Genomic DNA, 72,089 nt, shown 5'->3' on the forward strand with positions numbered 1-72,089 from the left:
ACATGGATTGCTTCTCGGGTGACCTAGTCTTTCCTGTCGTTTTATTTGTTATTCAGTTTTCCTCAGTCTTTCCTGATTATTTACTTATTATTCTTATTTTCCATTCTTATTTTCCTGTGGTGATTTGTGACTTAGCAAAGTTACAACAATAATATAATAAGAATTTCATCCTGAAGGACTTTCCCCTATTTAAATCCAACTTAGGTAAAATATAGTGTTTATCTACTAACTAGTTATACAGTAAACTTTAGAGTTAGGATTTTAATGAGGTTCATAGAAGTTAGACATATATTATCCATGAAACCCAGCTGTGAGTTTTGTCCTTGATTTTAAAAGCTTTTAAGTGATGGCTAGTTAAGTTGGTTTATATTTTCTTATACTGTCTCCCTGCCATAATGCTTTAAAGATAAGCACCAGTCTAAAAGCAAGATTTGTGAGTGCCAAATTCTTGTGTCTGTGACCTCTTCAAATTGTAAAGACTGGCTGGCCATGGGATGATTTGTACTGAGTCTCCTCCTTTCCACATGATGTATTGTACCTAATTGCCCTTAAATTGTATTCACTAAGTTTAGTTAAGATAAAGATCTTAGAACATGATGTATAGCTGCTATACCATGTAATAGTTAACCAATGTACTTTTAACACTGTGATGTAATCTGTAGTAAAAAACTCTCCGTATAATCAACCACTTATGCCAATAAAATGTGAGCAGTCCAGTGCCCTGAAAGAAGGGACAAAGAGGCTGTCTCCCTATGTACATTCGCCGATGCTGTCCATCTCCTATTGGGAAAGTGTACACTCCCTGGCCACCTGAGCAGGCCTCTGGCATTTTATGTGCTAGAAAATGCTGGAAATAAATATGACAAAAGTAAGAGTCGATGATTCTGAGTTGTGGGAATATAGGTTTTCTATGTGTGTGTAATATTTTAAATATCCGAAATAAAGAATAACAGAGAATTAAAGTAGAGTTGTTTGTTAAAATATCAGTTCAAGTTAAAATTCACCGCGATGGTAATAGTAGCTCACATGTATGGAGTAATTATGTACTAAGCACTGTGGAAAATGTTTGTATCTTTTCCTTGTTGAATTTGTACAACAATCAGGACCAAGGACACATAAAGACTGTTTTCTGGTACTTCTCTTAAACAGAAAGCAAAATACCCAATTGCTCTCTTAAAATCACAATTTTTAAAATGATATCACTTATACATGCAATCTAAAATATAGCACAAATGAATGTATCGACAAAACCAAAACAGACTCAGAGACTTGGAGAACAGTCTTGTGGTTGCCAAGGGGGAAGGGGGAGTGGGATGGACTAGGAGTTTGGGGTTGGTAGATGCAAACTATTATATTTCTAATGGATAAGCAGTGAGGTCCTACTGTAGAGCTCAGGGAACTATACTCAGTTTCTTGTGACAGAACATGATGGGAAGATAATATGAGAAAAAGAATGTATTTATATAAGTATGGCTGGGTCCCTTTGCTTTATAGCAGAAATTGGTTCAACATTGTAAGTCAACTCCACTTAATAAAAAATGTAATCTTATTATAATTTCCAAACCCAGATTTTCTTTCTATAGATGGCATATATTCGCTAGAAACAGTGTAATGATTTAAAAATGTTTATGAATTCGTAAACTCATCAGATATTTTTACAGTAACATGTCAGTTCTTGGATATAGTCTTATTTTATTTTTTATATATTATGGTAAATCTATTGACAAGACATCACAGGAAATTACTCATAAAAATGTTTTGAAAATTTTATTTATTTTTATTTGTTTTTTTAATTTATTTTTATCTTTTTATTGTTATTTCCCCAACACATTTTTTTCCCTCTGTACAGCATAGTGACCCAGTTACACATACATATAGACGTTCTTTTTTTTCACATCATCATGCTCCGTCATAGTTGACTAGATCTAGTTCTCAGTGCTTAACAGCAGGATCTCATTGCTAATCCACTCCAAAGCAAGAGTCTGCATCTATTCACATCACGTTCCCAATCCATTCCAACCCTCCCCCTCCCCTAGGCAACCACAAGTCTATTCCCGAAATCCCTGATTTTCTTTTCTGTGCAAAGGTTCATTTGTGCTGTATATTAGATTCCAGATATCAGTGATGTCATATGGTATTTGTCTTTCTCTTTCTGACTTACTTCACTCAGGATGAGAGTCTCTAGTTCCATCCACGTGGTTGCAAATGGCCTTATTTTGTTTTTGTTTTTTTATAGCCGAGTAGTATTCCGTTGTGTATCTATACCACATCTTCCTAATCCAATTGTCTGTCAATGGACATTTGGGTTGTTTCCATGTCGTGGCTTTTGTGAATAGTGCTGCAATGAACATGTGGGTGCATGTGTCTTTTTTAAGGAAAGTTTTGTCTGGATATATGCCCAAGAGTGAGATTGCTGGGTCATATGGTAGTTCTATGTATAGTTTTCTAAGGTACCTCCATACTGTTCTCCATAGTGGTTGTACCAGCTTACATTCCCACCAACAGTGCAGGAGGGTTCCCTTTTCTCCACACCCTGCCCAGCATTTGTCATTTGTGGACTTATTAATGATGGCCAGTCTGAAGGTGTGAGGTGGTATCTCGTGGTAGTTTTGATTTGCACTTCTCTAACAATGAGGGATGTTGAGCATTTTTTTCATGTGTTTGTTGGCCATCTGTATATCTTCCTTGGAGAATTGTCTATTCAGGTCTTTTGCCCATTTTTCCATTGTGTTGTTGGCTTTTTTGCTGTTTAGTTGTATAAGTTGGAATTTTTAAATAGTTATGTTTTCAGAATTTTGGTGGTTACCTTCTGTGCTATAGTTTGAATGGTCTTTGAAGATTATTTTTAATACTTTTGCAGGGCTAAACTTGTCCTTGAAATTAGAGAAGTTAAGTGGAGACAATTAACTCTAGTTAATAAAGCAATAATATACAATGTAGGTTTTTTTTTTTTCTTTTTTGCTTTTTAGGGCCACACACACAGCGTATGGATGTTCCCAGGCTAGGGGTCAAATTGGAGCTATAGCTGCCATCCTAGACCACAGCCACAGCAACGCCAGATCTGAGCTGGGTCTCTAACCTATACCACAGCTCATAGCAACACTGGATCCTTTAACCCACTGAGAAAACCTTATGGATGACTCATGGATGCTAGTCGGGTTCATTAACCACTGAGCCATGATGGGAGCTTCCAATTTTGTTTTTAGGTATCCCATTTTTCAAATGTCTCATGCTCCCTATTCCCCCACTTAGACCACCTCTAACAAGTTATTCCTCAAATGTGGCCCTTAGCAGGATGAGGAATTGGGGAAGAAATTTCAGGGCAACCTGTTCCCCTCCCTATAAAGACAGCTTCATGAGCATGTTCATCAGTGAAGGTTGGTCTGTAGAGTCATTGTTTTCTTTGGGCAACAGTGTATCATGTTGAAGGTATTCTTGAGACACTGTTGTAACTAGGACAGCTCCTTGAAGGGCTTTACTTACCACTTTGGGATTTACCCTCCCAATGGCCCCAGTCAAGGAAAGCATGTCCCATTATTCTTTTGTTTCCATAAAACTCCATTTGCTCTAGGAGAAGGGGTCCCCTGAGACACTAAATGCTCTAATGAGCTCCTCTTCCCTGCTAAACCAGATCTTTTAGTAGACTCAGAATTCTCTGTTGAGTAGCATGATAACCATAGTAATTTTCAGACTCTGCTTTCCTAGTGTGATGCAGTAGACTAGACTCTATGGTGCATGCATCCAGCCATCCCTTTATGTTGGTGATGTGAAAGAGATGAAAACCAGAGATCAGGTTGGTCCCTACATAAAGAGGCATCAGCTGGGCAAAGAGAGGGAATATGGACAGACACAGAAAGGACATTTAGTGAAAGGAGTTGTTTGAGTGTTAGGCATGCCCTAGGTAAGGGTATTAAAGGACAAATATAAGAACAAAGACAGCTGACCAGTGATATGGGGATGGGGAGGCGAAACTCATGTCCATCACCATTTCCTCCATCATGTCGTATTTTTAAAAACCGAGATATTTCATTCCACATCCCAAAAGAACAGTCTTTGTTGAGGTCTTTATTATCCTCTCCCTTGTAAGAATAAATTTAACTGTAAAGTTGCTACCTTTCTTTTCTTACACCTGGTAGTTTTATTTTTTTTGTCTCTTATCTCCTATCCCTTCTAAATTCTTTAAGAATGTTGAAGAATGGTTCATGCGACAGATCAGTATATCTCACAGCTGTTTTTAATTAATGTTTTAATTAATGTACTAAGTTATTCAGGCAATTTTATGAAGAATAAGAAAATTACATCTGCATCAAAAGAAGTAATGATAGCATTTGGGTTTACCTTTCTCATGAGCTACTCTCTCCCTTTCTAGAGATTATTAAAAAAAACTTTGCATTTTCTCATCATCCCTCAAATGGCAGTGACCTCTAAGTGAAATAATCTGCTTCATTTATTTGGCCATCACTGTTTTTTAATTCGGCCATGGTGAACTTCTTCAGCATCCACTGGGCTTCAACCACACCTTCTTTGTGTGGTCTGAACTTCAACCTTGGGGAGGAATCCCCTCTTCCACGTTTGTTCTTTCTTGGATGCTATCGCTTGGTCCAAGGTATCTTTTAGAGTTCTCTCATAACTTAATAATTCTTTATTTAAATTTTGGTTTCATTACAAAAATTATTCCTTTTTTTTTCTTCTTGTACTTGCAACATGTGGAAGTTCCCAGGCCAGGAATCAAACACACACAACAGCAGTGGCCTGAGCTACTGCAGTGACAACACTGCAGCCTTAACCTGCTGCACCATGAGGGAACTCCCCCCAAATTCTTTTTTAGCAATGTACTGTCTGATTGTCTAGTATAGTTTCTGAGCTGTAGAAAATAGTCTAGATTAGTGTGTCAACTAGTTAGTGAATTTGAGTTTAGGGCTTGAATCAGTCTTACAACCTTGGGGCCAAACTGTTTCTGCCTTTCCTGTTGAAATTCACTATCTACTGCTGCTAACATCTTTTTCAAGAATGGTACTTATAAAACGTGAGCAATTAAGAGACCTCATTTGTGCCGTATATTAGATTCCAGATATAAGTGATATCATATGGTATTTGACTTTCTTTTTCTGACTTACTTCACTCAGGGTGAGAGTCTCTAGTTCCATCCATGCGTATAATGAAAAAAATAAAATAAAAAAAAAGAGCCCTCAAAGGAGGTAACCACATGTGGTCCTGCTGTGGTTTCTTTTTCTTTTCTTTTGTTTTATTTTTAGTCACAGTTTGTTTGTAAATGTGAGAGAAATAATTGTATGTGTGAGGAATCAGAAGTGATGTGGCCTCATTGGGTGAGGCCAAGCACTCACAGAGAGACAGAGGCATATTTGACTGGTGGGATACTTATGACATGAACCAAGCTGAAAATCTTAGTTCACGTGAATAGATCTGTGAAGCAGTTGCAGAGAACCTTGACAAAATGCCTCTTAAAAGACACGTGAGGAGTTCCTGTTGTGGCTCAGTGATTAACGAATCTGACTAGCAGCCATGAGGAAGCAGGTTCAATCCCTGCCCTTGCTCACTGGGTTAAGGATCTAGCGTTGCTGTGAGCTATGGCGTAGATCACAGACTCGGCTTGGATCCTGTGTTGCTGTGGCTGTGGTGTAGGCCAGCAGCTACAGTTCTGATTCAACCCCTAGCCTGGGAACCTCCATATGCCACAGGCGTGGCCCTAAAAAACCAAAAAAAAAAAAAAAAAAAGAATCCCCCCCCCAAAAAAAAGAGACGTGGATTTAACTGATTTTAAAGGAGAAATTTTTAGGAAAAAGAAGATATAAATTCATTGAGCAGAAGAAAGGAAGAGTGTGGGAATGGCAGAAATGGCTTGTCACAATAACAATATAAAACTTTCCTATGAAAGAGAAGAATCGCTTAAGAGTTATAACTGTTTATGAAATGTTAAACGAACAAAAAAAAAAGAAACAAGCTCTCTAGGAACCATGTATTAAGTGATGAACAGCCATTTAATGGTTTCATTAAATATTCAGAATTCTTCTCTAAGTTGGAGAATAAAAACATTTGTAGACATTAGTAATTATGATCGAAGTTTAAATACTGTCTCTGTTATTGTCCTGAAGAAAAGGGAATATAGAAACGTCCTCAAGGCCTTTTGTTCAGGTTTCTAGCCCGGTGATATACACATATACACTTTCAGCTTTAAGCACTAGTAGTCAGGTCACTCTCCATTTCCCTCAACCTCACACTCTTCCTTGCTTCTTTGCTCTCTCAAAGAACTTCTATCTTCCTTTCCCTAAAATGTTCTCTTTTCAATACAGTTATATTCAGATGTCCTTTAGGATGTGTTCTGCCACCGCTTTCCCCATCTACTTCACAGATCTGTTCAAGTGAACTGAGGTTTTCAGCTGTGTTCATATCATGATTATCCCCATAAGTTGATGTGCCTGTGTCTGCCTTTTTTTTTCGTATTTCTCTTTGTGTTTTTAATTTCCAGTTAAGAAATAAGCTGTGAGTGTGAGTAAACAAATCAGAAGATAAAATTCTTCCTATAAGAATAGTTAATTGGAGCTCAATATTTTTTACCCTATGTCAATATTTTGAAATAATAAATAAATTCATATTGTTAATTATATCTTTTTATCTGTGTTTAAGATTATTTGGATTGCAATTATTATGTTTTCTATAAACACATAAGCAGGAATGGCATGAAAATGCTGAAAAGAAAACTAAAGCTGTTTGTTAAAAAGATTATTTGTTCCATGGAAATTTTCCTTTGTAGCTATGTTAGAAGATTTTCAAGTTACTATTTACCCAGACGTCACCCTGGGCGAGTTAGGAGGATTCAAAAGTTAAGAAATTATTTTTCTGTAGTAGGGAAAAATATCTGGATGAAATATAAAAGTAAAAAAAAGCCTTTGTATTTACTTAAAAAATTTTTAATGTGGTAAAATATTAAATTTGTAGAAAAATTGCAAAAGTGGTACAAAAACTACCATTAACCTTTTAACAAGAGTCAATAATAATTATATTCTACCTAAAATAGTTATTCTATTATCCACTTGTCAATCATAACCATCTGCCTGCCTGCCTATCTATCTACCTATCTATCTACCTATCTATCTACCTATCTATCTATCTATCTATCTATCTATCTATCTATCTATGTAGCTAGCTAGCTGTCATCTTTATATATGTATCTATCTGTCATCCATCATTATCTGCCAACTATGTGTATGATCTCTTTTTGTGGACCATTTGAGACTAATGTGGAGACATCCTGTCCTTTTACTGCTAAATGCTTAAGTGTTTTTCCCTAAGATTAGAGACACTATTTTACATAACTAATGTGTAGGTAACAAAATATAATATGGAGACAATATTATTATCTGACCAATAGTTCATATTAATATTTCTCCAATTGCCTCACAATATTTTTGCCCCAGTCCAGAATCAGACATTTAGATATCATGTCTTTTTTTTTAATGCAATATTATTTCTTTTTTTTATAATTTTTCTTTTATTTTCCCACTGTACAGCAAAGGGGGTCAGGTTATCCTTACATGTATACATTACAATTACATTTTTTTATCATGTCTTTTTGACTTTTAAATATCTGGACCAATTCCTTAGCTTCATTGAAATCTATATTTGCTTATTAGGGTTGCACCCGTGGCATATGGATTTCTCAGGTTAGCGGTTGAATCAGAGCTGCAGCTGGCAGCCTACACCACAGCCACAGCAACGTGGGATCTGAGTCACATCTGCGACCTACACCACACCTCACAGCAAAGCCAGAGATCCTTAAGCCACTGAGCAAGGCCAGGGATCGAGCCCACATCCTCATGGATACTGGTTGGGTTTGTTACCTGCTGAACCACAACAGGAACTCTGAATCTGATATTTTATTCAGGGCAGGCCAGCTCTTTTGCCCAACTTGTCTCATTGTGAGTTTGTCTCATATTTCTTCATTTTAAAAGTCAGGCTGTGCATTTTTGGCAGGAATATGACTGAAGTGACATTGTGTCCTGTTTAGAGCAACATGTCAGTAGTCACATGCTGTTGGTTTGTCTCAACGTTGGTGATGTTAATATTGATGACTTGGCTATGGTGATGTCCACCAGGATTTCCTCTGGTAAAGCCTACTACTTTTCATTTTGTAATTAACAAGTAATTTGTGGGGAGATATTTTATTTTTATTTGATTTTTATTTTTGGCTGTGCCTGTAGCATGCCAAAGTTCCTGGGCCCGGGATTGAACCTGACTCACAGCAGTGACCATGGTGAACCCTTAACCTCTAGGCCACCAGGGGACTCTGTAGGAAGATATTTTAAACTATGTAAATATCCCATCTCTCATCATACTTTCATTCACTAGTTTTTAGCATCCATTTATGTTTTTCTAACTCTATCATTCCTTCTGTGTTTATTAATTATGATCCTAAATATGACGATAGCTTTCTCTTCCTTACTATTTATTCTTTTAAAATTTGTGAATATGAATTCTTTCTTCTTTCAGTTCATTGGTATCATGGTTTCTCTTAATATCCAAATTGAAAAGTGGTAGGCCCTTCAAACTGGTTTCTGTTTGTGTGTGTGTGTGTGTGTGTGTGTGTGTGTGTGTGTGTGTGTGTGTCCCTCTGGTTCTTGGAGGATATTTTTTCTTTATTGAAGCATAGCTAATTCATAATATGTGAGTTACAGGTGTACAGCATTGTGATTCATTATTATTGCAGATTGTACTCCATTATAGGTCATTGCAAGATAATGGCTATAATGTCCTGTGCCACAGAATCTATACTTCTTCCTTATCTATTTTATACATGGTAGTTTTTAATCTGTTAATCCCATACCCATAATTTGTCCCTCCTCTCTTCTCTTTACCCCTTGGAAACCACAAGTTAGTTGTCTATATTTGTGAGTCTGTTTCTTTTTGGAATAGTCAGTTATATTAATTTTTAGATTGCACATAAGTGATATGATGCAGTGTTTGTCTTTCTCTGATTTATTTCACTATGCGTAATATAATCTAGGGCCTCCCACTTTGCTGCAAATGTCAGTGTTTTGTCTTTTTAATGGCTGAGTAATATCCCATGGTATGTATGCACACACCCCCACACCCCCCCACACCCCCACACACCCACACCCACCCTATATCTTCTTAATCCAATCATGGACTCTTGGGCTGCTACCATGTTTTGGCTATTGTAAATGGTGCTTCTGTGAACATTGAGGTGTGTTTTTTTTTTTGGAATTGATTCCCCCCACCCCGGCTATATATACCTGGGAGTGGAATTGTTAGATCTTATGGTAGTTGTATATTTCTAGTTTTTTGAGGAACATTCTTACTCTTTTCCACAGTGGCTGCACCAGTTTATATTGCCATCAACAGTATACAAGGATTCCCTTTTCCCCACATCCTCTCTAACATTTGTTATTTGTAACCTTTTTGATGATAGACATCCTAACAGATGTAATGTGATATCTCAATGTCAACTGATTGGCATTTCTCTAATAATTAGCAATGTGGAGCATCTTTTTCATTTGCTTGTTAGCCATCTGTATGTCTTTGGAAAAATTTCTGTTCAGGTCTTCTATTCATATTCAGATGGACTTATTTTTTTGATATGGAGTTGTATATGACCTGTTGATTATTTTGTAGGTTAAACCCTCGTTGGTTGCATCATTTGCAAAAATTTTCTTTCATTCTGTAGGGTATCCTTTTGTTTTGTCAATGGTTTCTTTTGCTGTGAAAAAAACTTTTTTTTTTTGTCTTTTTGCTATTTCTTTGGGCCGCTCCCGCGGCATATGGAAGTTCCCAGGCTAGGGATCGAATCAGAGCTGTAGCCACCAGCCTACGCCAGAGCCACAGCAACTCGGGATCTGAGCCGCGTCTGCAACCTACACCAGAGCTCACGGCAACGCCGGATGGTTAACCCACTGAGCAAGGGCAGGGACCAAACCCGCAACCTCATGGTTCCTAGTCTGATTCGTTAACCACTGCGCCACGACGGGAACTCCGAAAAAAACTTTTAAGTTTAGTTAGGACTTACTTAAAATTTTTTGCTTTTATTTCTTTTACCTTAGGAAATTGATGCAAAAAATGTTGCTATGATTTCTCTCAAAGAGTGTTCTTCCTATGCTCTCTTCCAGGAGTTTTATGGTTTTGTTGTTACATTTAGATCTTTAAGCCATTTTGAGTTTATTGTTGTATGTGGTGTGATTAAATATTCTAGCCTCCTTGTTTTATATGTGGCCATCCAGTTTTCCCAGCACAACTTGCTGCAGAGACTGTCTTGTCTGCATTATATATTCCTGCCTCCTTTTTTTGTAGATTAATTGACCACAGGTGAGTGGGTATATTTCTGGGCTCTCTTTTCTGTTCCATGAACCTATGTGTCTGTTTTTGAGAATACCATGCTGTTTTGATGACTGTGGCTTTGTAGTATAATCTAAAATCTGAGAGGGTTATACTTATAGCTGTGTTCTTTTTTCTCGAAATTGCTTTGGCAGTTGTATTTCCATTTATTTTGAGTGTATGTAATTCTTTTGTCAGGTAAAAGGAGTGAATGATGATGGAAAAACTCAATGCAACCACTGAAGGCTACTTTGTCCTGCTAGGTTTTTCCAATTGGCCTCGTGTGGAAGTAGTACTCTTTGTGGTTGTCTTGATGTTCTACTTAATGACATTGACAGGCAACCTGTTCGTCATTATCGTATCATACCTGGACTCCCATCTGCACACTCCCATGTACTTCTTCCTCTCAAACCTGTCTTTTCTGGATCTCTGCTACTCTACCAGCTTCATCCCCCAGTTGCTGGTCAACCTCTGGGGCCCAGGAAAAGCCATGTCTTATGTAGGTTGCATGACTCAACTTTACTTTTCCCTTGCACTGGGATCCACAGGATGTGAGCTGCTGGTGGTGATGTCCTGTGACCGTTATGCAGGTGTATGTAGACCCTTGCATTACACTGTCCTCATGCACCCTCGTTTCTGCCATCTGTTGGCTGTGGCTTCTTGGGTAAGTGGTTTCACCAACTCGGCACTTCATTCCTCATTTACCTCCTGGGTACCCCTGTGTGGACATGGCCAAGTGGACCATTTCTTCTGTGAAGTTCCAGCACTGCTGCGACTGTCTTGTGTTGATACAAGACAGCTAATGAGCTGGCCCTCATGGTCACGAGCTCCGTTTTTGTTCTCATACCTCTCATCCTCATTCTCAGCTCCTATGGTGCCATTGCCCGTGCTGTGCTGAGGATGCAGTCAACAGCTGGACTTCAGAAAGTCTTTGGGTCATGTGGAGCCCATCTTCTGGTTGTGTCCCTGTTTCTCATTCCAGGAATGTTTATATATCTCCAGCCCCCATCAGGAGGTTCTCAAGATCAAGGAGAGTTCATTGCCCTTTTTTATACTGTTGTCCCACCTAGCCTCAACCCTCTAATCTACACTTGAGAAACAAAGAGGTAAGAGGGGCAGTAAAGAGATTAATGGGGTGAGAGTAAGCCTGTGTACTTGTGACATGAATAGAATAATGGAGGATCTCTTCACCAGTGGTTCATCTGCCCATCCATGTATCAACCACTCTTTCATTCACTTGCTTTGTCAGCACTGATGGAGCATGTACTTTCACTATATCACAGAGTTTGTGGCATTAGATATGAATTCAACACAGACTGCCCACATGACAACCTCTCTAGAGTGGAGAAAACAACCATGTAAAATCAAGATCAAACTCAATATTAGATTTTTTTCAGTGGTGCAAACCTAAAAAAACAAAGGTATGCCTTTCTTAATTGAAAATGAGATATGGAATTATTCTAAAAATTGATAAATGGCAGGTGTTATATATGTTTCTCTTTTGGCTACACCTGTGGCATTTTAAGTTCCTGGGCCAGGGATCAAATCTGAGCTGCAGCTGCAACCTATGCCACAGCAGCGGGAATACCGGATCATTAACCTGCTGAGTCACAGTGGGAGCTCTGAGCAGGTCTAATTCTTATGGAGAGATGATATTCTTAATTGTAAATAACCTATACTGTGTCTTTTAATTTCTTGCTTTTTGGGCAGAATTTGTCGTAAAATTTGTCTTGTTTTGATTAACTATAGTGAAATACCTTAAATCTTTTCTCCAATTCATCCTTTTTTTGAAAGTAGTTAATTTTGAGAGAAATTTTGGTCTATGTTCTTTATTATACCTTTATCAATAGTAAGAAAATAAGTTTCATGAATCAGTGGTCTCTGAAAAAATGTAGCAGAAGTAAGCACCTCATATTTTGTTTTTCCCTCCAATATAGTGAGTAGTGTAAAGGAGATGGAAATAACTTGTAGTTATAATATATAGCTTGTGAAGTAACTGTCATCCATAGACTAGGTCAGGTAAGTACTTGGGGCCCCGGCATAACCTAAGTTTCTAAAAAGAATATCGGAAGCAACCAAGTACTAGGCTCTGAAAGCAATTTGATAAATCTGATGTGTACTTGAAAGAATTACGTGAAAATATACTGGAAAAATTATGACAAAGCTGTTTGAAAAATGTTAGTTTTTTTCTTTTTGAGCTTGATCTGACTTAAATATTAGTGGTAAGTACATTACGAAAATCAACTTATATATTTTCCGAGTAAGGAAATGTATTTTTATTAAATTAATAGTTTTGTTACCTGTATTATTGCTGCTATCTCTATCTGAAATAAGTGTAGCATGCACATAACATTTTAAACTGGAATCCGTATTGTATGGTAATCCAATTGCCAGCTGTAGTTTTGAGGCCTGTAACGATTTCACATGATTGATTCAAATCCCATTCCCAGAGTTCCCATCATGGCGCAGTGGGAACGAATCTGACTAGGAACCATGGAGTTGTGGGTTCGATCCCTGGCTTGCTCAGTGGGTTAAGGATTCAGCATTGCCATGACCTGTGGTATAGGTCGCAGATGCAATTGGATCCCATGTTGCTGTGGCTGTGGTGTAGGCTGTCGGCTATAGCTCTGATTTGACCCCTAGCCTGGGAACCTGCATATGCTGCGGGTGTGGCCCTAAAAGGCAAAAAACAAACAAATAAAAAAACCTTATCAAATCCCATTCCCTAAATTTTTTTTCTTTTCTTTTGTTTGTTTGTTTGTTTGTTTGTTTTTTCTTTGCTTTGCTTTTTAGGTCTGCACCTGGGGCACATAGAAGTTCCAGGCTAGGGGTCCAATAGGAGCTGCATATGCGACCTACACTACAGTGCATGGCAATGCCTGATCCTCAACCCACTGAGCAAAGCCAGGGATTGAAACCGCAACCTCGTGGTTCCCAGTCAGATTCGTTTCTGCTGTGCCACGACGGGAACTCCCATTCCCTAAATTTTTAAAATGAAAAACACATCCCCAAACTTCCCCTCAGTTTCTGGTGTGGTTTGCAATTACATTGATTCTGATGTCTTTGCCTATGTGTGTCTGTCATTCTTTATCTCCACCTCAACACAAACAGTAATATGGCATTCATTCATTTGTCCTTAACCTACTGTCCAAGAAATGAAGAACCAAGGATCATGTACATGTAAGGACTGTTAGTAAATAATTAGTGCCGCACAGAGTGAACCATCACAGAGCAAAATAAAACTTTTATTTTTTTATTTATTTTTATTTTTATTTTATTTTCCCACTGTACAGCAAGGGGGTTAGGTTATCCTTAGATGTATACATTGTAGTTACAGTTTTTTCCCCCACCCTTTCTTCTATTGTGACATGAGTATCTAGACATAGTTCTCAATGCTATTCAGCAGGATCTCCTTGTAAATCTATTCTAGGTTGTGTCTGATGAGCCCAAGCTCCCGATCCCTACCACTCCCTCCCCCTCCCATCAGGCAGCCACAAGTCTATTTTCCAAGTCCATGATTTTCTTTTCTGAGGAGATGTTCATTTGTGCTGGATGTTAGATTCCAGTTATAAGTGATATCATATGGTATTTGTCTTTGTCTTTCTGGCTCATGTCACTCAGGATGAGATTCTCTAGTTCCATCCATGTTGCTGCAAATGGCATTATGTCATCCTTTTTTATGGCTGAGTAGTATTCCATCGTGTATATATACCACCTCTTCCGAATCCAATCATCTGTTGATGGACATTTGGGTTTTTTCCATGTCCTGGCTATTGTGAATAGTGCTGCAATGAACATGCGGGTGCATGTGTCTCTTTTAAGTAGAGCTTTGTCCGGATAGATGCCCAAGAGTGGGATTGCAGGGTCATATGGAAGTTCTATGTATAGATTTCTAAGGTATCTCCAAACTGTTCTCCATAGTGGCTGTACCAGTTTACATTCCCACCAACAGTGCAGGAGGGTTCCCTTTTCTCCACAGCCCCTCCAGCACTTGTTATTTGTGGATTTATTAATGATGGCCATTCTGACTGGTGTGAGGTGGTATCTCATGGTAGTTTTGATTTGCATTTCTCTTATAATCAGTGATGTTGAGCATTTTTACATGTGTTTGTTGGCCATCTGTATATCTTCTTTGGAGAAATGTCTATTCAGGTCTTTTGCCCATTGTTCCATTGATTGATTGGTTTTTTTGCTGTTGAGTTGTATAAGTTGCTTATATATTCTAGAGATTAAGCCCTTGTCAGTTGCATCATTTGAAACTATTTTCTCCCATTCTGTAAGTTGTCCTTTTGTTTTCTTTTGGGTTTCCTTTGCTGTGCAAAAGCTTTTCAGTTTGATGAGGTCCCATGGGTTTATGTTTGCTCTAATTTCTATTGCTTTGGGAGACTGACCTGAGAAAATATTCATGATGTTGATGTCAGAGAGTGTTTTGCCTATGTTTTTTTCTAGGAGTTTGATGGTGTCCTGTCGTATATTTAAGTCTTTCAGCCATTTGGAGTTTATTTTTGTGCATGGTGTGAGGGTGTGTTCTAGTTTCATTGCTTTGCATGCAGCTGTCCAGGTTTCCCAGCAATGCTTGCTGAATAGACTTTCTTTTTCCCATTTGATGTTCTTGCCTCCCTTGTCAAAGATTAATTGACCATAGGTGTCAGGGTTTATTTCCGGATTCTCTATTCTATTCCATTGGTCTGTCTGTCTATTTGGTACCAGTACCACACTGTTTTGATGACTGTGGCTTTGTAGTATTTCTTGAAGTCTGGGAGAGTTATGCCTCCTGCTTGGTTTTTGTTTCTCAGGATTGCTTTGGCCATTCTGGGTCTTTTGTGGTTCCATATAAATGTTTGGATTGTTTGTTCTAGTTCTGTGAACAATGTCATGGGTAATTTGATAGGGATTGCATTGAATCTGTAGATTGCTTTGGGTAGGATGGCCATTTTCACAATATTGATTTTTCCAATCCAGGAACATGGAATATCTTTCCATTTCTTTACATCTTCTTTGATTTCTTTGATTAAAGTTTTATAGTTCTCGGCATATAGGTCCTTTACCTCCTTGGTCAGGTGTATTCCGAGGTATTTGATTTTGTGAGGTGCAATTTTAAAAGGTATCGTATTTTTGTATTCCTTTTCTAATGTTTCATTGCTGATATACAGAAATGCAACTGACTTCTGAATGTTAATCTTATATCCTGCTACTTTGCTGAATTTATTAATCAGTTCAAGGAGTTTTGGGGTTGAGTCCTTAGGGTTTTGTAGGTATAGTATCATGTCATCTGCATACAGTGACAGTTTGATCGCTTCTCTTCCTATATGGATGCCTTTTATTTCTTTTGTTTGTCTAATTGCTGTGGCTAAGACTTCCAAAACGATGTTGAAGAGCAGTGGTGAGAGTGGGCATCCCTGTCTTGTTCCAGATTTGAGTGAGAAGGCTTTCAGTTTTTCCCCATTGAGTATTATATTTGCTGTGGGTGTATCATAAATGGCTTTGATTATATTCAGGAATGTTCTCTCTATACCCACTTTGGCAAGGGTCTTGATCATGAATGGATGTTGGACTTTGTCAAAGGCTTTTTCTGCGTCTATTGAGATGATCATATGATTTTTGACCTTTTTTTTGTTAATGTGGTGTATGATGCTGATTGATTTGCGTATGTTGAACCATCCTTGTGAACCTGGGATGAACCCAACCTGGTCATGGTGTATAATTTTTTTGGTATGTTGTTGGATTTGGTTGGCTAAGATTTTGTTGAGAATTTTTGCATCTATATTCATCAATGATATTGGGTGATGGTTTTCTTTTTTGGTGGTATCTCTGTCTGGTTTTGGAATGAGGGTGATGGTGGCCTCATAGAATGTCTTTGGGAGTATTCCTTCTTCTTCAACCTTTTGAAAGAGTTTAAGGAGGATGGGCACCAATTCCTCTTTATATGTTTGATAGAATTCACCTGTGAAGCCATCTGGTCCTGGACTTTTATTTGTAGGGAGTGATTTTATGACCTATTCAATTTCATTTCTAGTGATTGGTCTGTTCAGTTGGTCTGTTTCTGCTTGATTCAGTCTTGGCAGGCTGTAAGATTCTAGAAAATTGTCCATTTCTTCTAGATTGTCAAACTTGTTGCCATATAGTTGTTCATAGTATTCTCTTATGGTTTTTTGTATTTCTGCTGTATCCGTTGTGATTTCTCCTTTTTCATTTATAACTTTGGTTATTTGGGTTCTTTCTCTCCTCTTTTTAGTGAGTCTGGCCAGGGGTTTGTCAGTTTTGTTCACCTTTTCAAAGAACCAGCTCTTGGTTTTATTAATTTTCTCTATTGTTTTTTGAGTCTCTATTTTATTGATTTCTTCTTTGATCTTTATAATTTCCTTCCTTCTGCTGACTTTAGGATTTTTTGTTCTTTTTCTAATTCGTTTAGGTGGAGGGTTAAGTTGTCAATTTGGGATCTTTCTTCTTTTTTGAGAAAGGACTGTATTGCTATAAATTTCCCTCTGAGCACTGCTTTCGCAGCATCCCATAGATTTTGAGAGGTTGTGTCTTCATTAAAATAAAACTTTTAAAAGCAAACCCAATAGTTTAGCTCTTTGAACCACTATGTACTTATGGAAATCTTATTGTTTGCAACACTTCATGTAATACCCTGGCCTCTCACTATCTAATTCAGAAAATTGTGGGAGTTCCCATTGTGGCTCAATGGTACTGAACCTGATGAGTATCCTTGAGAAAGCGGGTTTGATCGCTGGCCCTGATCAGTTGGTTAAGGATCCAGTGTTGCGTGAGCAGTGGTATAGGTCACAGACGTGGCTTGGATGCCACGTTGCTGTGGCTGTGGTGTAGGCTGGCAGTTGCAGCTCTGATTGGACCCCTAGCCTAGGAACTTCAATGAGCTGTGAGTGCAGCCCCCAAAAGACAAACAAACAAACAAACAAACAAAACCCCAAAATAAAACCCAGACTTTGACATTTCTTGTCTCTTTTCTTTCTTTTTTGCTTAAAAACCATATGAATTTAAAAAAATGTAGACTATTTTTTTGGAATGCTGTAGTTATAGCATACATATATATTGAATCTGGGCTCCATTACCATGATCTTCTAATTAATTTGTAATTGAAAACAAAGTTCAGTTAACAAAATCCCCTCAAAGATTAACACAGATTTTGAGTTTATTGTTTTGTACTTTTCAAACTACTTATGTGAATCTTATGCAATTTTATCACAAACCACAATGAGATATCTCCTCGTGCCTGTCAGAATGGCTATCATCAAAAACAAGACAAATAACAAACGTTGGTGAGGAGGTAGAGAAAAGGGAACCTTCCTACACTGTTGGTGAGAGTTTAACTTGGTAGAGCCACTATGGAAAACAGGATATAGGTTCTCAAAAAGCTAAAACTAGAAGTACCATATGACCCAATAATTCCTCTCCTGGATATAGATCTGAAAAGAAGAAACACTAATCTGAAAAGATATATGCACCCCAGTGTTCATAGCAGCATTATTTACAATTGCCAAGATGCGGAAACAACCCAAGTGTCCACCAACAGATAAATGGATAAAGGAGATATGATATAGAGGACACACACACACACACACACACACACACCCAATGTTTGTTTTTACTTAGCCTTAAAAAGAAATCAGATTTTGCCATTTGTAGGAACATGGATGGACTTGGAGGCAATTATGCTGAGTGAAAAAGTCAAACAGAGAAAGACAAATATTGCATTACATCACTTATATGTGGACTCTAAAAATATAACAACCTAGTGACTCTAACAAAAAAGAAGCAGATTCACAAATGTAGAGAACAAACTAGTGAGAGGCGGCAAGTGGGCGTGGCAACATGGTGGTAGGAGACTGAGAGGTACAAACTATTGTGTGTAAAATAAGCTACAAGTATATATTTTACAACACAGAGAATATAAGCAATATTTTATAACTAGAAATGGAGGATAACTTAAAATTGTGAATCACGGTATTGTACACCTGTTGACATCTAATATTGTACATAACTGTATTTCAGGGAAAATAAAGGGAGTTCCCATTGTGGCTCAGTGGTAAGGAACCTGACTAGTATCCATGAAGATGCAGGTTTGCTCCCTGGCCTCGCTCAGTGGGTTCAGTGATCCGGCATTGGCATGAGCTGTGGTGTAGGTCACAGACGTGGCTCGGATCTAGTGTTGCTGTGGCTGTGGTGCAGGCTGGCAGTGCAGCTCCAGTTTGCTAGCCTTGGACTTCCATAGGCTGAGGGCGCAGCCCTAAAAAGACCAAAAAGAACACCCCCTGCCCCAAAAAAGAGAACAGAAAAGAGAGAAAATAAATTGCCTAACTTTGGCTTTTCACCAACAACAATAAAATCTGAAGGGAAGAAGACACATGGCTTGCCGAAGTTTAAATGACCTCTGTGTGGCAAAATCAAGGTAATGACAGTAGAGTTTTGGTTCTGAGGCCCTTTGTCATGACCAGCAATGCCCAGGGTAAACTAGAAGGTCTGAAATCCTACCACTGCCATCTCTGAACCTTGAACCACTCTTTGGTACTTTGACACTCACACTGCACACATGAGCGTGGGTCACAGGCAACTTTACTGAAGAACTAAGAAGGAATCCAGCTTGTTCTCAGCGAAGAATGGAGACTAAATGCTGTGAAGGACCAGCTTCTTCTCTACCCCAGGAAGTTTCTGCTCCCCATCCAGACAGTTGGCTCCAGTCCCCTCATACCCATTCCTGTGCAGCGTATTCCCTAAACCCTGAGTGTGTCTCAGCAGTGCAGGCACAGATGTGTCATCAGATAATCACAGACACTAGCTCTGGCTTCCAGGCCAGATTCAGGTGTTTTATGCTCTTTTATTGGCCTCAGCGTCACATACTGTATTCTCTGTCTTACAAACATGGGACTGGAAGGTCACTGGTATCACATGCTATGACAACATTAAGTGAGTTGAAGCACACGAAGTTTTCAAATATAAGTCCATCATATTCCAATTACAATTCAACAACTAAAATAATAACACTTAGAGGAAAAAGTAGTACCTGGATTTACTATAGATTTCACAATGATAATACTTTACCATGGGAATCTGGCCTTGTCACTGCAGCAGCTCGGGTTGCTGCTGTGATGCGGGTTTCCTCCCTGGCCCGGTAACTTCCCCATGCCACCAATATGGCCAAAAATGATTTTTACCATGGGAGTAAAATTTTCTGTCTATAATAATGTCATATTAACATATGTTTTAAATACTTTTCTGAAACATTGCAGAGTCTAATGCACACTTACGCCTAAGTGCTCCTGAGAGTATCTCCTAAAGACAGGATCTAATCCAGGATCACCGATTAGATGTTTGTGTTATGTCTCTTAGTGTGCTTTCTTTCTCACTCCACTGTGTCTAACCTTTTTTCCCCCACCCTCTCCCCGACTCAGGCCCTAGTGGTCTCTGGGACTCTTCCAAGTCTTTGGAATCCTGAGTCTCACAATTTGAGTAGTCAATTGGTTTTATGATAGCTGTAAGACTATTTTTGTTTGTTTGTTTTTGCTTTTTAGGGCGGCACCCACTGCACAGGGAAGTTCCCAGGCTAGGAGTCGAATTGGAGCTGTAGCTGCTAGGCTATACCACAGCCACACCAATGCCTGATCCGAGCTGAATCTGCGACCTCCACCACAGCTCATGACAATACCGGATCCTTAACCCACTGGCAAGGCCAGGGGTTGAACCTGCAACCTTATGGTCACTAGTTGGATTTGTTTCCGCTGCACCACAGTGGAACTCCTGGAAGACGGTTTTTGAACCAGAATTGTGATTTGCACTTACTTGAATCATCTCCCTTAGAGCAGGGTGCACTTCTGCCTTGCAGGTAGTTTTGCCATGCAGACCTGAGGACACCTCTCGTGAGAACAAAATCATGGGTAAGCCTTTTTGATTTCTTCCTTAAAGACAATCTCAAATACATGTTTGCATTTGTAGTATCTTTAGAGCTAGAGGTTAAAAGATTTTGCCGCTTTCCATTTATTCTTCAGTCAAGACATGCTTGGTTGGGAGAAGAAGAAAAGATTTTGGCTAACTTCCTTGCAAAGGCAATCTTGAGATTGTTCATGCAACCTCTCAAGGATAGAATAGAGTATACTCCCACCTTCGCATGTAATATGAAATTTCCTTCGGCAGAGCTTCTCAGTGGTTAATGACAGTATTCTTCATGCTGGAATATACTGAACATATATGACTTGGAAATGTGAAGCAGTCTCGTACAAACAGCATGTTTCTGTGGCTTTTCCCTGCCACTACCCTCAACATTCTTTATCCTTAAATTTTTTGGTGTATTCCCTTAGGAAGTCCCAATATTTCAAAGTCTGGAAAACACTCACAATTCTGAAATTAGTTGTCTTTACAGGCCTTCAAGATGAAGAAGCAGTCAGAATAGCTCTTAACTGTCTCATAACTAAGCTTTTGACACAAATCTTGCTGGGTTTTTCCCTCCAAACTAAAAATTACCAATGCCTCTGTGTTTAAGACTAGGTTAGACAAAGGATGTCTTTAAAGAAAATGATTAGAGATATTATTTCACATCACAAAATTTTCATTTGTATTGCTCTCTGTGTGTGTGTGTAAAATTAAAAAAACCCATTTGGCAACCAGCCGCCAATCAGGCAAATTGTAAAATTATTTAGAATTTTTTCCAAACTGTATATACCAAAGTCTATTTGTCTCAAGAACTGGACCAAGCATCGGATGATTTTTTTTTTCAAATGGCTGCACCTGCAGCATATGGAATTTCCCAGGCTGGGGTTGAATTGGAGCTGCAGCTAGGTCCTGTGCCCAGCCACAACAGTACCAGATGCATCTGCAACCTATGGCTCAGCTTCTGGCAATGCTGGGTCCTTATGCTGAGTGAGGCCAGGGATCAAACCTGGATCCTCATAGAGACATTGGGTCCTTAACCCACTGAGCCACAACGGGAACTCCAGATGATCTTTTTTTTTTTGAAATTAAAAATTAGATATGGGTTGGAGTTCCTGTCGTGGTTAAATTGGTTAACAAATCTGACTAGGAACCATGAGGTTGCAGGTTCGATCCCTGGCCTTGCTCAGTGGGTTAAGGATCCGGCATTGCCGTGAGCTGTGGTGTAGGTTGCAGAACCCGCGTGGCTCAGATCCCGCGTTGCTGTGGCTCTGGTGTAGGCTGGTGGCTACAGCTCCGATTTGACCCCTAGCCTGAGAACCTCCATATGCCGCCAGAGCAGCCCAAGAATGGCAAAAAGACAAAAAAAAAAAAAAATTAGATATAGGTCACAATTGGTTCTTCTTTGGAAGAACATGCCATTTTCCATTAATAGTTTGCTTAGATTTTGATTGTACCAGAATGCATGTCAGAAAAGTTCAAATGATTCTTGTTTTTCTTACCTGGTAATGTCTTCACTACACAACACTGTTGATTTCTCATCATATTAATTCAGTATCAAGTAACAATAAAATCCTTTATTTGCTTAAAAACATAACTAATTTTTCAATGAAGTTTTAGGTTGAGTATGAGTCCTAGAACTAAGTTTATTTTTGTAACTAAGGTAACTTTCCCTTTTAATGATACAGATTCTGAGCATCAGAGAGCTACTTGTGTTGCTTGAAGTAATCAAGTTGCTTTCCATTCTAGAAATATCAATTGTTTCTTTCTCATAATGATTCTTGCACTGTTTCAGAAGGCATTCCTGGCTGTTTCCATCATGCGCCAAATGTTTACATGTTGTGGTTCGTTATTATATCACTAATTTTCTCTTACTGATTCAGAAGGTTCATGCTTATGCTCTTTAAAAGAAATGTTAAGAAACTTATGCACATATTTTGTCCACCTATTTAATTTATTTTAATATTTAAGAATACATTTTAAGGTTTTTAGGTAAATATTCAAACCCTGTATACTTTTTTTGTTAAACAAGACCCACAATGAGTTTTTAAGGAAGCAGTAGCATCTCCATAAGTTGAGGCTGATTGTCTCATGAGACTCATGGTTGGTCTAAGGTTTATTTATTTTTTCTTTTATTTATTTATTTATTTATTTATTGAATTTATTACATTTATTGTTGTACAATGATCATCACAATCCAATTTTATAGGATTTCCATCCTGTGACCCCAGTACATCCTCCCACCCCCCGAACTGACTCCTTTGGAAACCATACATTTTTCAAAGTCTGCGAGTCAGTATCTGCTCTGCAAAGAAGTTCATTGTATCCTTTTTTCAGATTCCACATGTCAGTGAAAGCATTTGATGTTGGTGTCTGATTGTCTGACTGACTTCACTTAGCATGATAATTTCTAGGTCCGTCCATGTTGCTACAAATGCCAGTATTTCGTTCCTTAATGGCCGAGTAACATTCCATTGTGTATATGTACCACATCTTCTGGATCCACTCCTCTGTTGAGGGGCATTTAGGTTGTTTCCATGTCTTGGGTATTGACAAGAGTGCTGCAATGGACATTGGGAGGACATGTGTCTTTTTGAGTCATGGTTTTCCCTGGATAGATGCCCAGTGGTCTAAGGTTTAGAGTGTCTCACTCTGAATGCCCAGTGGCAGTATGCTGCCCATGTAGACATGGCCAATCTAACAGAAAGTGGTGGAATATTTCTTAAGTGACACTGTCATAGGAAATCCACTGATGAATAGATGCCGTGGTGACTAGCTTGAATGAAAGGGTTTATATTATTACTTTATTCACTTCTTAACACCATTAGAATTTTAGTGTGTGCCACCAGAATAGAACTCTTTTTAATACATTTCCACAAACAGTGCCCTTATGGGTGCATTATTAGCCAAGTGTCCCCTTGGTCTAAGAGCATTAGAAAGAACATGAGAAACAGGACACAGGACAAGAAGACCCTGTGCCATGATCTGGGGAAGTATGAGACAAGAATGATTTGTCAGAGAAACTCCTATATACCTACTCACTTGTTAAAGAATGTCATTTGATGTCTGCGAACTATCACTTGGAAGTGAAAACGCTCCTCACCAGGTTGCCCCAGGCACCCTTTACATCCTTGTTCCTCAGAGTGTAGATGAAAGGGTTGAGTGTAGGAGTCACCACTCCATAGAAGAGAGCCATGAACTTGGGCTGGTCCCTAGAGATGGAGGAAGGGGGCTGAAGGTACATGCTAATGCCTGGACCATAAGAGAAGAAAACTACAATGAGATAGGAGGAACATGTGCCAAAGGCTTTTTTTCTTCCCTCCGAAGATTTAATCTTAAATACAGCATGTCCAAAAGAAGCATAGGAAGCAAGAATGAAGCATAGTGGCACAGCTAACATGAAAATGCAAACCACAGAGAGTGTGAGCTCATTGGAGCCCTTCTCACCACAGGCGGCCTTTATCCGAACAGGAACCTCACATACCAAGTGATCCAGTGTGTTGTGACCACACAGTTGTAAGCGTAATGTGACAGTGGCCTCTGAGACAGCGTAGGTCATTCCACCCAGCCACACAGTAGCCACCAGTAGGATACAGGTGCACCGATTCATGATGAGGGTGTAGTGCAGAGGCTTGCAGATGGCCACGTAGTGATCGAAAGACATAATAGCCAAAAGCAGACATTCTGTGCCTCCCATTATGTGGAAGAAATAAAGCTGAATGGCACAGCCCAGATAGCTGATTGTCTTCTCAGATCCTCCCAGGTGAAACAGCATCTGAGGGACAATGCTTGTGGTGTAGCACATGTCCAGAAAGGAGAGGTTGGTGAGGAAGAAATACATGGGGCTGTGCAGACGGGAGTCTAAGGTGGACACCAGAATGATGGCTATGTTTCCCACCATGGCCATGGGGTATGTTAGAAGCAGAATAATGAACAGAGGAAGCTCCAGCCAGGGACGATCCGCAAAGCCAAGTAGAATAAACTCTTCTGGATGGTTTTTGTTAATTCATTCCATTATCTGCAGTTTGCTTCCCCTGTATCAGAGCAGTGGCAGGAAAGGTAGAAAGATTTTGAGAAATGACACACACAATTGTGTATAGTGGGAGTATATGCACACAATTAAGCATCCATTCATAGAAGATTGGGTCCAGTCACTTGGGTGGGTGGGGGAGGATAATTAAAAGATGTGACACCAGGGGACTTAATTTCTCCTCATGACCCTACAACATAAAGACAGCTACCTTAAGCAAGTAACCGAACCTTTCTGAAATGGAATCTACTACTCTTTGTGATAAAGATGACAATAAGCATGTCCTTGGGCTCTGGTAAGGATTGAATGCCAAGCAGAAGTGACTGTGTTTCAGATGCTCCAAAGTAATGCTCTTTCATCCCTTGGTTTGCAGAAATACCAGCTAAGTTTATTGGTTCCTACCTTCAGGTGCCCGATGAAGTAGATGTGGCTGGGTCTTAGGAATCAGATAGGTCTTTTTCAGAATCCCTGCTGCAAGGCCTTACTGAAATGTTAAGAAGAGTGAAAGGGTGGAGTTAGCTCTAGCACAAGGAGGAGGTGGAGAGAACCTAGCCCTAGCCCTTAGTTATCATCTAGATAGGCTTGTGCAGATGCAGGTTGAATTATTATATCATCCCCATGGGGACTAAGAAGGCTTTTACAATTTAAATCCATCTTGGTCATTTAGAATTGAGCAAGAAACTTAAACCCTTAGATGACAGCTTGCTGAAGTATAAACTGAGAGAATTTAGCTATAAATTATGTTTCTCCCAACTCAAACATTTGTTGTTGGATGTCCCTTTTCTTGCATAACTACTTTGTTGAAACCAGGCCGTTGATTGTTCATGTCAGAATTCATTATGTATCTTGTAGGAGTTTTTCTTTATCCCGGGGGCTTATCTTGTTTTTAGGTAAGGCCTTGGCCTGTTATCAACAGCTTACTTACTTATATGTAGCTACAAATACGACATTTATGTCCAGGGAACTGGAACAGGAGGAAAGCATTTCCACTGAGGACCAGAGAGTCATTGGTTTAGAGGCAGCAGATTACATTTGGAGGCTGGCAAAGCACAGTTTTCACATACTCTGTTTCTCTGAGTCCTCAAGGCCATCGTGTGAGGTGTCACATCGAACTCCCCTGGGCTAAGATATTATTTTGATTCCAAAAGAACCCTAGGTCTGTTGTGCACAGTGAGATAATATAATAATAATTCCAGCTGATCCTTAATGAGACCTGTGTGCCAAACACTACAGTAAACCTTTCAGACCCATGAATCATCTAGTACCTATCCCCAAACGTTATGACAAAGGAAATGTTAGTATCTGAATTGTAAGATACTGTTAATCATTCATCCCAGTTGTCTGCTAATGACTAGGGAGGATCTAAAGATCAAAAAGCCATGAATTCCTTAAATGAGGTATTGAGATGGTGAGACTATAAATCCAGTTTTCAAGGTTCCGTAGATGTATAGCTAAGCTCTAAAATTCTATGCTTGAACTCTGATCTTTTCCATGTCATTCTCCTGGTATTTCATTACTTTCAATTCTCTGATATCATGATATTTTGTCCAATTTTTCATCTACTTCCAGTGATTTTCCATCCCTACATAGGGGACTATTTATCTGTGCATATTTTTTATTGCTTTGGCATTGCCCAAAGTGTGCAGCCATTCCCAGGTCAGAGGTCAAACCTGAGCCACAGCAGAGGCCCAAGCCACAGCAGTAACAATGCTCAATGCTGGGTCTTTATCCAGGAGGCAGCCAGGGAACTCTGTTTGAATATTTAAATTCTCTTGTCTCTCCATCTCCATTAATATTTTCATTCTAGTGTATCTTTTTTTTTTTGCCACACCCATAGCATGTGGAACTTCCCAGGCCAGGGATTCAACCCATACTGCAGTTTTGGCTTTGCCACATCTGCAGCAGTGTGGGATCCTGAAGCTGCTGTGCCAAAAGGGAACTTGTCTAGTGTATCTTTTTGTACATCATTTCTCATCACACAGCATTTTATTTATATTGACAGGGACTTTTAAGTTATGTGTAGGAAAATGTTATAGAAGAAAGGAGAGGTTTTTCTCTGACTTCAAAATGTCTGGAGAAATCAGGTGGATGGGTCAACCCATCAGATTTCTACTGCATATTTTAAAAGTTCACATGATTGGATGAAGGCTACACATTTCCTTTAGGTATTTAATACCTTTCAGGAATAGTGTTTGTTCAAATTTACATGCCTTTAAGATGGGTTTAAGTGATAGCCTGATAGAATCTGATTACAAAAAAATTCTAGTTGCTCTCTATAGGCACCAAACTAGTTCCAAAAAGTTTAGAAAGACTCTCTGCCAGCAATGAAATGCTTTCTTAATTCCCAGTATATATTTGTTACTATGATATACACACATTCCAACCTTCCCTAAAAATGGATAGTTTTTAAAATGGGTCTTTTGACTTACCTTATGTTGATAACTATAGTTTAAGCAGCAAAAGGAATTATGAAGGAACACAGCTGAATTTTTCCAACTTTCAGAGAAAGACAGAGAACCCTAGAGTACACAGATGAATATTTATGAATAATCTTTGGAAGTGTGTTTTCCATTTGATAAAATGCTGCCCCAAAGAAAAAAAAAACCCAGATTAGGAAGACAATCGTAGATAATATCCAGAGTGCTTTGCAGACGTGCAATTTATTTTATTCCTGAGACTCTTGGGCATTATTTTCAAACAGCCCATTTATGCTTATCCCAGATGAGTCAGCAGGCAAACTTCCTTGGGACAGAGTTCTCCATGGAAATGCTTCTGATGTACAGTTAATTACCTCCTGAATATCGGTTGGTAGCAAGTCTCCTTTCTTGTTAATTTGGTTTAGAATAAACTCATTTGATTTCTGAGAGCACTGGAAACTACTTTTATTATTTAATTCATTTATTTCTCTTTTTAATGTTTCTTTTACTGTCATTTTTTAAAGTGAAGCATAATTGACATGCAACAATACATTATTTTCAGGTGTACAATGTCATGATTTGACATTCCTATACCCTGCAAAGTGGTAACAGTAAATTTTGCCACCATCAGTCACTATACAAAGTTAAAATTTTCTGTTTTTTTCCTTTTTTTAATTAAAATTTTTATTTTTTATAATGATTGCTATTTTTTCCACTAGGGCTGATTCACAGTGTTCTGTCACTTTTCTGCTGCACAGCAAGGTGACCCAGTCACACATACATGTATCCATTCTTTTTTCTCACATTATCATGCTTCATCACAAGTGCCCAGACATAGTCCCCAGTGCTAGACAGCAGGATCCCATTGCTTATCCATTCCAAAGGCTATCGTTTGCATCTATTAACCCCCAATTCCCAGTCCCTCCTACTCCCTCCCTGTCCACCCCTGGCAAGCACAAGTCTGTTCTCCAAGTCCATGATATTCTTGTCCGTGGAAAAGTTCATTTGTGCCGTATGTTAGATTCCAGGTGTAAGTGACATCATATGGTATTTGTCTTTCTCTTTGTGACTTAACTTCACTTGGTATGAGAGTCTCTAGTTCCATCCATGTTGCTGCAAATGGCCTCATTTTGTTCTTTTTTATGGCTGAGTAGTAGTCCGTTGTGTATCTATACCACATCTTCCTAATCCAATCATCTGTCAATGGACATTTGGGTTGTTTCCATGTCTTGGCTATTGTGACTAGTGCTGCAATGAACATGCAGGGCATGTGTCTTTTTCAAGGAAAGTTTGTCCAGGTCTATGCCCAAGAGTGGGACTGCGGGGTCATATGATAGTTGTATGTATAGTTTTCTAAGGTACCTCCATACCGTTCTCCATAGTGGTTGTACCAGCTTACATTTCTTGCCAACAGTGCAGGAGGGTTCTCTTTTTCTCCACACCCTGTCCAGCATTTGCTATTTGTGGACTTATTGATGATGGCCATTCTGACAGGCGTGAGGTGATATCTCACAGTAGTTTTGATTTGCACTTCTCTCATAATCAGTGATGTTGAGCATGTTTTCATGTGCCTGTTGGCCGTCTGTATATCTTCTTTGGAGAAATGTGTATTTAGGTCTTTTGCCCATTTTTCCATTGAGTTGTTGGCTTTTTTGCTGTTGAGTTGTATAAGTTGTTTGTACATTTTGGAGATTAAGCCCTTGTCAGTTGCGTCATTTGACACTATTTTCTCCCATTCTGTAAGTTGCCTTTTTTTTATGGTTTCCTTTGCTGTGCAAAAGCTTGTCATTTTGATTAGGTTCCATTGGTTTATTTTGGCTTTTATTTCTGATGCTTTGGGAGACTGCCCTGAGAAAACATTTGGAAGGTTGATATCAGAGAATGTTTTGTGTATGTTCTCTTCTAGGAGTTGATGGTGTCTTGTCTTATATTTAAGTCTTCAAGCCATTTTGGGTGTATTTTTGTGCGTGGTGTGAGGGTGTGTTCCAGTTTGGCTGATTTGCATGCAGCTGTCCAGGTTTCCCAGCAATGCTTGCTGAAAAGGCTGTCTTGTTCCCATTTTATCTTCTTGCCTCCTTTGTCAAGGATTAATTGACCGTAGGTGTCTGGGTTTATTTCTGGGTTCTCTATTCTGCTCCATTGGTCTGCCTGTCTGTTGTGGTACCAGTACCACACCGTCTTGATGACTGTGGCTTGTAATGTTGCCTGAAGTCTGGGAGAGCGATGCCTCCTGCTTGGTTTTCGTTCCTCAGGATTGCTTGGGCAATTCTGGGTCTTTTGTGGTTCCATATAAACGTTTGGATAGTTTGTTCTAGTTCTGTGGAAATGCCATGGGTAATTTGATAGGGATTGCATTGAACCTGTCGATTGCTCTGGGTAGTATGGCCATTCTTACAATATTAGTTTTTCCAACTCAGGAGCATGGACTATCTTTCTATTTCTTTGACTCCTCTCTAATTGCCTTGATTAATGTTTTATAGTTCTCAGGAGGTAAGCTTTTGCCTCGTTGGTCAGGTTTCTTCCCAGGTATTTGATTTATTGGGGTGCAATTTTAAAAGGTATTGTATTTTTGTATTCCTTTTCTAATATTTCATTGTTGATGTACAGGAATGCGACTAGTTTCTGAATGTTAATCTTATATTCTGCTACTTTGCTGAATTTGTTGATCAGTTAGAGTAGTTTTAGGGTTGAGTCCTTAGGGTTTTCTGTGTATAGTATCATGTCATCTGCATATAGTGACCATTTCACCTCTTCTCTTCCAATTTGGATACCTGTTGTTTCTTTTGTTTTTCTGATTGCTGTGCCTGGGACTTCCAATACTATGTTGAATAAATAGCGGTGGTGAGAGTGGGCATCCTTGTCTCGTTCCAGATTTTAGTGGGAAGGCTTTCAGCTTTTCTCCACTGAGTAATATATTTGCAGTGGGTTTGTCATAAATGGCTTCTAGTATGTTCCCTCTATACCCACTTTGGTGAGGGTCTTGATCACGAATGGATGTTGGGCTTTGTCAAATGCTTTCTCTGCATCTATTGAAATGATCATGTGGTTTTTGACTTTTCTTTTGTTAATGTGGTATATGACGTTGATTGATTTGCATATGATGAACCACCCTTGTGCACCTGGGAAGAATCCCACCTGGTCATGGTATATGATCTTTTTAATTTATTTTTTATTTTTTATTTTTATTTTTTTTTCTTTATGCCTTTCCTAGGGCCGCTCCCGTGGCATAGGGAGGTTCCCAGGCTAGGGGTTTAATCGGATCTGTAGCTGCCAGCCTATGCCCCCTATGTGGGATCCGAGCCGCGTCTGTGACCTACACCACAGCTCATGGCAACGCCGGATCCTCAACCCACTAAGCGAGGCTAGGGATCGAACCTGCAACCTCGTGGTTCCTCGTCGGATTTGTTAACCACTGAGCCATGACGGGAACTCCCATGATCTTTTTAAAATGTTATTGGATTGGGTTGGCTAAGATTTTGTTGAGAATTTTGGAGTCTATAGTCATCAAAGATATTGGCCTCTAGTTTCTTTTTTGGTATCTTTGTCTCGTTTTGGAATTAAGATGATTGAGGTGTCATAGAATGTGTTTGGGAGTGTTCCTTCTTCAACATTTTGGAAAAGCTTAAGGAGGTTGTGTATAAGTTCCTCTTTGTATGTTTGGTAGAATTCGCCTGTGAAGCCATCTGGTCCTGGACTTTTATCTGTAGGGAGTGTGTTTTACGACATATTCAATTTCCTTTCTAGTGATGGCTTTGTTCACTTGATCTGTTTCTTCTTGATTCAGTTTTGGCAGCCTGTAAGTCTTGAGAAAGTTGTCCATTTCTTCTAGGTTGTCAAATTTGTTGGCATTCAATTGTTCGGAGTCTTCTCTTAGGGTTTTTTGTATTTCTGCCGTATCCGTTGTGATGTCTCCTTTTTCATTTCTTATTTTGTTTATTTGGGTTTTTTCTCTCCTTCTCTTGGTGAGTCTGGTCAGAGGTTTGTCAATTTTGTTTACCTTTTCAAAGTACAGCTCTTGGTTTTATTGATTTTTTTAAATTTAAAAAAAACCTCTATTTCACTGATTTCCTCTCTGATCTTTATGATTTCCTTTCTTCTGATGACTAGGTTTCTTTCGTTCTTCTTTTTCTAATTCATTTAGGTGATGGGTGAAGTTGTTAATTTGAGATTTTTCTTTTTGAGGAAGGCCTGTATTGCTATGAATTTCCTTCTGAGCACTGCTGTTGCAGCATCCCAGCGATTTTGAGTGGTTGTGTCTTCATTATCATTTGTCTCAGCGTATTTTCTAATTTCTTCTTGATTTCCTCCTTGACCCATTGGTTTTTTAGCAGCATGTTGTTTAGTCTCCATATAGTTAGTTTTTTCTCTCTTCTTTTCATGTGCTTGATGTGTGCTTTCGTGCCATTGTGGTCAGAGAAGATACTTGAAATAATTTCTGTACTCTTAAATTTGTCGAGGTTAGCTTTGTGCCCCAGTATGTGGTCCCTCATTGAGAATGTTCCATGTGCACTTGAGAAGAATGTATATTGTGATTTTTTTGGATGTAATGTCCTGAAAATGTCAATTAGGTCTAATTTTTCTGTTGTGTCATTTAGGATCTCTGTCGCCTTATTGATTTTCTGTCTAGAGGATCTGTCCATTGGTGTGGGTGGAGTGTTAATGTCTCCTACAAATACTGTATTCCCATCGACTTCTCCTCTTTGTCTACTAGTATTTGTTGTAGGTATCTGGGTGCTCCTATATTAGGGGCATCTATATTGATGATTGTAATATCCTCTTCTTGAATGGATCCTTTTCCCATTAAGTAGTGTCCTTCTTTGTCTTTCTTCATGGCCTTCGTTTTAAAGTCTATTTTGTCTGACACGAGGATTGCAACTGCTGCTTTCCTGTCTTGTCCATTGGCATGAAAAATCTTTTCCCATCCTCTCACTTTCAGTCTCTCTGTGTCCTTTGCCCTAAGGTGAGTCTCTTGTAGACAGCAGATTGAAGGTTTTGCTTTTGTATCCAATCTGCCACCCTGTGTCTTTGGATGGGAGCATTAAGTCCACTGACATTTAAGGTAATTATTGATAGATATGTATTTGTTGCCATTTTAATTCTTGTTTTCCAGTTGATTCTATGTTTCTCCTTTCTTCCTTTCTTTTTTTGGTTGGATGATTTCTGCTTATTTTTTGCCCGAGTACTTTTCTTTTTAGTTTTTGTGAATGTGATGTTTGGTTTTGATTTGTGGCTGCCCTATTTTTAAAGTATGTTAACCCCTTCCCGCATCTGTTTGCTTTAGCCTGATAGTCATATAGGCTCAAACACATTGTGAAAAAAAAATCTATTTTTTCTTACTTTCCTTCCCCACATTCTATGATTGTGTAGTCCTGTTTTCTTTTTTTTAACATCTTCATATATATCTTTTTGCTGTTCCTTGTGTTTATCAGTGCTTTTACAGTAGCTTTTTTGTGTTGTTTTGGTTTTTAGAACTATGTGCAGGCTTATTCAGGTGACTGCTTTCCAATTGTGGTTTCCTCCATCCTAGGTTTCCTCCCAGGTTCGGCTCCTCAGCCTGTGGTTTTCGGCTCCCTGTCCTGTGGTGCACCACTCCCTAGCCCTTCAGGCTGTCTCCACCCACCCAACCCTAGTCGTCTCCCTCAAACTGAACTCTGGAGCCTGAGTCTCAGTGACCAGCCTCCGCCCGAGCGTCTCGGGCTGTGCCATCTGGGGCACTGGTGCAGATGGTCTGTGTGGCTCTCACTCTGTTTTGCCCTCCTTAGTCCAGTTGCTCTGCTTTTCTCAGAGACTTTGAAGTTCCTCGGCTCTGCTGATCTCCCTGTCAATAAGGTGGCCTCCCAGGGTGTGGGTTCCTTTTCTCTTCCACAGCTACCTCTCAGGAGTGCTATTCCTGTCCTGATTCCTTCTGTCTCTCTCTCTCTCCTCCTGCTTTTTTCTACCCAGTTATGTGGAGCGTTTCTTGCCCTTTTTGGAGGTTTAAGTTTTTCTGCTAGCATTCAGTAGATGGTCTTTGTGAACTGTTCTACATGTAGATACGTTTTTTTTGATGTGTTTTTCGGCGAAGGTGAGTACAATGTCTTACCCCTTCGACATCTTTATCCTTCTCTAGAATCTCTGGACATTTAAATTAATTCTTCCAGTTCATGAGTGTAGAATATACTTGCATTTATTTGTGTGTTCTTCAGTTTCTTTCTTCAGTGTCTTTTATTTATTTTATTTTTTCAGGCCACACCAGCAGCACATGGAGGTTCCTAGGCTAGGGATCGAGTTGAAGCTGTACCCGCTGGCGTATGCCCCAGCCACACCAATGCCAAATCTGAGCAGCATCTGTGACCTACATCACAGGTCATGGCAATGCAGGATCCTTAACCCATGGGAGCGAGGCCAGGGATTGAACCTGCATCCTCGTGGATACTAGTCAGATTTGTTTCTGCTGAGCCACAATGGGAACTCCTCATCAGTATTTTACAGTTTTCAGTGAACTTGTTTTTCACCTCCTTGCTTAAATGTATTTCTAAGTATTTTATTCTTTTTGATGCAATGGTATATGGGGTTGCTTTCTTAATTGCTCTTTCTAGTAGTTGTTGGACCACAATTTTAAATAGAGTTAAGTTAGACCAAAGCTAGTTTGAAGGTTGTGGAGAATTTCGTGTGAATTTCTTGAATATCTTACATTGTTCATTTGTAGAATTCTCAAATAAGGTATAATATTTCTGGGTTTAAACAATAAATAAGGGGACACAAAGATGAGTTGAAGAGAGAAGAAAGAACCATAAGTGGTCTTTCCAGTGAGGAAGAATAAAATGACAGTAAAAATCCTTAAAATATTTAATAATTTCCTAATATCAAGACTAAGAGCCCGTCTTTTCCCTCTCTCACACACACACAAACACATAACATCCCACATAATAGTAGTCTGATTTGTGTACCAACATTAAGATTTAAAAGTTATCCACATAATCCATGAGTACATTACTTTGAAAAGCAAGTTCAAATGTACTGAATAACATGTACAAATAGATACATCTCCCTTTAAACAGCCTCTCCCCATGGCCCATAATCTCACTGTCCTTTCTGTAAAGGAAACCACTAGTATCATGTGGGTGTGTATTGTTTCACTTTACAAGTGTGATGGGTATATTTCATTCTCTTTCATCCCTCACCCAGATCCACTCTTTATCCCACTGTGTATGTTGTACTCTATGCTCTACTCAAGAGTCTGAATCAAAAGGTGTCCTTGATATATAGCTTCCATTATAGTCAATGGGGGTCACCAGTTGAGGATTAGAGAAAGAGAGAACAGCTAGTTTGGTTTATTTTCCCTTGGCTCCCTCTCAGCTGGGACACATGAGATGGCCTATATTGCTCAAGCAAAAGTCATAGCTCTTGGAGATAGCTGTGTATCATGGTTTCTTTTTTTCTGGTTTCCAGTACCACTTCCCCACTTTGTTGCTTCAGGCCTTGGGTGTGTGACAGACGTCCATTGTGGCTAGTTCCAGGGTAGTACATCTACAGTACACATATAGATGCCCCTTGTTGGGGTTCTAAATCCTTCTCATGCCTTTGTTGATACTTCCTTTTTTCAACTTCCCTCATTTTCCCAGGTGGAGCGTGCCAACTATTTTATGCTGGGATTATAGCTGATATAACTCTCCTTTTACAGATGGACCAAGATCATTCCATGCTTCACAACCTTTTTTTTTTTTTTTTTTTTTTTTTTTTGTCTTTATATGGCTGCACCCGCGGCATATGGATGTTCCCAGGCTAGGGGTCAAATTGAAGCTATAGCTGCTGGCCTATGCCACAGCGACAGCAACGGCAGACCTGACCAATGTCTGTGACCCACACCACAGCTCACAGCAGTGCCGGATCCTTAACCCACTGAGCGAGGCCAGGGAGTGAACCTGCAACCCCATGGTTCCTAGTCAGATTCATTTTGGCTGCACCATAATGGGAGCTCCCATGCTTCAGAACTTTTGAAATCACCATTTCTCCTGCCTCAAATGCTCTTGGAGTTCCCGTCATGGCTCGGTGGTGAATGAATCCGACTAGGAACCATGAGGTTGTGGGTTCCATCCCTGCCCTTGCTCAGTGGGTTAAGGAACCAGCACTGTTAACACCAGTCGCTGTGCACTGTGGTGTAGGTCCCAGACGCGGCTCGGATCCATGTTGCTGTGGCTCTGGTGTAGGCTGGTGGCTACAGCTCTGATTGGACCCCTAGCCTGGGAACCTCCATATGCCGTGGGAGCGGCCGAAGAAATGGCAAAAAGGCAAATACATAAATAAATAAATAAAAAATAAATAAAATGCTCTTTCCCTGATTTCATCCTGGCTAGCTCCTTCCTGTCTTTCAGTTTTGAGCTTAAAGATCCCTTCTAAGAACGGATACCCAAAATGAATTTACTTCCCAGTTTCTCTATAGCATAATCTTTTAAGTTTCATCAAAAGAGTAGTTTCTAAGTTATTTTACTTTCCAATTCTCTCTCTGAAAGATGTAAATTTTATGACAGTAGTAACTCAAAAATTCTAGTGAAATTATTATTATAGACATGATTTTTATAGACATACATGCACACACATTTTCGATGGCACAGAAATTGTCAAATCAATAATTTAAAAAAGATACATATTTTTACAAATCTCTGATATGCTTTTGCTGCCTTCTATATGTTTTGGTATGTTTTGTTTCTGTTTTTATTATTCCCAAATTAGTTGGTAATTTCCTTGTAATTTCTTCTGAGACATTTATTATTTGGAAGTGCATTGTCTAATTTCTCTGTACTCATGTTTCTCAACATTTTTGTTATCCATTGTATCTCATTCTGTTTTGTTTAGAGGACATACTTTCAGTCATTTTACCTTTTTTGGGGGGGCTGCACCTATGGCATATGGGAGTTCCCAGTCTAGGGATAGAATTGAAGCTGCAGCTGCCAGGCCTACCCAACCTACAGCACAGCTCACAGCAACACCGGATCCTTAACCCACTGAGCGGGGCCAAGGATCGAACCCTCATCCTCATGGATAGTAGTCGAGTTTGTTACCACTGAGCTACTGTGGGAACTCCACTTTCAGTCATTTTAAATTTATTGTAACTTGTTTCATGGCCTGACCAATGATCGATTCTGTAGAATATTCCATATGCAATGAGAAATATGTATATTCTGCTTTTGTTGGGTGAAGTGTTCTGTAGATGTCTGTTAGTTTTATTTTGTTTATATTGTTCACATCTCTCTTTCCTTGCTGATAGTCTGTCTAATTGTTCTATCCATTGTTTTAAGTGGGGCATTGAGGTTCAACAGTTATTGTGGAGTTATCTATTTCCCCAGTTAGTTCTGTTACTTTTCATGGTATGTATTTTGGCAGTCTTTTATTAGATGCCATATCTATCCATATCTTCTGGATGGATAGATCAAATGTAACATTATAAAATTTTTTTGACAGTAATAACAATTCTTGTCTTTATGTCTATATTTTCTGATATCCACAAAACTTTTAGTGCTCTCTCTTTTTGCTTTATTTATTAATTTTTTGAAGTACAGATGTCTCAGAATATTATAGAAGTTTCAGGTGTACAGCATAGTGATTCACTACTTTTATACCTTATATGCTATTAAAATTGTTGCAAGATAATGGCTATAATTCTCTGAGTTAGACAATAAAACCTGGGTTTCTTATCTATTTTATAGGTAGTAGTTTGTATCTATTAATCTCATACCCCTATCTTGCCCCTCCCCTCTTCCCTCTTTGCATTGGGAACCACTAGTTTGTTCTCTGCATTTGTGAATCTGTTTTTGTTTTCTTAAATACGTTCATTTTTTTTATTTTTTAGATTCCATATATAAATGATAGCGTGGAGTGTTTGTAAATATGTCACATCAATATTTCTTCTTTATCTCCTTTATCCGTTCAAGTATTGATGCACACTAAGTGGGCACCCATATCTCGGCTATTATTAATAATGCTGCTCTGAACATTAGGGTGCCTGTATCTTTTCAAATTCATGTCTTTGTTTTCTTTAGGTATCTACCCAGAAATGGAATTGCTGGATCATGTGGTCGTTCTATTTTTGGTTTTTTGAGAAATCTCCGTAATGTTTTCCATAATGGCTGCACAAATTTACATTTCTACCAAGAAAGGACAAGGGTTTCCTTTTCTCCATATCCTCACCAATATGTGTTATTTGTGTGGTTTTTGATTATTAACATTCTAGTAGATATGAGGTGATATCTCATTGTAGTTTTGTTTTACATTTACCTAATAATTAGTGATGCTGAACATCTTTCTATGTGCCCGATAGCCACGTATATGTCTTCTTTGGAACAATGTCTTTTCAGATCTTCCACCCATTTCTGGATTGTTTGTTTTTTTGATATTGAGTTGTATGAGCTTTTTATATATTTTGGCTCTTAGCCCCTTATCCATTGTGTCATATAGGCTTGAGTATTGTCTTCTATTCAGGAGGTGGTCTTTTTTTGTAGATCATTTTCTTTGCTATGCAAAAGCTTTTAAGGTTAATTAGTCCTATTTGTGTGTTTTTGCTTTTATTCCTTTTGCCTTAGCATGTGGATCCAAAAAGAATTGCTATGATTTATGTCATTAGAATGTTCTGCCTATGTTCTCTTCTAGAGTCTTATGGTTTCAGGACTTACATTAAGGTCTTTAATCTATCTGGAGTTTGTTTTTGTATAGGATGTGGAGAAATGTTTTAATCTTACTATTTTACACGCAATTGTCCGGTTTTGGATCTTTTGAAGACTATAAAACTTATCAAAATTAGTAAGGGAAACAAAAAGGATTGTGCTGTAAAATCTTAATCTTTATTAACTTTCTTTTTTTCTTTGTTGCTGTTAGGGCCAGACTTGGGGCATATGGAATTTCCCAGGCTAGGAATTGAATTGGAGTCCCAGCTGCTGGCTTATGCCACAGCCACAGCACTGGGCTATCTTAGCTGTGTCTGTGACCCACCCCACAGCCCATGGCAATGCTGGATCCTTAACCCATCGAGTGAGGCCAGGGATTGAACCTCCATCCTCATGGACACCAGTGGGGTTCGTTACTGCTGAGCCACGACTGGAACTCCCAACTTGCTTTAATTTTTAAAAATCATTCATTTTTCTTGATTAATCAACATATTTATAAATAATAATCTCTAATGCATGCAGATAATTCCTGCCTATTTCTGCAGCATAATTGTTAATTAGTTATTTTTTGCATGTTCAGATTATTTTTATCCTTTATTAACGGCACATAGATCTAAATACAAACCACAATGTATTAAGTTTCGGTCTTCAGTGAATCAGACAGCTTTTGCTAAAATGGGCATATATGGCAAAACAGACAGCTTGGTCATTAGTAGCCATCACTACTATCCCCTGGTTGTAGAATTATCACATCTTCTTTTTCTTTTCCAGCTTTATTGAGATGAAATCGACAAATAAAATTGTGAAGACTTAAGGTGTATAATGTGATGATACATATATCAAATATATATCCCTCGATGTATGTATCCATTGTGAGATGACCACCAGAATCAAGTTAAGTAGCACATTTGTTGCAGCATGTGGTTATCTTTTGTGTATGTGTGTGGTCAGAAGAGTTAAGATCCGTTCTGTTAGCAAACTTCAAGTACATAATTCAGTGTTATTAACTACCGTCACAATGCTGTGTGTTAGATCCCCAGAACTCATTCATCCTATGCTGTAGGTTGTCACGGTAGCTGTCACAGTTCTCCATTCCTTGTCCTATACCCACTGCTATGTGGGTAGCTGAGAATCTCTCATAGATCACAGCACCTCCTGAGAACGAAATGTTCAAAGCCAAGGTAATGTTCCTATAGATGCCTCAAGCGACTAGACTGTGTTATAACGATGTCCATTTATCTTAAGAGCAAGTTTTCGGATGATTTCCAAATGTATTTGGTCAGGATTCATCTGTACCTATGTCAATCTGTACCTGAAAATGTTTAAAATTATTTATATTATTTAGTGTTAGTTCAGCTTTCTTCTTCCATCCTTGAATTTAAATAGGAGTTCTCCTTCTTTTGAAAAACGTTTTCACCATGAGGAATCTTGGTGAAAATTTCCCCTAATTTTCTTTTAATAGTCTGCAACAGATATTTCTGATGTGTTTTTTTGTTTTTTTAGGTGCCCAAACCTGGGATGAACCAGGGACTTTTTGGATTATTTTTAAATTTTAATAATTTTCTTTTTTTGGATGTTTACATATTTTTATAGTACACACAACTCAAAAAGGAACTATTTAACTCTATGTTGTGTACCAATAATTAAGATTGAAGAATTTTGAAACCTTTTTATGGAAGGAAGTAATGCACATTACAGAGCTAATAGGGCATAAAGAGCCATGTGAGACACACATATGTGGAAGCAGTACCCCAGTGACCACCACAGAAGTCATACGGACCCCTCAGGGGCTAGAAAATACTGAAGAGTTTAGAGTGAGAACTTGTTAGGCTTCTGAGATATAATCTGGCAATTTGTCCTTTTAGCCTATACTTTAGCCTAAATGGGAACATTTTGGGAAATCTGTCTAGTGTTGGACTCATCTATTAAAATTCTTTGGTAGCCAACTTCCTTCCAGAATTTGGTAATGAGAACTTTAACTGTGAGTACAGAGGTATCTCCAAAATAACAATCACTGTTATTCAAGAAGGTTCTTACAAAAGAGATTGACAAGTACAGTTCTTCCTTTCTTTCTTCTTTCCCTCCTTCCTTCCTTCATTCCTTCTGTCCTTCTTTCCTTCCTCCCTCCCTCTTTCCCCTTCCTTCCTTCCATCCTTCCTTCCTTCCTTTCTTCCTTCCTTCCTCCCTCCCTCCCTCTCTCCCTCTTTCTTTCTCTCTTTCTCTCTTTCTTTCTTCTCTCTCTCTCTCTCTCTCTCTCTCTCTCTCTCTCTCTCTCTCTCTCTCTCTCTCTCTCTCTCAATCTCATTCCTCTTAGGCTGACTCTACATCTTTTTCAAAGAGCAATTTTTGTGGTCCTCTGGTATCTACCTATGAGCCAATACTTTTTTCTTGCCTAGAGTTCGCCTAAGAGCTGCCTTGACTTCCTTGTTCCGTAAACTATAGATGATGGGGTTGAGCATGGATGTCACCACGGTATAGAAGAGGGCTAGGAGTTTATCTATTCCTGGTGAATGGCTAGCCTTGGGTCTCAAGTAGGTGACAGATGCTGAGCCATAGAAGAGTGTTACTACAAGTAAGTGGGAAGAACAGGTGGAAAGAGCTTTTTGGCGACCCTCAGGTGAGGGCATGCTGAGCACGGCAGCTAGAATTCTGCCATAAGAAGCAATGATGAGTAAAAATGGGCTGGAAATGCAAAGGGTGGCTGCAACAAGGACTGCAGCCTCATTATGGGAGGTATCCCCACAGGCAAGTGCCAGGATAGGGGGGAGGTCACAGAGAAGTGGTCTATTTCACAGGGGCCACAGAAGTCCAGGGAGAAAATATAGTTGGTCTGGCCCAAGCCTACCATGCATCCCACTCCCCAAGAAACCATTGCCAGATGGACACACACTCCACGACTCATTCGTGTTGCATAGTGAAGTGGGGAGCATATGGCCATATAGCGGTCAAAAGCCATGGCGGCCAAAAGACAGCACTCACTGATAGCAAATAATGTGAAGAAAAACATCTGTGTGGCACACCCCTCCCGAGAGATTCCTCGGGCCTCGCTCACAAGGCTCTGCAGCATCTTGGGTATGACAGAGCACGTGTAGCCAATCTCCAAGAGAGACAGGTTGGCCAGGAAGAAGTACATGGGGGTGTGGAGGACCGGGTTGGTCCAGATGGCAGTGGCTATGAGAGCATTGCCCGTCAGTGATGCTAAGAACATGAGCAGGATGAGGGTAAACAAAAGGAAACACTGTTCAGTGACCTCAGAGAATCTGGCAAAGGCAAAGCGTTTGACAGACATGCTGTTGTCCTGCCACAAGGAACAATTGAAGGTCATGCCTGAAAAAAAGAAGGCAAGGTCATCATCAAGAGTCTTTCACATAGAAATCTGAATCTTTCTCTTACTCTTAACAAGCTCTCGTGAGTCAGAGAGATAGATTTCTGCTATTCTAAAATTCAAAGTTTGGAAGTTACCCTCATCTTGAAACCAAATCCTATTCCATGTTCACTCTCCTAGTTGATTTGTTATAAATAATCTAGTCAGCAGGCATGAAATGGAAAAAAGTTTAGTAAAATTCTCTCATCCCTTCATTTTACCAGTTGTCAAATACTACCAGATAAGGTCCTCCCATACCTACCTATTTCTTTCCTACTCTTTAGCCACTGACTTGCTTTCTTTACTCATTTATTCACAAGTATTTATTGAGCTCAGCATATTTTCAAAGTATTTTTCAGTTGCTGTTGTAGGTCTTGGATTCAACAAAGAAGGAAGAAAAAACAGAAATAAACGGACTGGTTCAGAATTCTGTTAAATATGAAATAACAAACATTATATGATTACGGGGATCCTTAGCATCTATGAATGCTGAAAAATGTGCTCACACATCTGGTATTCTATTATAATGCATTTACACTTATATTAAAGCATTTAGAAACATTTCCCTTTTTTGCTATTAATGAATACAATTTAATATTTCTTCTTTCCATGTGGCACCACAATTCAGTTAAGGTTGTGGCAAAGAAAACAGAGACAATCGTTTATCTTTTTTTTTTTTTTAATCCAAAATATTTTCTTTCTTTCTTTTCTTTTTTTTTTTCTTTTGCTTTTCATGGCCACACCCACAGCATATGGAGTTTCCCATGCTAGGGGTCCAATTGGAGTTGTAGCTTTGGGCCTGCACCATAGCCATAGCCATACCCTTGCAGCACCAGATCCAAGCTGCATCCACGACCTATACCACAGATGTTGGCAATGCTGGATCCTTAACTGAGAGAGGCCAGGGATTGAACCTGCATCCTCATGGATCCTAGTTGGGTTTGTTAACTGCTGAGTCACGACGGGAATTCCCCAAAATATTTTCTTGCTGTCCTGACTTCTTAATATAGCCTATGCAGTTGCATAGAAAATTCTGGATGTGGAGTTGTCATCTGTTCTGTTGCTTAAGTGTAAAGATGTGTATCTTACTCATTCTGTCTTTGTGTATCTGAAACAAATTGCAGTTTCCTCAGTGACTCTGATGGCAGGCCTGAGGGGGAAATCCCAACCACAAAAGGAGAATGCGTGACTCTTTCGCAACTGGTGACATCGCAAAGATTTCTTTTCCTAAATATCTTGCTCCTGTTTAGACTGTAGACAGCAGAAGTCCATGTTGTGCGTTGGAGTCAGGGGCTGTGGGAATGAGAGACACCTACTGGTGGATGGCCCACAGTGCGGGCTGAGTGCACAAAGGCTGATGCCTGCTCTTAGTCATGTGATAGTCTTAGACCCACAGGGTGAATTAAAAAGACTTCCTGTGGTAAGTACTTTTTAAAACCTGGTAAACTTCAGAGACAGCTGAAAATCTAAGGCATCCAAGATAGTGAAGATCTCTGAGTGCTTCTAAACATTTAAAAAGGCAAAGACGGATACTCTGTCTAGAAATAATTATTAAATCATATAGAAATAAATATATAGGTCTCCCTGGGGGTGAGAATGCAAGCAAAATTGTTCAGTTCTCTCCTCCCTCCCTGTCACTTGGAATAATTCTACACCAGGTAAAATCTGATTTTTTTCAGTACTCTTCCTGTTTTCTGGATTTACTCTCCATCTTGACCTTTGTCTGTTGACCTAAGATCGGTGTAGTAGAGGTCAGCTTTATGTACACACCAAGAATGGTTAATTTTAATCATTGCCTACAGAAAGGGTGCGAGAGGCTCAAGGCAGGTGTCAGGGGTATGCAGGAAGGAGCATCTCAGGCAGTATAGTTGGGCATGAACATTCTCTGTCTCTCACCTGGTACATATTTTCTTGAGCTAAAGTTTCTGATTTGTCATGTTGGTGTGAAGGAAGAATGATGAAGCCCTTCCTCTTTCTTGCTGAATTGCTTTGGTTTTAATGTGCCAACATTGTAGAGGCAACTGTGAATTCAAACTAAGAAATTAAGGAGTGCCTGGAATTCCAGTGTGGCACTGAGGAAACAAACCCAACTAATACCCATGAGGACATGGAGTTGATCCCTGGCCTCGCTCAGTGGCTCAAGGATCCAGCGTTGCTGTGAGCTGTGGTGTAGGTTGCAGATGTGGCTTGAATCCTACCTTGCGGTGGCTGTCACGGAGGTTGACAGCTGCAGCTCCAATTTGACCCCTGGCCTGGGAACTTCCATATGCTGTAGGTGCAGCCCTAAAAAGAAAGAAAGAAACCAAAAGACAAAATAAGAAATTAACATGCACTTTATCACCATCAGAAACTCTTGCCCTTTAGAAATGTCATGTTAATGAACTCATTGGACACTATATGCAGTATTCTCTAATATTGCCAGTCTATAAAAATAACCTATATTAAGAATCAGCCATCAACCAAATAATGCACCATGATACTAATCTAAAGATATAGGAGTTTCATGCCCAATGATACACCGTGTTTGTAGATGCCTACTCAATGTGATGAAAGATCAAGTGGCCGTTGAACATTGACAAGATTCTGCAGGTTTAAATCTTGAGATGGAGTTTCAGTGATAGGTGGATGTATGAAAAAGTAAATAGAGGAAAGAGACAAGATCATTTCAATAGCTCATGGCTTTCTTCATGTGCCAGCTTACCCAGCCCAAGATTCACGACATGTACCTTGTCTACAGCTCTGCTTTGGAAATAACCCAGCAGAAGTGATTCATTTGGAGCAAGCTCCACATAACTAGAACTGTTCCTTAACTGACTCAGTCCTTTATTAGTCTCTATTGTCATGATGAAATGTTTCTTTAGTTCCTATTGGCCAGAGGAAATCATGTGATACATTACTAGATGTTTTACCTGAAATGCTTAGTGCAGTGCCTGGAATATAAGAAAAACTCAGTAAATATTAGTCTCCATTATTCTGAAATGGTCATTTCTAAAATGCTTGAATCATAGGTACAATTTAAATAAACTGGCCATTGAATATGGCAGAGATGATTTCCCATTGCTTTCCACCATTTATCCGTAGTTATTTCATCGAGGACCTAATATCTAGCTGAGTGATGCCTTAATATAACCCAGCAGAAACTATTTTAGCACTCGATGTGTGTAACATGTACAGGGTGATACAGGCATTTCCAATTACCCAACAACAAGAGCTGTATCTAATTCTTGTGAAATAATTAATTTAGAACAACTTACAGCATAAGTCACAACTTATCCTTTATGACAGAGATACTGGCAAACTGAGGAAATTTTTATGGTCTTCAGAGAGGGGAGAAACTAACTGATTAAAACAATGTCCAGAACTGAATAATGCTTCGAATGCTGGCTATTCATTTTCAGGCTTTCATCCACCATCTTCCACAGCACTCTTAAGACCTCAGTTATATCACATACCTTCAATCATCATTTTTGAGGAAAAAAAGTAGATGGTATTTGCTTTTGAGGAGCCACTCCCTGATTTTGTCTGCATGCTCTCCTTCTAACCTCCCCACGTTCAGAGGATGTAAAGCTCCCCAGCCCTCACTTCTAAGGCTATGCACTGAGAAGCTTTTATTGTCGTCAGGACCGTGTCTGATGCCAGGAAGATTGTGTCTCCAGAGAGAGCATTATGTCCTTCCCAGCAATGCCCTCTCTCCACACACACAAGCGTGTAGGGTTGTGCTGATTACATGATACTATATTTGAACGTTTCTCATCCTGAAAAGAAGGAATATGAATATGTTTCACTTCCTTTCTTCTCCTTGTTCTGAATCTTTATCGTGCCTCCCTTCTCCTGAGACATATTTTCTTGTAACAAGAGGGTCAGGACATAGTTTGGTTCTGTCTCTGAGGAATTGCAATGGACCTGTCTGCCTCTATTTTTGTTAATTATGGAACACTTAGGAAGCAAAATAAATAAATGTAAAAGGTAATATAAGACAAAAGTAAAAGTAAATCAACAGCGAAATATGATGAATAGCCTATATTATAGATCACTGCTATCCTAGACTGTATGCACAATGAGATATTAATTCAAGTGAGATGTACTCCTGGGGCCAAATATGTGATGCCTGTATACTATGAATATGAACTACTCATATTTAAAATTTTGTTAGAATTAAAAAAGTAGTCATCAAAATAATTAGTAGTCACTTTCACATCGTATTATATTGAAGCAATCAGTGTTTTTCTGGGACTCTCTCCCCAGATAATAAGAAATGAGTGACAATGGGAAAAAATCAGTGCAACTTCTCGAGGCTACTTTGTTCTCCTGGGTTTTTCTAATTGGCCTCATCTGGAAGTAATACTCTTTTTGGTTATCTTGGTGTTCTACTTGATGACATTATAGGCAACCTGTTCATCATTATCTTGTCGTACCCTGACTCCCATCTGCATGCAGTCATGTGTTTCTTCCTCTCAGACCTCTCTTTTCTGGATCTCTGCCACACCACCAGCCCCATCCCTCAGTGGCTGGTCAACCTTTGGGGTCCAGAAGAAAACGTCCAATGGATTAACAGGAGCTAAATATTCTCCTACAATCTAGTGACCAAAGTATGAATATTGGTGCTTGATACAAACTGCTCTAGCCCAGGTTGTCAGACATTTCCCACCTTTTGATAGCTGGGTTATTCTGCTAGTATCGGATCCCTGTTTAAATCCCCCCCAATAGAAAAATTTAAACTCTGAATATATAGCCATGTAATTATATCAATATTTAAATATTTATTACATGCATAATATTCGATATGCATTGAACGGAGCTGGAATGATACATGCCAAGCTCATAATAGTAGTTGCCTCTGGGTTGGGTTTTGGGTCAGGGAGTGATAGAAAGGACACTGATTTTCTCTGTGATATTTTATGTGCTAGAAAATGCTGGAAATAAATATGACAAAAGTAAGAGTTGATGATTCTGAGTTGTGGGAATATAGGTTTTCTATGTGTGTGTAATATTTTAAGTATCTGAAATAAAGCATAACAGAGAATTAAAGCAGAATTGTTTGTTAAAATATCAGTTCAAGTTAAAATTCACCGTGATGGTAATAGTAGCTCACATGTATGGAGTAATTATGTACTAAGCACTGTGGAAAATGTTTGTATCTTTTCCTTGTTGAATTTGTACAACAATCAGGACCAAGGACACATAAAGACAGTTTTCTGGTACTTCTCTTAAACAGAAAGCAAAATACACAATTGCTTTCTTAAAAATCACAATTTTTAAAATGATATCACTTATACATGCCATCTAAAATATAGCACAAATGAACGTATCAACAAAAGTGAAACGGACTCAGAGACTTGGAGAACAGACTTGTGGTTGCCAAGGGGGAGGGGGGAGTGGGATGGACTAGGAGTTTGGGGTTAGTAGAAGCAAACTCTTATATTTCTAAGGGGCAAGTGATGAGGTCCTATTGTGTAGCACAGGGAACTACACCCAGTCTCTTGTGGCAGAACATGATGGAAGATAATATGAGGAAAAGAATGTATGTATATGTATGGCTGGGTCACTTTGCTATATAGCAGAAATTAGTTCAACACTTTTTTAGTAAGTCAACTCCACTTACTAAAAAAATGTAATCTTATTGTAATACAATTTCCAAACCCAGATTTTCTTTCTATCGATGTTGTATATTAGCTAGAAACAATATCATAATTTTAAAATGTTTCTTAATTCATAAACTCTTCATATACTGTTTTTTTGGTACACTAACAAGTCAGTTACTGGATATAGTCGTATTTTATTTTTTCTATATTATGGCAAATCTCTTGGCAAGACCTCAAGGGAAATTATTCATAAGGATGTTTTGGAAATTTTAAATAGTTATGTTAGGTTTTCAGAGTTTTGGTGGTTACCTTCTGAGTTATAGTTTGAATGGTCTTCAAAGATTATTTTCAATATTTTGCAGGGCTAAACTTGGCCTTGACGTTTAGAGATGTTAGGCAGAGGCAATTAACTCTAATTAATAGTAAAAATGTACAATTTAGTTTTTAATGTATCCCACTTTTCAAATGTCTCATGCTCTCTATTCCCCCACTTAGACCACCTCTAACAAGTTATTCCTCAAATGTGGCCCTTAGCATGATGAGGAATTGGGGAAGAAATTTCAGGGCAACCTGTTCCCCTCCCTATAAAGACAGCTTCATGAGCATGCTCATCAGTGAAGGTTGGTCTATGGAGTCATTGTTTTCTTCGGGCAACAGTGTATCATGTTGAAGGTATTCTTGAGACACTGTTGTAACTAGGACAGCTCCTTGAAGGGCATTACTTACCACTTTGGGATTTACCCTCCCAATGGCCCCAGTCAAGGAAAGCATGTCCCATTATTCTTTTGTTTCCATAAAACTCCATTTGCTCTAGGAGAAGGGGTCTATCCCCTGAGACACTGAATGCTCTAATGAGCTCCTCTTCCCTGCTAAACCAGATCTTTTAGTAGACTCAGAATTCTCTGTTGTGTAGCATGATAACCATAGTAATTTTCAGACTCTGCTTTCCTAGTGTGATGCAGTAGACTAGACTCTATGGTGCATCTGTCCAGCCATCCCTTTATGTTGGTGATGTGAAAGAGATGAAAACCAGAGATCAGGTTGGTCCCTACATAAAGAGGCATCAGCTGGGCAAAGAGAGGGAATATGGACAGACACAGAAAGGGCATTTAGTGAAAGGAGTTGTTTGAGTGTTAGGCATGCCCTAGGTAAGGGTATTGAAAGACTAATATGAGAACAAAGACAGCTGACCAGTGATATGGGGATGGGGAGGCGAAACTCATGTCCGTCACTATTTCCTCCATAGAAATTTAAAAATAAGGACATTTAAAAATAATGTCTTATTATTATTTTTTAGTCTTTTTATCTTTTCTAGGGCCACTCCCGAGCATATGGAGGTTCCCAGGCTCAGGGTCAAATGAGAGTTGTAGCCACCAGCCTACGCCAGAGCCACAGCAACGTGGGATCCAAGCCTTTGTCTGCGACCTACACTGCAGCTCACGGCAATGCCGAATCCTTAACTCACTGAGCAAGGCCAGGGGTCGAACCTGCGACCCCATGGTTCCTAGTCGGATTCGTTAACCCCTGAGCCACGACGGTACCTCCATTGATGTCTTATTTTTAAGAAAAGGCGATATTTCATTCCACAGCACAAGAAAACAATCTTTGTAGAGATCTTTTTTCCCACTCCTTTGTAAAAAATAAACTTACCTGTAAAGTTTCTACCTTTTGTCTACTTACATCTGATTATTTTATTAAGAGTTTTAAGTCTTAGAGGCTTGGGGACAAACTGTTTCTAACTTTCCTGTTGAAACTCAATATCTAGTGCTAACATCTTTTTTAAGAATGGTACTTGAGCAAGTGAGAGACCTCAAAAGAGGTAACCAGAGGTGGCTCTATTATTTTTGTTTGTTTGTCTGTTTTTTCATTTCTTTTTTTCTTTTTTCTTTTTTTCCATAGCTTGTTAGGAAGTGTGAGAGAAAGAATTGGCTGTGTGAGGAAACAGAAGTGATGAGACATTTTTGGATGAGGCAAAACTCTCACGGAGAGACAGAGGGATATTTCAATGGTGGGATACTTATAATACGAAGCAAGCTAAAAATCTTAGTTCACATGAATAGATCTGTCAAGTACAGGGGGAGAACCTTGATAAAATGCCCCTTTTTTGGTGAGGGGGGGGCAGAGGAAGAGCAATTTATTGCTTCTTTGGGCTTTAAACCGCCAAAGTGCACTCATAGTCCACAAGAAGGAGCATAAATTTGTAACACAGTGGTATCACCGTAAAATGCCTCTTAAAGGACACATGAATTTAACTGATTTGAAAAGAGAAATGTTTTAGGAAAAGGAAGCTATAGATTCAGCGAGAGAGCCAAGAAGAAAGGAAGAGTGTGAGGTTGGAGGAAATGGCTTGTCACAATACAGTGGAAAACTTTCCTATGAAAGAGGCGAAGAAATCACTTGAGTTATAGCTATTTATGAAATGTATCTTTTCTTAAAGAAAAGGAAACATAAGATCCCTGGTAACAATATATTAAATGATGAACAGCCATTTAATGATTTCGTTAAACATTCAGAATTCTTCATGAAACTTACTTCAGGCCCTTTGTTCAGGTTCCTCAGCCCTGTGATAGACATATATGCACTTCCAACTTTAAGCACTAGTATTCAGTTTACTCTCTGTTTTCTCCATCCCACACCCTTCCTTGCTTCTTTGCTCTCTCAATGAGTTTATACCTTCCTGTTCCTAAAAATTTCTCTTTTCAAAATAGTGATATGTACATGTTCTTTAGGAGGCATTCTACCACTGTTCTCCCTATCTGCCTCACAGATCTATTCATGTGAACTAAGGTTTTCAGCTTTGTTCATATCACAGGTATCCATAAATGGATGTGCCTGTGTCTGTCTCTCTCTTTTTTTTTGGTATCTCTATGTGTATTTAATTTTCAGTTTAGAAATAAGCTATGAGTGTGAGGAAACAAATCGGAAGATAAAGTTCTTTCTATAAGAATATTTACTTGAAGCTCAATATTTTTTACCCTATGTCAAAAATTTTGAAATCATAAATGAGTTTATATTGTTCATCATATCTTTTTATCTGTGTGTAAGATTATCTGGATTGCATTTATTGTGTTTTTGATAATCAGATAAGCAGAAATGGCATGAAAATGCTGAAAAGAACACTAAAGCTAATTGTTTAAAAGATTATGTTCCATGGAAATTTTCCTTTGTAGCTGTTCTAGAAAATGTTCAAGTCACTATTTACCCAGACATCACCCTCGGGTGAGTGAGAAGAATTCAGCAGTGAAGAAGTTATTTCTCTGCAGCAGGGAAAATATCTGGATGAAACATAAAAGTAAAAAGAAAAAAAACCTTTGTATTTACTTAAAAAATTTTTAATCTGGTAAAATATTACATTTGCAGAAAAGTTGCAAAAGTGGTACAAAGAACTATAATTAGCCTTTTGACCAGAGTCAGCAGAAGTTTACATTCAGCCTGAAATATTTATTCTATTATCTGTCAGTCATCTAGCTAGCTATCATCGATGTCTATGTATCCATCCGTCACCCATCTCTCCTTATCTCCCTCTCATCTATCTATATCATCTCTTTTTGTGACTAATGTGGAGACAACCCATCCTTTTATTGTAAATACTTAAGTGTTTTCCCCTAAGATCAGAGATATTATGTTACATAACCAGTGTATAGTTAACAAAGTAGAAAATTTAATATGGATACAATATTATCATCTGACCCGTAGTTCATCTTCATACTTCTCCCGTTGTCTCAGTAATGTTGTTAACAGCTATTTTTTCCCAGTTCAGAAGCAGACATTTAGGTAGTATGTCTCTTTGACGTCCTTTAATCTGGACCAGTTCATTTATCTTCTTTGAATATGATCTTTTTGAAGCGTGCAGGCCAGCTCTTCTGTCCAAGTTGTCTCCGTGTGAGTTTGTCTCATTGTTTCTTCATTGTTAAGGTCAGGCTGTGCATTTTTTGGCAGGAATATGACTGAAACATAATGTCCTATTCATAGCATCATATCAGTAGTCACATGCTGTTGGTTTGTCTTAACATCGGAGATGTTAACATTGATTACTTGGCTATATGGTGATGTCCGCCAGGTTTTTCTAATGTAAAGGCTACTGCTTTTCATTTTGTAATTAGCAAGTAATTAGTGGGAAAATATTTAATTAAATTTGTTTTAATTTTTGGCTGAACCCATAGCATGCATAAGTTCCTGTGCTAGGGATAGAGCCTGAGGCATAGCATTGACAACACCAAATCCTTAACTGCTAGGCTGCCAGGGAACTCTGTGGGGAGATATTTTAACCTATGTTCCTATTTCTCATCTTACTTTCATTCCCCATTTTTTAGCATCGGTTTATGCTTTTCAAACCCCATCATTCTATTTTTTCAATTTAATTTTATTGGCGTGTAGTCGATTTACAATGTTATATTACTTGAAGGTATATAGCGACGTGACTCGGTCATACATGTAAAAACATCCATTCTTTTTCCCGTATAGGTTTTTACAGACAATTGAGTAAATTTTCCTGTGCTATGTACAGCAGGTTCTCATTAATCATCTATTTTACACAGTGGTGTTTATGTGTGAATCCCACCCTCCCAATTTTTGTCTCCCCCCAATGGTTTCCCCCATGGTAACCATAAGAATGATTTTGAAATCTGTGTGTTTGTTTCTGTTTTTTAAATAAGTTATTTTGCATAATTTTCATTAGAGTCCACATATAAGTGATACCAGATAGTGTTTTTCTTTCTCTGTCTGACTTACTTTACTTAGTATGGTAAACTCTGGGTCCATCCATGTTGCTTAAGTGGCATTATTCCATTCTTTTTCATGCCTCAGTAATATTCCACTGTGTATATGTATCACATATGTTCTTATATTTATTAATTAGGATACTGCTTACAGAGATAACTTTGTCTTTTCTACTATCTATTTTTTCTTTTAAAATTCCTCATACGAATGTGGATTCTTATTTCTTTCATCTCATTAGTATCACAGTTTCCCTTAAAGCCTAATTGTCTCAGAATTGAAAAGTGGTAGGCTCTTCAAACTGGTTTCTGTTTCTTTTTTGTGTGTCCCTGTGGTTCTTGGAGAATTTTTTCTCTATTGAAGTATTGTTGATTTATAATAATATATTAGTTTCAGGTGTACAGCAGAGTGATTCATTATTATTGCAGATTAAACCTCATTATAGGCCATTATAAGGTAATGGCTATAATTTCTGTGTTGTAGAGTATATCTTTTTTACCTATCAATTTGGTACATAATAGTTTGTATCTGTTAGTCCTGTACTCCTAATTTGTCTCTTCTCCCTTCGCTTTCCCTTTTGGAAACCACCAGTTTGTTTTCTGTATTTGTGAGTCTGTTTCTTTTTGGAATAATTAATAATGCTAATTTTTAGATTCCACATAAGTGACTCTTATGTGGAGTGTGTGTCTTTTTCTGTCTGACTTAGTTCACTAGGCATAATGTAATTTAGGGCCATCCCCATGGCTTCAAGGGGCAGTATGTCATTCCTTTTAATGGCTGAGTAGTATTCCATTGTGTATATGTATATATACGACATCTTCTTAATCCAACCATCTGTTGATGGGCCCTTGGGTTGCTACCATGTCTTGGCTATGGTACATAGTGCTCCTATGAACACTGAGGTGCATTTTTTGGAACTAGTGTTTTTGTTTTTTTCAGGGTGTCTATCTGGGAATGGAATTGCTGGATCATGTGGTAGGTATTTTTTAATTTTTTGGATGCACCTCCTTACTGCTTTCCACAGTGGCTGCACCAGTTTACATTCCCATCAACAGCATGCAAGTGTTCCCTTCCCCCCAACTCCTCCTCAACATTTGTTATTTGTAAACAACAAATGTTGTTATTTGATGATAGACATTCTGACAGATGTAATGTGATATCTCATTTTTGGTTTGATTTGCACTTACCTAATAATTGAGCATCTTTTTATGTGCCTGTTAGCCAATTGTATGTCTTTGTAAACATTTCTCTTCAGGTCTTCTATTCGTATTAAGATTGAGTTGTTTGTTCTTTTTTCTTTTTTCTTTTTTTTTTTTTTTTGATAGGGAATTGTACCTGAACTCTGTGGATATTTTGTATGTTAACTCCTTGTTGGTCACATATTTGCAAAACTTTTCTTCCTTTCTGTAGGGTATCTTTTTGTTTTGTCCGTGGTTTCCTTTGCTGTGCAAAAGCTTTTAAGATAAATTAGGTCCCCCCTTTTAATTTTTGTTTTTATTTCTTTTCCCATAGGGAGTGATCCAAAAAATATTGCTATGATTTATCTCAAAGAGTGTTTTTCCTATGTTCTCTTTTGGAGTTTTGTGGTTTTGTTGTTACATTTAGATCTTTAAGCCATTTTGAGTTTATTGTTGTATGTGGTGTGATTAAATGTCCTAGTTTCCTTGTTTTATATGTGGCTGTCCAGTTTTCCCAGCACGATGTGCTGCAGAGACTGTCTTTTGTGCATTGTATAGTCCTGTCCCCTTTGTTGGAGATTAATTGACCATAGGTGAGTGGGTTTATTTCTGGGCCATTCTGTTCCATGGATGTATGTGTCTGCTTTTGTACCAGTACCATGCTGCTTTTATGACTGTAGCTTAGTAGTAAAGTCTCAGGTCTGGGAGGGTTGTACTTATGGCTGTGTTCTTTTTTCTCGAAATTGCTTTGGCAGTTGTATTTCCATTTATCTTGAGTGTATGTAATTCTTTTGCCAGGTAACAGGAAATGAATGATGATGGAAAAACTCAATGCAACTTCTGGAGGCTACTTTGTCCTGCTAGGTTTTTCCAATTGGCCTCGTGTGGAAGTAGTACTCTCTTTGTGGTTGTCTCAATGTTTTACTTAATGACATTGACAGGCAACCTGTTCATCATTATCGTATCATACCTGGACTCCCATCTGCACACTTCCATGTACTTCTTCCTCTCAAACCTGTCTTTTCTGGATCTCTGCTACTCTACCAGCTTCATCCCCCAGTTGCTGGTCAACCTCTGGGGCCCAGGAAAAGCCATGTCTTATGTAGGCTGCATGACTCAACTTTACTTTTCCCTTGCACTGGGATCCACAGGATGTGAGCTGCTGGTGGTGATGTCCTGTGACCGTTATGCAGGTGTATGTAGACCCTTGCATTACACTGTCCTCATGCACCCTCGTTTCTGCCATCTGTTGGCTGTGGCTTCTTGGGTAAGTGGCTTCACCAACTCGGCACTTCATTCCTCATTTACCTCCTGGGTACCCCTGTGTGGACATGGCCAAGTGGACCATTTCTTCTGTGAAGTTCCAGCACTGCTGCAACTGTCTTGTGTTGATACCCGTGCTAATGAGCTGGCCCTCATGGTCACGAGCTCCGTTTTTGTTCTCATACCTCTCATCCTCATTCTCAGCTCCTATGGTGCGATTGCCCGTGCTGTGCTGAGGATGCGGTCAACAGCTGGACTTCAGAAAGTCTTTGGGACATGCGGAGCCCATCTTGTGGTTGTATCTCTGTTTTTCATTCCAGCCATGTGCATATACCTTCAGCCCCCATCAGGAAGTTCTCAAGATGGAGGCAAGTTCACTGCCCTCCTTTATACTGTTGTCACACCCAGACTCAACCCTCTCATCTACACCTTGAGAAACAAAGATGTAAGAGAGGCAGCAAAAAGATTAGTGGGGTGAGAGTGAGCCTGTATACTTTGACGTTAAGAGTATAATGGAGCATCTCTTCACCAGTGGCTCATCTGCTCATCCATGTGTCAGCCACTTTTTCATTCACTCACTTTCTCTGCACTTATGGGCTCTCACAAGGTCACAGAGTTTGTGGCAGCCAATATGAATTAAACACAGACTCCCCAAATACAAGTCACTCTCTAGCAGAGAAAAAAATCATGTACAATCAAGATCAAATTCAGTATTAATTTTTTTTTTGCAGTGGCACAAACCTAATAAAACAGAAGTATCCTTTTTCTTAATTGAAAATGAGACATTGAACTGTGTTACGTTATGTTACGTTATGTTATTTTTTGTCTTTTTGTCTTTGTAGGGCTGCACCTGTGGCATATGGAGTTTCCCAGGCTAAGGGTCTAATTTTAGATGTTGCTGCTAGCTATGCCAGAGCCACAGCAATGCCAGATCCGAGCTGCGTCTGTGACCTACACCACAGCTCACAGCAACGCCAGATCCTTAACCCACTGAGCAAGGCCAGAGATCGGACCTCATGGTTCCAAGTTGGATTTGTTTTGCTGTGCCACGACGGGAACTCCAAGGGAGGAGTTGTTTTAAATATTGATAAAATAGCAAGTGTAATTCTTATGGAGAGATGATCTTATTAATTTTAAATAACCTAGAATATGCCTTTTAATTTCTTGCTTTTTAGGCAGAATTCATCATAAAATTTTTCCTCATTGATTTGATTAAAAATACAGTGAAATGTCTTCAATCCTTTCTCCAACACTTACTCTTTTGTTGAATAATAGTTACGATTGAGAGGAATTTTGGCATGTATTCTTTATTATGCCATCAATAGTAAGAAAACAAGTTTTGGAAGTTCCTGTTTTGGTGCAGCAAAAATGAATCTGACTGGCAACCATGAGGTTGTGGGTTCAATCCCTGGCCTTGCTCAGTGGGGTAAGGATCTGGCTTTGCTGTGGGCTGTGGTATAGGTCGCAGACATGGCTGGGATCCTGTGTTGCTGTGGCTGTGGTGTAGGCTGGCAGCTATAGCTCCAATTGAACCCCTAGCCTGGGAACCTCCATGTGCTGTGGGTGTGGACCTACAAAACAAACAAGTACAAAGAAAGAACGAAAAAAAACGGAGGCAACCGAGTACTAGGGTCTGAAAGTGACTTGATAAATCTGATGGGTATTTGAAAGAATTAGTGAAAATATATTGGAAAATGTTGTGATAAAAGCTATATGAAAATGTAGTGTTTTTCCTTCTTAAGGAAATTGGTCTAATTTGAACAGTTCTGATTAGTAAGTTCATTATGAAGATCAAGGCATATGTTTTCCAAAGAAATGAACGTATTTTTATTACAGTAATAGTTTTGTGACCCTTGTTATTGATACCTTCTCTATCTGAAAGAATTGTCCTATGTATGTAACATTTTAAAACTGGAAACCATATGGAGCTCCCGTGGAATAATGTTAAAGGACAATTCAACATAAAATAAACACCTGAGTTTTGTGTGGTGATCGTGTTGTCCGTTGTGGTTTTGAGGCCTTTAACCTTTTCATATAATTGATTCAAATCCTATTTCCTAAATTTTTAAAATGAAAACCACATTTTCAGACTTCCCCTCAGTTCCTTGGTTGGTTTGCAGTCACACTGATCCTGATGTCTCTGCCTTTGTGTGTCTGTGATTCTCTATCTCCAGCTCGACATAGACGGTAATATGGGCTATGTGCCTTTGTCCTTAACCTACTGTCCAAGAAATGAAGAACCGAGACTGTGTATATAAAAGAATTTTTAGTAAGTAATTGGGGCCACATAGAGTGAACCATCACAGGGTGAAATAAGACTTTTAAAAGCAAAAACGATAGTTTAATACGAAACAAAAGCTGACTCACAAGCATAGAGAACAGACTTGTGGTTGCCAAGGTAGGGGGAGTGGGAGATGGAGAGGGAATTTGGGGCTAGTAAGATGCAAACTACTGCATTTAGAAGGGATAAGCAATGCGATCCTACTGTGTAGCACAGGGGACTATATCCAATCTCTTCGGGTAGAACATGAGGGAAGATAATATGAAAAAAAGTGTGTGTGTATATGTATGTGTGTGTGTGTGTGTGTGTATGAACCGGGTCACTTTGGTGTACAGCAGAAATTGGCACAACATTGTGAATAAACTGTACTTTAATTAAAAAAGGGATAGGAGTTCCTGTCATGGTGCAGCAGAGACATGAGGTTGTCAGTTTGATCCCTGGCCTTGGTCAGTGGGTTAAGGATCTGGCATTGCTGTGAGCTGTGGTGTCGATTGTAGACATGGCTCGGGACTGACGTTGCTATGGCTGTCTCGTAGACTGGTGGCTACAGCTCCAATTTGACTCCTAGCCTGGGAACCTCCATATGCCATGGATGCGGCCCTAAAAGCCAAACAAAAGGGGGGAATTAAAAAAAAACTCCCCCCCCATGTAGTTTAGTTCTTTGAACCACCTTGTGCTTATGGAAATTCCAACATCTCCTGTAATACACGAGTCTCTGACTATCTAACTTTAAAAAAAGTTGAAATTTCGCATCTGTTTTCTTTCTTTTCTGCTTGAAAACATAAATTTAAAAAATTTGTATAGACTATTTTTCTTGGAATGCTATAATTATAGCCTATATGATATCGAATCCTAGCCATATTACCATGATATTCCAATTAATTTGTAATCCAAAACAAAGGTCAGCTACCAAAATTCCCCCAAAGAGTAACACATACATTATTGTGTTTATTGTTTTGAACTTTTCAAACCACTAATGTGAATCTTATGCAGTTGTATCATAAACCACAATGAAATATTGCCTCGTACCTGTTGGGATGGCTATCATCAAAAATAACACAAATAATAAATGTTAGCAAGGATATAGAGAAAAGGGAACCCTCCTACACTATTGGTAGGAATGTAAATTAGAACAGCTGTATTATCCTATGACCCAGTGATTCCATTCCTGAGTATAATCCCCCCAAACCCCACTAATTTAAAAAGATACATGTACCATAGCGTTCATAGTAGCATTATTTATAATTGCCAAAATATGGAAACAATCTAAGCATTCATCAACAGAAAAATGGATCAGGAACACATGGAATGAATATATATACACACACAGACACATATGTACACAATGGAATACTACATGGCCATAAAAAGTAATCAGATTTTGCCATTTGTAGCAACATGGATGGACTTGGAGGGTATTATCGTACGTGAAATAAGTCAGGCAGAGAAGGACAAATACTGTATGATACTACTTATTTGTGGAATCTAAAAAATACAGCAAATTAATGAATGTAACAAAAAATAAGCAGATTCACAGATAGAGCAAGCTAGTGGTTACTAGTGGGGAGAGGAAAGAGGAGAGTGGCAATGTGGTGGTAGGAGATTAAGAGGTAGAAACAATTGTGTATAAAATAAGCTACAAGTATATGCTGTACAACACATAGAATATAATCAATATTTCATAATAACCATAAATGGAGTATAACCATTAAAATTGTGAATCACTGTATTTTGTATACTTACAATTTATGTAATTTGAACCTACCTATACTTCAAAAAAAAAAAGAGAGGAGTTCCCGTCGTGGCGCAGTTGTTAACGAATCCGACTAGGAACCATGAGGTTGTGGGTTCGATCCCTGCCCTTGCTCAGTGGGTTAACGATCCGGCGTTGCCGTGAGCTGTGGTGTAGGTCGCAGACACGGCTCGGATCCCGCGTTGCTGTGGACTGGCGTAGGCCAGTGGCTACAGCTCCGATTTGACCCCTAGCCTGGGAACCTCCATATGCCGTGGGAGCGGCCCAAAGAAATAGCAAAAAGACAAAAAAAAAAAAAAAAAAGTGAGAGAGAGAAAATAAATAGCCTAACTTTGGGTTTTCAACAACAACAACAAAAACTGAAGGAAAGAAGCCACATGACTTGCTTAAGTTTAACTGACTTTTATGTGATGAAATCAGGGTAATGAGAATAGATTTTTTATTTTTAATTTTAATTTTAATTTTTTTGCTTTTTAGAGCCTCACCTGCAGCATATGGAGATTCCCAGGTTAGGGGGTCTAATCAGAGCTACGTCTGCTGGTCTACACCACAGCCACAGCATGCCAGATCTGAGCCACATCTGTGACCTATACCCCAGTTCACAGCAATGCCGGATCCTTAACCTGCTGAGCAAGGCCAGGGATCGAACCCACTACCTCATGGTTCCTAGAAGGATTCATTTCCACTGGGCCACGACCACAACTCTACAATAGATTTTTGTAGTTCTGAGGCCCTTTGTCATGGCCAACGATGCCCAGGGTAATCTAGAAGGTCTGAAATCCTAGCATTGCCAACCCTAAACCTAAAACCAAGAATTAGTAAATTGGCAATCACCCAGCACACATGAATCTGAGTCACAGACAACTTTACTGAAGAACTGACACTGAATCCAGCCTTTTCTCAGCTAAGAATGGAGGCTAAATGCAGTGAAGGACCAGCTTCTTCTTTATCCCAGTAAAATTTTCCTTCCCTTCCAGACAGCTCTTGTCTCCCAGTTTTTGTCCACTTCCTCTCATGCCTATTCCTGTGCAGCATATTCTCTGAACACATGCTCAGTTATCTCTTCTGCGTATGTCTCAGCAGTGCAGGATGATTGGCACAAGCATGCTATCAACAATGACAGAAACCAGCACGGCTTCCATCCCAGATACACTCGTTTTCTTTTCCTTTGTTGGTCTCAGCTTCGCATATTATATCTCTATTTTACAAATGTGGGGCTAGAAGGGCACTGGTTATCATATGTCATGACAGCTTCAAGTGATTTCAAGCATAATAAACTTTCAAATTTAAGTCCATCATATTCCAATAACAATTCAACCACTAAGATAATAAAAAGTATGGCAAAAATAATGGTATAGAGACTTAGTATATTGCACCACCAGATTTCACATTGTTAATTTTTACCAGGGGATTTTATTATCTTCTGTTTATAATAATATAATATGAATGTACATTTAAAATATTTTTTTCGGAAATATTACAGAGTATAATGCGACCTATTCCTCAATGTTCCTGAGAGTATTTCCCAAAGACAAGATTGAGGAAGTTCCCTTGTGGTGCAGTGGATTAAGGATCCAGTGGTGTCACTGCATCGACTGGGTCACTGCTGTGGCATAGGTTTGATTCCTGGCCTAGGAATATCCACATGCCATGGGTGTGGCAAAAAATAAATAAATCAAAGATCGAATCAAGGATCACATTGATTAACTTTATGTATCTGTCTCTTAGTGTGCTTTAGTGGAAACTCTTTCTCACTCCTCTCATCTCCCCCCTCTTCCACCCCTACCCCACTCCTGCCCTAGTGGCCTCTGGGACACTTCCAAGTCATTGGAATTCTGAATATCACCTTTCGAGGAGACATTGGATTTATGGTAGCTGTAAGACATTTATTGAACCAGAATTCTCATTTGCATTTACTTTATTTTATTTAGTTTATTTTTTGCTTTTTAGGGCCACACCTGTGGCATATGGAAGTTTCTAGGCTAGGGGTCGAATTGGAGCTGTAGCTGCCGGCCTATACCACAGCCACAGCAACCTGGGGTCCGAGCTGCGTGTGTGATCTACACCATAGCTCATGGTGCAATGCTGGATCCTTAACCCGCTGAGCAAGGCCAGGGATCGAACCTGTGTCCTCATGGATACTAGATGGGTTCATTACCACTGTGCCACCATGGGGACTCCTGATTTGCATGTATTTTGTTTTAATCCTGTCCCTTAGAGCAGGATGCACTTGTTGCATAGGAGTTATACTCTGCAGGTCTGAGAACACCTCTAATGTGAAGGAAATCATAGGTAAGGTTTTGTTTGTTTGTTTCTGGCTGCACCCACGGCATGTGGAAATTCCAGGGCCTGGAATCAAACCTGTGCCATAGCAGCAACCCAAGCCGCTGCAGTGATAATGCAGAATCCTTAACCTGCTGTGTCACAAAATAACTAGTGAAGCCTTTTTGACTTCTCCCTTAAAGACACTCCTAAATACATGTCTACATTTTTAGGATCTTTTAGAACAAACGTGAAAATATTTTGCTGTCTTCCTTTTGTTCTTCAGGAAAGATTTGCTTGGTTGGGAAAAGAAGAAAAGCTTTTGACCAACTTCTTTGAGAAAGCACTCTTGAGATTGCTCATGCTTTACATCAAGGATAGAGTACACGCTAAACTTCACATGTAATATGTACTTCCTTCAACAGAGCTTCTTAATGGTTCCTGACAGTATTCTTCATGCTGGAATATACTGAACGTACATGCTGCGGAAATGTGAAGTAGTTTAGTAAAAAGGACATGTTTCTGTGACTTTCCCCCTACCACTACACTCAATATTCTTTATGCTTAAATGTTTGTGTGTATTTCCTTTAGGAAGCCCTGATATTTCAGAGTCTGGAAAGCCCAGTTCTGAAATGAGTTGTCTTTACAGACGTAAAAGATAAAGAAGTAATCTGAAGAGCTCTCAACAGTCTCATCGCTAAGCTTTTGACACAAATCTTCCTGGATTTTGCCCTCCAAACTGAAAATTATCACATTCCTCTGTGTTTAAGACTAAGTAAGACAAAGGGTGTCTTTATTATTTCTTTTTTATTAAAGTGCAGTTGATTTACACTGTTGTGCCAATTTCTGCTTAGAGCAAAGTGATCAAGGATATCGTTACTCAAAATGATCAGAGACATTATCTAACATCACAGAATTTTTTACTTTCATTGCCCTGTGTGTGTGTGAAATTAAAAAATTTTTTTGGGGGGGCATTCAGGCCAAAACTCAGGCCAAAATTTTAAATTATTTAAACAGCTAAATTTTAAAATTATTTAGAATATTTTCCAAATGAGAGAAACCAAAGTCTGTTTGTCTCAAGAACTGGATCAAGCATCCTATGATCTGCTTTTTTCTTTTTTAAATCAAACATTAGATATGATTTCAAATTGTTTCTTGTTCAGGATAACATGCAACTTTTCATCCAGTGGTTTGCTTAGATTTTGATCATACCCGAACCCATGCCAGAGAAGTCTAAATGGTTCTTGTTTTTCTTAGCTGCTAGTTTCTTCACTACACAACCATTACGTTGATTTCTCATCCTATTAATTTAACAGCAAGTAACCATAAACTCTTTAATTTGCTCTAAAAGTGTAACTAATTTTGTGACAAAAGTTTGTTAGATATGAACCCTAGAGCTCAGTTCAGTACTTTGAATTTGTCATGATACAGATTGTGAGCATCAAAGAGATACTCAATTGCTTAAAGTAAGCAAGTGGCCTTCCCTTCTAGAAATACAAATTGCTTCTTCTTGTAAAAGATTCTTGAAGGATTTCAAAAGGCATTCCGGGCTATTTCCATTATGCACAAAATGTTTCCAGGTTGTGGTTCATGATTCTCTCAGAAGGTTCATGCTTATAATATTTAAAAGGGATGTTAAGAAACTTAGGCACACATTTTGTCCATTTTAATATTCAACAATAGATCCTTTAGGTAAAAATACAAACCCTGTACACTTGTTAGTTAAACAAGGGTCAGTGTGCTTCTAAAGAAGCAATAGGATCTACGTAGGTTGAGGTTGATTGCCTTCTGAGACTCACGGTTGGTCTGAGGTGTAGAGTGCCTCACTCGGAATGCACACTGGCACCGTGCTGCCCACTTGGATGTGACCAGTCTTGCTGAGAGTGATGAAATTGTTCTTAGGTGGCACTGTCATAGGAAATCCATTGGTGAATGGTTACCATGCTGTCTTATGATTATTAACTTTAACTAATTAGTTTGTATTGTAATATATAGTACTTTTTAAATACTGTTTGACATAGTTACTATTTCAGTATGTATTAACCAGTGTAGACTATTTGTAGTATATTTCCACGGATTGGCCTAACTGGTGTATACTAGCCAAGTATCACCCTTGTCTAACACCATTAGAAAGAGCATTAGAAATATGACATATTTTGCAAGAAGAATAACATGATCTGAGGAAAAATGAGATGAGAATGATTTGTCAGAGAAACTCCTATGTACCTACTCACTTGTCAAATAATGTCATTCGATGTCTGCGAACTATCACTTGGAAGTGAAAACGCTCCTCACCAGGTTGCCCCAGGCACCCTTTACATCCTTGTTCCTCAGAGTGTAGATGAAAGGGTTGAGTGTAGGATTCACCACTCCATAGAAGAGAGCCATGAACTTGGGCTGGTCCCTAGAGATGGAGGAGGGGGGCTGAAGGTACATGCTAATGGCTGGGCCATAAAAGAAGAAAACTACAATGAGATGGGAGGAACATGTGCCAAAGGCTTTTTTTCTTCCCTCTGAAGATTTAGTCTTAAATACAGCATGTCCGATAGAAGCATAGGAAGCAAGAATGAAGCATAGTGGCACAGCTAACATGAAAATGCAAACCACAGAGAGTGTGAGCTCATTGGAGCCCTTCTCACCACAGGCGGCCTTTATCAGAACAGGAATCTCACATATCAAGTGATCCAGTGTGTTGTGACCACACAGTGGTAAGTGTAATGTGACAGTGGCCTCTGAGACAGCGTAGGTTATTCCACCCAGCCACACAGTAGCCACCAGTAGGATACAGGTGCGCCGATTCATGATGAGGGTGTAGTGCAGTGGCTTGAAGATGGCCACGTAGCGATCGAAAGACATAAGAGCCAAAAGCAGACATTCTGTGCCTCCCATTATGTGGAAGAAATAAAGCTGAACAGCACAGCGCAGATAGCTGATTGTCTTCTTCGATCGTCCCAGGTGAAACAGCATCTGAGGGACAATGCTTGTGGTGTAGCACATGTCCAGAAAGGAGAGGTTGGTGAGGAAGAAATACATGGGGCTGTGCAGACGGGAGTCTAAGGTGGACACCAGAATGATGGCTATGTTTCCCACCATGGCCATGGGGTATGTTAGAAGCAGAATAATGAACAGAGGAAGCTCCAGCCAGGGACGATCCGCAAAGCCAAGTAGAATAAACTCTTCTGGATGGCTTTTGTTAATTCATTCCATTATCTGCAGTTTGCTTCCCCTGTATCGGAGCAGTGGCAGGAAAGGTAGAAAGATTTTGAGAAATGACAAACACAATTGTGTATAGTGGGAATATATGCACACAATTAAGCATCCATTCATAGAAGATTGGGTGCAGTCACTTGGGTGGGTGGGGGAGGATAATTAAAAGATGTGACACCAGGGGACAATTTCTCCTCATGACCCTACAGCATAAAGACAGCTACCTTAAGCAAGTAACCGAACCTTTCTGAAATGGAATCTAGTACTCTGTGTGATAAAGATGACAATGAGCATGTCCTTGGGCTATGGCAAGGATTGAATGCCAAGCAGAAGCGACTGTGTTTCAGATGCTCCAAAGTAATGCTTTTATACTTTGATTTGCAGAAATATCAGCTAAGGAGGCAGTTAAAATGAAGTTTATTTGTTCCTATCTTCAGGTGACCAATAAAGTAGATGTGGCTGTGTCTTAGGAATCAGATAGGTCTTTTTTTGAATCCCTGCTGCAAGGCCTTACTGAAATGTTAAGAAGTATGAAAGCGTGCAGTTACCTCTAGCACAAGGAGGAGGTGGAGAAAACCTAGCCCTTAGGCATCATCAAGATAGGCTTGTCCAGATGCAAGTATATTATTATAGTTGAATAATTACATCATTCCATGGGGACTAAGAAGGCTTTTAATATTTAAATCCGTCTTGGTCATTTAGAATTGAGCAAGAAACTTAAACACTTTGATGACAGCTGGCTGAAGTATAAACTGAGAGAATTTAGCTATAAACATGTTTCCCCCAACTCAAACATTTGTTGTTGGATATCCATTTTCTTGCATAACTACTTCGTTCAAACCACGCAGTTGATTTTTCATGTCAAATTTTATTACCTATCTTGTAGGAGTTTTTCTTTATCGGGGGACTTATGTTATTTTTATGTAAGACCTTGGTCTTTTATCAATGCTTTACTTAATTGTATGTAGCTACAAATACAACATTGTATTTCCGTTGAGGACCAGAGACTTAAAAGTTTAGGGGCAACATGTAGGCTTACAAGGCACAATTTTCACATACTCTGTTTCTCTAAGTTCTCAAATCCATCGTGTGAGGTGTCACACAAAGCTCCTCAGGGCTAAGATATCACTATGGCTCTTAATTCCAAAATAACCCCAGGTCTGTTGTGTCCAATGAGGTAATATAATAATAATTCCAACTAATCCTTAATGGGCCTTTATGCCAAACACTAAAGTAAGCATTTACACCCACAAATCATTTAGTACTTATCCCCAAACCTTATGATAAAGGAAATTTTAGTATCCGTATTTTAAGATATTGTTAATCATTCATCGCTATTGTCTGCTAATAACTATGGGAGCTTCTAAAGATCAAAAAGTTATCAATTCCTTAAATGAGTTATTGAGATTGTGAAACTATAAATTCAGATTGCAAGGTTCCATAGATTATATGTAAGCTCTTTAATTCTGTGCTAGATCTCTGATCTTTTCTATGTCATTCTCATGATATTTCATTACTTTTAATTCTTGTATACCATGACTTCTTTATCCAATTTTTAATCTTCTTTTTTTCCAATTTTTGATTTACCAGTGACTTCACATCCTTATTTAACTGCATAGGGATTTGTTTATCTGGAACTTTTTATTTCTTTTGGCTGTGCCCAAGGTACATGGAAGTTCTCACCCATCTATTGACTTAAGCCACAGCAGTGGTGACGCCAGATCCTTAACTGATAGGCCACCAGGGAATTCCTATCTGTGATTTTTTAAAGTTTTGTCTCTCCACTATTGTATCTTTTTATACATCATTTTCATCACACAGTATTTTATTTATATTTACAGTTATTTTTAATGTATGTTTAGGAAAATGTTATAGAATAAGTGAGATTTTTATCTGACTTTAAAACATCTAGATAAAACATGGACAAATTAATCCACCAAATTTTTATTGCGTATTTAAATACCTCACATAATTGAATGAAGGCTATACATTTCATTCAGTTATTTAATATCTTTCAGATATAGTGTTTACTAAAATTTACATGCTTTTAAGACAGTTTTAGATGATAGACTGAGAGAATCTGATTACAAAGAAAAAAAAATGTAGTTGCTTTCTATGGGCACCAAACTAGTTATTTCCAAAGTTTAGAGGAGGCTTCCAGAAATGAAATGCTCTGATTTCCCTATGTATATTTAGTACTATCATATACATACATTTCAACCTTCCCTAAGAATGGGTAGTTTTTAAATCAAATGTCATTTTACTTACCTTATGTTGATAAAAATAATTTAAGAAAAGGAATTATGAAGGAACACACTTGAATTTTTCAAACTTTCAGAGAATGACAGAGAACCCTATAGTACACGGATGACTATTTAGGCATGATCTTTGGAACGAAAAAAGCCCTTATTAGGAAGACAATAGTAGATAATATTGAGAGTGCTTTGCGAATGTGCAATTTATTATAATCCTGAGACTCTTGGGCATTATTTTCAAACAGCCCATTTACGCTTATCCCAGATGAGTTAGCAAAGTTCCTTGGGACTGGGTTCTCCATGGAAATGCTTCTTATGTACAATTACCTACTGAATATAGGTTGGTAGCAAGTCTCCTCTATTGCTAGGTTTGTTTTAAAATAAGTTGATTTCCCCAAACACTGAAACTTAATTTTATTTTATTATTTTATTCATTTCCCCCATCCTTTTTCTTTTTTGCTTTTTAGGGCCCCACCTGCAGCATATGGAAGTTCCCAGGCTGTATAGCTGCTGGCCTATGCCACAGCCACAGCAATGCCAGATCCTAGCTGCGTCTGTGACCTATAACACAACTCATGGTAATGCTGGATCCTTAACCCACTGAGTGAGGCCAGGGATTGAACCCACACCTTCATGGATCCTAGTCGGGTTTGTTAACCGCTGAGCCATGAAGGGAACTCCCTCACTTTTTCCCTTTTAAGTGTTTCATTTATTCTCATGATTTTTTAAATTGAAGCATGATGGACATACAATGACGCATTAATTTCAGGTATATAACATAATGATTTGACATTTGCATACATTGCAAAATGATCACAGTAAATTTAGCTACCATTGGTCACTGTACAAAGTTACAATTTTTTTTCTTTGTGATAAGGTCTTTAAGATTTATTTTCTTTCTTTTTTTCATTTATAATGATTTGTATTTTTTCTATTAGGGCTGGTTTACAGTTTCTATCAATTTTCTACTGTACAGCAAGGTGACCCAGTTAAACATACATGTATCCATTCTTTTTTCTCACATTATTATGCTCCATCATAAGTGCCCAGACAGAGTTCCCAGTGCTATACAGCAGGATCCCATTGCTTATCCATTCCAAAGGCAATAGTTTGCATCTATTAACCCCAAATCCTAATCCATCCCACTCCCTCCCTCCCCTTTCATCTTGGCAACCACAAGTCTGTTCTCCATGTCCATGATTTTCTTTTTGTGGAAAGGTTCATTTGTGCCATATATTAGATTCCAGATATAAATGATATCATATGGTATTTGTCTTTGTCTTTCTGACTTACTTCACTCAGGATGAGACTCTCTAGTTCTATCCGTGTTGCTGCAAATGGCCTCATTTTGTTCTTTTTATGGCTGAGTAGTAGTCCATTGTGTATCTATACCACATCTTCCTAATCCATTCATCTGTTGACGGACATTTAGGTTGTTTCCATGTCTTGGCTATTGTGAATAGTGCTCCAATGAACACGCGGGTGCATGTGTCTTTTTTTAAGGAAAGTTTTGTCTGGATATATGCCCAAGAGTGAGCTTGCTGGGTCATATGGTAGTTTTATGTAGAGTTTTCTAAGGTACCTCCATAATATTCTCCATAGTGGTTCTACCAGCTTACATTCCCACCAATAGTGCAGGAAGGTTCCCTTTTCTCCACACCCCGTCCAGCATTTGGTATTTGTGGACTTATTAATTGACGGTAGGTATCTGGGTTTATTTCTGGGTTCTCTATTTTGTTCCATTGGTCTGTATGTCTGTTGTGGTACCAGTACGACACCATCTTGATGACTGTGGCTTGTAATGTTGCCTGAAGTCTGGGAGAGCGACGCCTCCTGCTTGGTTTTCGTTCCTCAGGATTGCTTGGGCAATTCTGGGTCTTCTGTGGTTCCATATAAATTTTTGGATTGTTTGTTCTAGTTCTGTGGAAATATCATGGGTAATTTGATAGGGATTGCATTGAACCTGTCGATTGCTCTGGGTAGTATAGCCATTCTTACAATATTAATTTTTCCAACCCAGGAACATGGACTATCTTTTCTATTTCTTTGACTCCTCTTTAATTGCCTTGATTAATGTTTTCTAGTTCTCAGCATATAAGTCTTTCACCTCCTAAGATTTACGTTTTTAGCAGTTTTAAAATTTGCAATGTAATATTGACACTATCACCATGATGTACATTACACCCTCATGACTTATTTTATATCCGGATATTATACTTTTTGTCCTCTCACCTCTCTTTTCCACCCTTCAACACTCCTCCCCTCTAGCAACAACCAGTCTTTTCTATTCTGTTCTTTGTTGTCTGTTAGTTTTGTTTTGTTTGTTCATTTGCTTTTTTTTAAGATTCCACATATTGGTTTATTTTTGCCTTTGTTATCATTGTCTTTGGAGTCATATCCAAGGAACTATTGCCAAGAGTGATGTCCAGGAGCTTAATGCCTGTGTTTTCTCCTAGGACTTTTATGTGTTTTGGTCTTACATTGGAATGTTTAATTCATTTTGAATTAATTTGGTGTATGGTATCAGATAGGGTCCAGTTTCACCCTTATGCATGTAGCTTTCAAATTTTTACCACACCATTTGTTGAAGAGCCTGTCTTTCTCCCATTCTTTTTGTTTTCTTTAACATAAATTAATCAGCCTTATGTGAGCAGGTTTGTTTCTGGGCTGTTTTGTTATATTGATATATATGTCTGTTTTTATGCCAATACCATACTGTTTTGCTTACTACTGCATTGTAGTACAGTTTGAAACCATATAGCATGATATCTCTGGCTTTGTTCATCTTAAGATTTCTTTGGCTACTCAGGATCTTTTGTAGTTCCATACAAAGATTTAAAATTATTTATTCTAGTTCTGTGGAAAATGTCATTGGAATTTGATAGGGATTTCATTGAATATGTACATTTCTTTGGGTAATATGGACATTTAAATAAATTCTTTCAGTCCATGGGTGTGGTATATTTCCATGTATTTGTTTGAACTTCAGTACTCTATTTTTACTTTTTGTCTTTTTGCCTTTTCTAGGGCTGCTCCTGCAGCAGATGGAGGTTCCCAGGCTAGGGGTCTAATTGTAGCTGTAGCCGCTGGCCTATGCTACAGCCACAGCAATGCCAGATCCAAGCCGTGTCTGCAACCTACACCACAGGTCATGGCAACGCCAGATCCTTAACCCACTGAGCAAGGCAGGGGATCCAACCCACAACCTCATGGTTCCTAGTCAGATTCATTAACCACTGAGCCATGATGGGAACTCTAAACTTCAATACTTTTTTCAGTGACCTGTGGTTTTCAGTGTATTAGTCTTTCACCTTCTCAGTTAAATTCATTTCTAGGTATTTTATTCTTTTTTTTTTTGTCTTTATTTTTGCCATTTCTTGGGCTGCTCCCACGGCACATGGAGGTTCCTAGGCTAGGGGTCGAATCAGAGCTGTAGCCGCTGGCCTACACCAGAGCCACAGCAATGCCAGATCCAAGCTGCGTCTGCAACCTACACCACAGCTCATGGCAATGCCGGATCCTTAACCCACTGAGCAAGGTCAGGGATTGAACCCGCAACCTCATGTTTCCTAGTCGGATTTGTTCTCCACTGAGACACGACGGGAACTCCCAGTATTTTATTCTTTTTAATGCAATTGTATATAGGGTTGTTTTCTTAATTTCTCTTTCTAGTAGTTGTGGGACAAAACTTTTAAATAGGATTCATTTAGACCAAAGCTAATTTGAGTAAATGGTTGTGGAGAATTTCATGTGAGTTTCCAGAATATCTTTTTTTTTAGGACTGCACCACAGCATATGGAAGTTCCCAAGCTAGGGGTCAAATTGGAGCTATTGCTGCTGGCCTACATTGCAGCCACAGCCACGGCAACATGGCATTTGATCTACGTCTGCGACTTACAGCACAGTTCAGAGCAACACCAGACCCCTGACCCGATGAGTGAGGCCAGGCATTGAACCCACAACCTCACAAATATCAGTCAGATTTATTTCTGCTACACTGCAATGGGAAGTCCTTGAAATCTTACTTTGTTCATTTGTAGAATATATCAAATAAGATGTAATATTTCTGGTCAAACAGAATAAATAAATGAACACCAAAATTAGTTGAAGAGAGAAGAAAAACCATAAGTGGTCTTTCTAGTGAGGTGGAATAAAATTAAATTAAAAATCCTTTAAAATATTTAATGATCTTCTAATATAAAGACTAACAGCCTCTCTTGCTCTCTCTCACCCTCTCTCTTTCTCTCTCTCTCTCAAACACACACACACACACAACATTCCACATAATAGTAGTCTGATTTGAATACAAACACTAAGATTTAAAATTTACACACACAATCCGTGAGTACATTATTTTGAGAAGCAAGTTCAAATGTACTGAATAACATGTACAAATAGATACATCTCCCTTTAAACAGCCTCTTCTCATGGCCCATAATCTCACTGTCCTTTCTGTAAAGGAAACCACTAGTATCACATGGGTGTGTATTGTTTCACTTTACAAGTGTGACGGGTATATTTCATTCTCTTTCCTCCCTCGCCCCAGATCCGCTCTTTGTCCCACTATGCATGTTGTACTCTATGCTCTACTCAAGAGTCTGAACCAAAAGGAGTCCTTGATATATGGCTTCTGTTTGGCTTCAGCCAATGGGGGTCACCAGTTGAGGATTAGAGAAAGAGAGAACAGCTAGTTTGGTTTATTTTCCCTTGGCTCCCTCTCAGCTGGGACACATGAGGCAGCCTGTATTGCTCAAGCAAAAGTCATAGCTCTTGGAGATAGCTGTGTATTACGGTTTCTTTTTTTCTGGTTTCCAGTACCACTTCCCCACTTTGTTGCTTCAGGCCTTGGGTATGTGACAGACATCCACTGTGGCTAGTTCCAGGGTAGTGCATGTACAGTACACATATAGACGCCCCTTGTTGGTGTTCTAAATCCTTCTCACACCTTTGATCAATATTTCCTTTTTTTAGCTTCCCTCATTTTCCCAGGTGGAGCGTGCCATCTATTATAGCTGATATAACTCTCCATTTACAGACAGACCAATATCGTTCCATGCTTCCGAACGTTCGAATCACCATTTCTCCCACCTAAAATATTCTTTCCCAGATTTCATCATGGCTAGTTGGTTCCTGTATTTCATTTTTGAGCTTAAAGATCCCTCTAAGAAGGAATACTCAATATAAATTTACTTCCCAGGCTCTCTATAGCATAATTTTCTAAGTTTCATCAAAAGATTATTTTCTGGGAGTTCTCATCATGGCTCAGTGGTTAATGAACCCGACTAGGATCCACAAGGATATAAATTAGATCTCTGGCCTTGCTCAGTGGGTTAAGGATCTGGCATTGCTGTGGCTGTGGTGTAGGCTGGCAGCTACAGCTCCTATTAGGCTCCTAGCCTGTGAACTTCCATATGCCACGAGTGTGGCCCTAAAAAGACAAAAAAATACCAAAAAAAAAAAAAAAGAAGAAGTGCATTGTCTAATTTCTACATACTTGTATATTTCACAATATAGTTTTTATTTTATTATTATTATTAAAGTGTAGTTCATTTACAATGTTTTGGCAAGTTCTGTTGTACAGGAAGATGACTTAATCACTCACATTTCCTGTGCTGTTCAGTAGGGTCCCATTTCCCATTCATTCCAAATTAACAGTTTGCATCCAAAAAAGCCCCAAAATGCCCATCCATCCCACTCCCTTCCCTCTCTCCCTTGGGAGCCGCAAGTCTGCTCTCCTTGGCCATGATCTGTTTCTGCATTTTTTGTTTGTTTGTTTTTTAGATAGGATCATCTTTTCCATATTTTAGATTCCACAAATAATTTATATCCTATGGTATTTGTCTTTTTTTTTTCTGACTTACTTCATTTAGTATGAGAGTCTCTAGTTCCACCCATGTTGCTGCAAATGGCATTAGTAATATTCCATTGTACAGATGCACCACATCTTCTTAATCCATTCTTCTGTTGATGGACATCTAGGTTGCTTCCATGTCTTGACTATTGTGAATAGTGCTGTTATGAACATAGGGGTACGTGTATCTTTTTCAATGCAAGTTTTGTCCAGATAGATGCCCAGGAGTAAAATTTCTGGATCATATGGTAGCTCTACATTTAGATTCCTGAGGTACCTCCATACTGCTTTCCATAGTGGTTGTACCAGTTTACATTCCCACCAACAGTGGAGGAGGGTACCTTTTTTCTCCACGTCCTCTCCAGCATTTGTTATTTGTTGACCTTTTCTTTTTGTCTTTAGTCTTTTTAGGGCCGCACCCATGGCATATGGAGGTTCCCAGGCTAGGGGTCTAATCAGAGCTGTTGCTGCCGGCCTACACCAGAGCCACAGCAATGCCAGATCCGAGCCATGTCTGCAACCTACAGCACAGCTCACGATAATGCCAGATCCTTAACCCACTGAGAGAGGTCAGGGATCGAACCTGTAACCTCATGGTTCCTAGTTGGATTTGTTTTTGCTGCTCTACGACGGGAAGTTATTTGTTCACTTCTTAATTATGGCCATTCAGACAGGTGTGAGTTGGTACCTCCTAGTAGTTTTGATTTGCATTTCTCTAATAATTAGTGATATTAACCATTTTTTTCCATGTGCCTGTTGGCCATCTGTATGTCTTTTTTGGAGAAATGTCTATTTAGGTCTTCTGCACATTTTTCAATGGGGTTGTTTTGTTGTTGTTGAGTTGTATGAATTGTTTCTAAATTTTGGAGATTAGGCCCTTGCCTGTTGCATTGTTGGCAAAGATTTTCTCCCATTCTGTGGGTTGTCTTTTCATTTTTTTAATGGTTTCCTTTGCTGTGCAAAAGCTTTTGAATTTGTTTGGGGCCCATTGGTTTCTTTGTGTCTTTATTGTCATTATTCCAGGAGTGGATCAAACAAGATATTTTTGTCTTTTTGCT

General features: G+C 38.9%; 1 protein-coding gene and 4 pseudogenes across 1 annotated transcript; 2 read left to right on the forward strand and 3 right to left on the reverse strand.

Annotated features, from left to right (window-relative positions):
* Window positions 1-10,558: 10,558 nt before the first annotated feature.
* Window positions 10,559-11,486, forward strand: LOC100158132 (olfactory receptor 2J3-like; annotated as a pseudogene).
* Window positions 11,487-23,308: 11,822 nt separating this feature from the next.
* On the reverse strand, window positions 23,309-24,247 carry LOC110258487 (olfactory receptor 2B11-like; annotated as a pseudogene).
* A 15,435-nt stretch (window positions 24,248-39,682) lies between these two features.
* LOC146401384 (olfactory receptor 10C1-like) lies at window positions 39,683-40,644 on the reverse strand (annotated as a pseudogene).
* A 12,323-nt stretch (window positions 40,645-52,967) lies between these two features.
* LOC146401385 (olfactory receptor 2J3-like) lies at window positions 52,968-53,900 on the forward strand. The gene has a single exon (XM_084970492.1). The coding sequence runs from the start codon at window positions 52,968-52,970 to the stop codon at window positions 53,898-53,900; it is 933 nt and encodes a 310-aa protein (XP_084826618.1).
* An 8,086-nt stretch (window positions 53,901-61,986) lies between these two features.
* On the reverse strand, window positions 61,987-62,925 carry LOC146401386 (olfactory receptor 2B11-like; annotated as a pseudogene).
* Window positions 62,926-72,089: the final 9,164 nt, after the last annotated feature.

This window comes from Sus scrofa, chromosome 7 (genome assembly GCF_054392235.1).
Source record: "Sus scrofa isolate SSC_HxYL_T2T_F1_AM1 chromosome 7, Sscrofa_HxYL_maternal_Yorkshire_Landrace_v2.0, whole genome shotgun sequence".
NCBI classification, from domain to species: Eukaryota; Metazoa; Chordata; class Mammalia; order Artiodactyla; family Suidae; genus Sus; species Sus scrofa.

Excerpts from the sequence above, each read along its gene's own strand:
- LOC146401385 (XM_084970492.1), top strand. The coding sequence starts at position 52,968 with ATGAATGATGATGGAAAAACTCAATGCAACTTCTGGAGGCTACTTTGT.